Below are 72089 nucleotides of genomic sequence, written 5' to 3' on the forward strand. Positions count from 1 at the left end.
CGATCAAACGCCCATGTTTAGTCACATGGACCACTACACGAGCGAGCATACGCCCATGTAGCATCATCGTTTGCTCATTCTGGCTTTTGCCAATTTCCAAAGATTAGGTAGTGTGTACACACCTTGTTTGCGAAAGTGTGCAAATAGTCCACGAGCACTCCAACCTATATTCAATCACAAGCTTCAGTTAATCGCTTACTAATCGAATTAACAAAAACCCAAACCAAAACACTTATCCAAAAGATTAAGGCTTGCACACTTAATCCGTTTCAAGAGACTAATCACTAGGCCTTAGGGGTTACCTGCATTCCAACTGAACTTTATCAACCGTTAATCAAATGAACAGTTTGAACTAGATGAATCATTACTTACCAACAACGCAAAGTCAAGATTAGAAGAAAGGAACAATCGACCTACTCTCGCACAAGAGTCGAAAGTACACTATATGATAGAGGCAAAATGGAACAATTGCACCCTATCAGAAAACGGCAGCACAGGAAAATGTTAGATGCAATACTAATATGGCATAGAGGGAGAAAGAAAAAGAATCGCACCCATACCGAAAGTCAGACTTACCAAAATGCAAAATCGATGAATAGGAATGACTACAAAAACGACAGGTAATAATGAAGGGAAAGTCGGCACAGTGAGGGTAAGAAAAGTAGTAGTATTCAGCCAAGTACAACCGTTTGAGAGAGCCAGAGAAGGAAAAGCAATCGATCGAGAAGAAACTGATTGAGAGAGAGGGAAGATGAATAAGAAGAGAATTGGCCAGCCAAGAATCGATTGAGGGAGGGGAGAAGCCGAAATAATCTATCAAAGAAAGACCACAAAAAGAACCAGAAAACCGAGAGGACTTGCCAAACCTGCAAGTGTTGAGAGGAAAAGAGAGGGAGAACAAAGTCGTATAAGGCAGAAAAAGAGATACCCGAAAGAACCTTAGACACTATTTGGCCTCTAAGTAGAGAGAAAAGAACAAAAATGTTACCAGTCACCGAAATGGAGAGCAATTGACCAACCCAAAACCGAATTTTGAGTGGGCAGATTACCATTTCGGCACTAACTCTCCCCCAACTCAAAACCCCATAATTTCTCCTAAAATCCCTCATTAAATCACTCAAACTGATCCCTCAACTACTTAATTCAAATCCCCCTCAACCGCTTCAGTATTTCGGTCAAACCATAATACTCCCATGGCTTGACAGCAAAATAAAACACTCCACTGCGCCGACCAGGATTTGAACCTCAGACCTCAAGTAACTACCACACGCCATTTATCCCCTAGACCAGTAAACCCATTCTGTCATGTTTTACCCATTTTTATTTAAAAGCCTACTGACTAAATACAAAGGTTTATCCATTAAAACAAAATTTTTGCCTAAGCTATGGCTTGAACTCTGGACTACTAAGACACTTCTCAGAACACTTAACCACTAAAGCAAGCATGAATTTATGCAACACAAACATACAAAAATAAATACTTAAGATTTGGGGTGTTACAGACACATGGTTATGTTACACAGTCGTGTGTCCCCTGGTGTTGAATTAAGAATTAAGTCAGTATGCTCCACACGGTCTAGCACATGGGCATGTGACTTGGCCGTGTGGCATAAGTCAGTATACCCTACAGTTTTGGCACGGCCTGGTACACGGATGTGTGTGACCATTTCGAAGGGCACATGGGCTGGTCACACGGGCGTGTGATTGGCTGTGTAACCTAAGTCAAAGAGTTACACGGGGTAGGACACAGGCTGGGACACTGCCATGTGATCCCATTTTGAAAGTCCATACGACCTGTGACATGGGCGTGTCTTTGGCCGTGTGAGACACATGGCCAGGCCACACGGGCGTGTGTCCCCTGTAATTTGTAAAATTTTCTAAGCTTTTCAGAAATTTCATAAGTTATCGATTTAGTCCCAAACCACCTCGAATGCATGTTTTGGGCCTTGTAGGCTTGTATTGGGGACATTATGAATGTATGTTAATGATTTTGAATGATGTTTATTTGAAATTCAAAAATATATGTGAAATGTATGATTATTTTTTGAAATAAGTTTGGTAATACTCTGTAACACTATTCTGGCATTGAATACGGGTGAGGGGTGTTACACGTGTGGACAAAAATAGGTTATTTACCAAGCCATTTTGCTCACCCAATTGTCATGCACTTCCACCAAATCAAATGGCACAACATAAGGCATAAATAGGCATTCAAACCAATCCTAACTCATACTAATTCCATACCATCAACCATAAGACACACATGTGTCAAGATAAATCAAATGATTTCGTACCAAATTCACATTCATAATTCACCTAAATTCTTACTTCATACATACATTATCTTGCCTTAAAGTCATAAGCATATCAACTTCTAAGTTCAACCATTTAACATCCATAATGCCAAATCTCAACAAGCATATAAAATGGCAATTATCAACCACACAACAAAAGCCATTTGCACAAATATATACGTTACTAAATATACCAAAATAAGCCAACTCTCATGACAATACACAAGAACAAGTACTTAACATTTACAAGCCAACTCAATTGGCTAAATTCATTATCAAACTATATATAAATTACCAAACTCCTATATATGCCATATAACTATTGTAACACCCCTAACCCGTATTCGTCATCAGAACAGGGTTACGGAGCATTACCTAAACTTTCAGAACATTTTACAAATAAATCATGCAAGTTACTATTCAAATTCCAAAGTCATTTGTAACGTCCCTTAAATAAACCCTCGAGTCCCAATACGAGCATTAGAATCGAGCCAGGACTTAATCAGGAGCTTTAAGAATTTTTATAAAAATATTAAAATTTTTTCCAAGTTATAGGGCTCACACACTTGTGTGGTCCAAGGGACATGCCCATGTGAACCTGGGGCACACCCGTGCTGTAGGCCGTGTTTGACCCCATGTAACCCTTTGACTTGTGCACAAAACCACGTTACACGCTCGTGTGCTAGGCCTTGTGGTTAACTAATTCTATTCAAAATTAGGTGCAGGTTTCACACGGCCAAGACACATGCCCGTGTCTCTGCCTGTATGCATAATTCTGAGCATTCTATTTCTCAAAATTTAGGGTGCAAGGTACACATGGCCTAACTACACGCCTATGTATTCGGCCATGTGTCACACATAATCTAGACACTTGCCCGTTGTAACAGCCTTATTTTTGCTAAATCGGAACAATGGTTTCGGAACCACAAATTCAACGTTGTAAAATTAATTTGATATTATTTTATGTGTTTACAGCATGTGAATTAATATATGTGAAAGTTTCATGAATTAATTTTATTGATTGGTTGTTTAATTTGATAAAAGGACTAAATCGCGTAAAATATAAAAGTAGCATGTTATATGTTAACGTGCTTAATTGCTTTAATTAATTAAAGGTGAAGTCTTTATCTGGTTATTTGGCCTTTTAATAATGGAGTGGACAGTTATGGGCTAATGTTATATGGTTTTCTTATTTAATTATAAAGGTTAAAATGGTAAATTAAATATTAATATGTAATAAATAAAACAAAACATAAAATATCATGCATGTTCATCTTTTATGGCCGAATGTGAGAAGAAAAGAAACCATTGTTGAAGTTTTTAAGTTCGACACCTAAGTAGCTTGATTTAGGTATGCTACTTGCTCGGTTTTTGATAATTTTTACGTTTTTTGAGATCATTGCTTTATATATTAGCTAGCCCATGCTTTAATTTTCATATTTGATGATGAATTTGTGGAATGCCATTGATGAATATTCAAGCTTTTTGTTGTTTGATGATGAAAAATAAATATTTGTTGTTAGATTTTCATAGTTTATTAAGTGATTTTTGATAAAAATGCTTGTTAAGGATTAAATTGTGAAATTTGTAAATTGAGGGGTTAAAATGTGAAATAAATGGAATTATGGCTACTATGAACCTAGGGAAGATTCGGCCATGCTTGGGTTTGATGAAATTTTGTGTATTTTGTGTTGTTTAAAAATAAGGACTAAATTGTAAAAATGTGAAATGTTAGGGGCTGAAGTGAAAAATGCCCATTTATGTGTTTTTGGGTGAAATTGAATGAATATGTGATTAAATAAGTTAAATTTGAATTTACTTAGCTCAAGAAAGAAAGAAATCGGATTTGGATAGGAGGAAGTCAAAAGTTGTTGAATAGTTGTTCTGATCCGTTCGTTTTCGTACGAGGTAAGTTCATACGCAAATAAATGTTTCAAAATTTAAATATATATTTATATATGTTACCGTATTGAATTGAGCATTGGAGGAATTGTTTCGAGCATGAATTGATTGAGTTACAAAGTTGAAAGCCTCGGATGAACCTTATGAATAGTATAGGATACTGATGTCATGACATTAGGACTTCCAAGGTGTGATTTCGTGTAAGACCATCTCTGGGACATTGCCATCGATATGAGATTATGTATAAGACCTTATCTGGGACAGAGGATCGATATGTGATAACATGTAAGACCATATCTGGGATATGACATTGTATGTGAAATATGTGTTTTTGAGTGTCCTTAAGGATTCCGAATGGTTCCATTGGCAATGTCAAAATGAGACCAAATGCAAATTTGAGCTAAATGATTCAGGTACTATGAAGTTTATATGTTCATTGAAAAATAAGGTAAGTGAAGTTACTTAACATGGTAATATGGATTATATGAGAAACGTGTTGTATATGTGTACGACATTAGTTAAATGTGCCCTATTCGAATTGAATTATTAATGTTATTGTGATGATTTATTTGCTTATGGCTTACTAAGCTTTCAAAGCTTACCTTGTGTGTTCTTTCATTGTTTTATAGATTTATAAAGCTAACTCGAGCTCGGGGATCATCAAGGATCATCGTCACACTATCAATCGCTATTTCGGTACTTTGAAAGCTTATACTTATGACATATGGCATGTATAGGCTAGTTTTGATACAATTAGTTTTGGGAAGTTTGTTTGACAGCATAGTTTGCATTTGTGGATGGTTATGAATCGGTTTGTGCGATGTTAATGTAGTGATGGATGTGGTTTCGATTGGGGCAAGTTTATATAAGCTATGTTATGAATATATTATTGCTTGTGTAATTGGTCTTTTTGGTACGATCTGTGATAGCAAAAGATGACTATGTTCTATGGATGATGAGTCGGTCATTTTAGCAAGTATAATGTATCTAGTTAATGATGTTAATTAACTACGAAATGGTATACCTAGTTGAGATTTCGTTGTGATAATGGTATGATCTATTGAGGTTAAATTTGAAGACTGAATATATGGCTAATTGATTGGTTGTGTATATGTATTTTGAGTATGAAAATTTGCATGCGATTTAGGTGTACTTTGATTTGTTATTTGTGTTAAAAAATGTTAATGTTGCTATAGTGCAATGCACATAACTTGGTAATAATGACAATTATATTTGACCTTTTGGTTATGTTTGATAATGACTCTTATTTGGATTATAAATAAGTTGTATAATATGGCTTGTTTGATTTGATATGGAAATGTACATAGGCATATGAGATGGACGTTTGATAATTAGCTAATGAAATAAATGTATGCAAATGGATGTTTTGACATATACTAGGAATATGAAATCTAATGGTATATGCTTGAATTTATATTAAGTATGGGAATGCTATTAATGTGATGGTTATATGGTTTAAAGATTTTATTTATGGAGCGTGTGAACATGGTTTTGATGTATGCAAGTTTGGTTCGAATATTTGTATAGGTTGATGATATTGATGTGATTGAAATTTGAAGCATGGATTGTTTATGAATTATAAGTAATAAAGCATGATTGGTTTTAGTTGATTTAGTGGTCCATATGTGTGAATTTGAATTATATGAACGAATAGATGGCTGTTATTCAATTTAAAATTATTGTAAAGTAGTTGATATATCTTTGATCATGAAATGAATTATATGAACGCGCTGAACTGTATTTTGTCAGGTAATGGCTCAGAACCCTAATTCAGTGTCAGAGGTTAGGGGTGTTACATTTCATTTGGTATCAGAGCTACGATTTAGTCGGTTCTAGGACTAACGTAGCACGTGTGAGTCTAGCTATACGTGCCATATATATAAACTATGATAGTGTGATGATTCCTAATAATTAAAATGTGTTTTTGTATAAAAATGGATCCTAATTGAGTCGAAGCTGATGATGTGGAAAGTAATGCGCCCGCTCCCGCTCAAGGGGTAGTGCCGACTAATTCTAGGCCGATTATGAGTAGCCACAAGGGAGAGGCTAAACAAGCCTTCTTCTAGGTGATGAACAAATGGTTCACACAGTACATCTGGAGAAATCCGACTGTTTAAGAACCTCCAACCTCGCCTAATCCTCCTCAAATACCTGTAATACCTCAAGTTACTGATCCGATGCGATTGAATAAGCCTCCAGTTGATAAAAGCAGAAAATATGGGGTTGAAGAGTTCAGAGCTACGGTAGATGATGATGTTGAATGAGCTGAGTTTTGGCTTAATAATATGATCTGGGTGTTTGATGAATTATCTTATACCCCTGATGAATGTATCAAATGTGTCGTATCTTTGCTTCGAGACACCGCGTATCACTGGTGGAATACACTGGTATCGGTGGTTCCAAAAGAATGGGTTTCCGAAGAGTTCTTTCAGACTAAATTTTGAAAGAAATATATCAGTCAGAGATTCATAGATCAGAAACGCAAAGAATTCCTTAAGTTGAAACAGGGTCGCATGACCATGACAGAATATGAGCGGGAATTTGTAAGACTCAGCAGATACGCCTAGGAATTTGTTTCGACTAAAGCTATTATATGCAAGAGATTTGAGGATGGTTTAAACGAAGACATCAAGTTATTAGTCGGGATTCCGGAAATCATAGAGTTTGTGGTACTTGTTGAGCGAGCATACAAAGCTGAAGAACTCGGGAAAGAAAAAAAAAAGAGCTGACTTTGAAGCTAGAGACTTGCAAAAAAAGATCATCAAGTAAGTCATATTAGTTGGCATAAAAGAGGTTTTGAGATGATTTTAGTCATTCAAAGGCTATTGCGGGTTATTTTAGACGAGACCGAGAGAGGCCACATGTGAGTTCAAAAGCTACTTCAATAGTTAGTGCTGGAAATGTCAGACCAAATCAACATGTGTGCAAACATTGCGGTAAACGACATCCCAGCAATTGTAGATTGAATGATCGAGCTTGTTTCAAATGTGGATCATTAGATCATTTCATCCGTGAATTCTTGAGTTGGCCAAGCAAGATACAGTGCAGAATATAAGGCTGACTAACACTGCAGCTAGAGGTAGACCACCCAGAAACATAAGTAATGTGAGTGGTAGCCAGAGAATGACTAAAGACACTGCTGTGAGATCTGAGGCCTGAGCACCTACCAGAGCTTATGCTATTTGCGCTCGTGAAGAAGCTTCGTCTCCAGATGTTATTACCGGTACTTTCACTCTTTATGATTGCATTAGTTGATCTTGGATCTACTCATTCGTATATATGTATGAACTTAATATCTAGTAAGACTTTTCTTGTAGAGTCTACTGAATTTGTGATTAGAGTATCGGACCCTCTAGGCAAGTGTGTTCTAATTGATAAAGTATGCAAGAGCTGCCCATTGATGATTCGAGATTTTTATTTTTTGGCCAATATACTGTTGTTGCCATTCGATGAATTTGATATAATTCTGGGTATGAATTGGTTAACACTGCATGATGCTATAGTAAATTGCAAAAAAAAAAGACGATTGGTTTGAGATGTCAGAATGAGATTATTCAGAGCGAGTCAAATGATTTGAATGGTTTACCAACAGTGATTTCTTTGATGTTAGCTCAAAAATATGTGAGAAAGGGCTGTGAATCTTACTTTCCTTATATGCTTAACACTAAAGTGACCGAAAAGAAGATTGAATCAATACCAGTTGTGTGTGAATATTCGGATGTGTTTCCTGAAGAGTTACTGGGTTTGCCACCAATCAGAGAAGTTGAATTTGGAATTGACTTAGTGCCGGGACCAACTCCGATATCGATAGCTCCATACAGAATGCCACTGACCAATTAAAAGAGTTGAAAGCTCAGTTGCAAGAGTTGATAGATAGAGGTTTCGCAAGACTGAGTTATTCTCCCTAGGGTGCACTGGTTTTGTTTGTGAAAAAGAAAGACGAAACTATGAGAATGTGCATCGATTATCGGCAACTTAATAAAGCGACATCAAGAATAAATATTCTCTACCATGAATTGACGATTTTTTGGTTCAGTTGAAAGGAGCTACAGTGTTTTCAAAGATAGATTTGAGATCGGGTTATTATCAGTTGCGAGTTAAAGACTCCGATGTGTCGAAAATTGCTTTTCGAATGAGGTACAGGCATTATGAGTTTCTAGTTATGCCTTTCAGATTAGTGAATGCACCTGCTATTTTTATGGACCTAATGAATCAGATCTTCAGGTTGTATTTGGACAGATTTGTTGTTGTGTTTATAGATGACATCTTAATTTATTCCTGTGATGAATTTGAGCATGCTGAACATCTGAGAATAGTGCTACAGACTTTGTAAGATAAATAGCTTTTTACAAAGTTCAATAAATATGAGTTCTGGTTGCAAGAAGTTGGTTTTCTGGGGCATATTGTGTCAGCATGGGGTATTCGAGTTGATCCGAGTAAGATTTTGGCAATAATGGATTGGAAGCCTCCGAGAAATGTATTTGAAGTTTGTAGTTTTCTGGGACTTTCCTATTATTACAGATAATTTGTAAATGGCTTCTCCATGATTGCAACTCCAATGACAAAGTTGTTACAAAAAGATGTTAAGTGCGAGTGGTCAGATAAATGCTAGAAAAGTTTTGATCAGTTGAAAGCTCTATTGACCAAAGCTCCAGTGTTAGTTTAGCCAAAATTGGGTAAGAATTCGTAATCCATAGTAATGCATTGTTGAATGGTCTAGGTTGTGTTTTGATACAGGAAGGCAAAGTCATGCTTATGCCTCGAGACAATTGTAGCCACATAAAAAGAATTACCCGATGTACAATTTGGAATTAATAGCTATCGTGTTCGCATTGAAGATTTGGCGCCACTATCTGTTCGGAGAGAAATGTCATATTTATTCAGATCACAAGAGTTTGAAATATCTGATGACTCAGAAAGATTTGAATTTGCGACAGCAAAGATGGTTTGAATTGTTAAAAGATTATGAGTTAGTGATTGACTACCATCTGGGAAAGGCCAATGTTGTTGCTAATGCATTAAGTCAGAAATCTTTGTTTGCTCTACGTGCAATGATTACTCAGTTAGCCCTATCTGATGACAATGCGATTGTAGCTGAGATGAAAGCGAGACTATTTTTTTTACAGCAGATTTGTGAAGCTTAAAAAGTTGATGAAGAAATGTTACCAAAACGAGCTCAATGTGATTAGAACCCTAATTTAGAATTTCGAGTTGATGCTGATGATTGTTTGAGATTCAGAGGCCGATTATGTTTCTCGAGAAATTTAGAGTTGATTCAGAGGCCGATTTTATATCAGGTTTGCCCCTGTCACCCAGTAAGAAAGATGTTATATGGATGGTTGTTGATAGACTAACCAAATCGGCTCATTTCATTCTGGTACGAATGGATTATTCGCTTGATAAGTTAGTTGAGTTGTACATTTCTGAGGTTGTGAGATTGGATGAAGTACCTATTTCTATTGTTTTAGATAGAGATCCGAGGTTCACATCGTGATTTTGGAAGAAATTGCAAGATGCACTGGGCACAAAGCTACACTTAGTACTACTTTCCATCCACAAATAGATGGTCAATACGAGCGGATTATTCAAATACTCGAGGATATGTTGAGATGTTGCATTCTTGAGTTTGAAGGTATGTGGGAACGATACTTTCCATTGATTGAATTTGCGTATAATAATAGCATTCAATTGAGTATAAAAATGGCACCATATGAAGCTTTGTACGGTTGCAAATGCTAATCACCTTTGTATTGGACAGAGCTTAGCAAGAATAAGATTCACGGAGTCGAGTTGATCAAAGAAATTGAACAGAAAGTGAAAGTGATTCGTGATAGTCTGAAAGCAGTGTTAGATCATCAGAAATCTTATGCAGACTTGGAATGAAAAGATATTGAGTTTCAGATCAGGGATAAAGTGTTTTTAAAAGTTTCTTCGTAGAAGAAAATACTTTGGTTCAGTCATAAAGGCAAGTTAAGTCCAAGATTCATAGGGCCGTATGAGATTGTCAAGCGTATTGGGTCGATTGATTATAGATTGTTGTTGCCACATGAGTTAGAAAACATTCATAATGTATTTCACGAATCGATGCTTCGACGGTACTGATTCGATCCCTTACATGTAATTTCCCCGTCTGAGATTGAGATTCAGTCTGATATGACATACGAAGAAAAACTAATCCGAATTTTAGATCGCAAGGAAAAAGAACTAAGAAATAAGAAAATTTCTTTAGTGCAAGTCTAATGGCATCATTGAAGAAGCTACGTGGGAGCCCGAGAATGCTATGAGAGAGCAATAACCAAACCTATTCACTGATAAGATTTTTGAGGACAAAATCCCTAAGGGAGGAGAGTTGTAACAACCCGATTTTAGCTAAATCAGAACAGTGGTTTTGGAACCACAAATCCAAGGTTGTAAAATAAAGTTTATATTATTTTATGTGTTTACAACATGTGAATTAATATGTGTGAAAGTTTCGTGAAATAATTTTATCGATTAGCTGTTTAATTTGATAAAAGGACTAAATCGCTTAAAATATAAAAGTAGCATGTTATATGTTAATGTGCTTAATTGCTTTAATTAATTAAAGGTGAAGTCCTTATGTGGTTATTTGGCCTTTTAACAATGGGTGGACGATTATGGGCTTATGTTATATGGTTTTCTTATTTAATTATAAAGGTTAAAATGGCAAATTAAATATTAATATGTAATAAATAAAACAAAACATAAAATATCAAGCATGTTCATCTTTTATGGTCAAATGTGAGAAGAAAAGAAACCATTGCTAAAGTTTTTAAGTTCGACACCTAGGAAGCTTGATTTAGGTATGTTATTTGCTCAATTTTTGATAATTTTTTACATTTTTGAGATCGTTGTTTTATATATTAGCTAGCCCATGCTTTAATTTTCAAATTTGATGATGAATTTGTGAAATGCCATTGATCAATATTCAAGCTTTTTGTTGTTTGGTGATGAAAAATAAATATTTGTTGTTAGATTTTCATAGTTTATTAAGTGATTTTTGATAAAAATGCTTATTAAGGATTAAATTGTGAAATTTGTAAATTGAGGGGTTAAAATATGAAATAAATGGAATTAATGGGCTACTAGGGACCTAGGGAAGATTCGGCCATGCTTGGGTTTGCTGAAATTTTGTGTATGTTGTTTTGAAATAGGGAATAAATTGTAAAAATGTGAATTGTTAGGGGCTAAACTGCAAAATGCCCATTTATGTGTTTTTGGGTGAAATTGAATGAATATGTGATTAAATAAGTTAAATTTGAATTTACTTATATCAAGAAAGAAAGAAATCAGATTTGGATAGGGGAAGGCTAATGTTGTTGAATAGTTGTTCTGATCCGATCGTTTCCATATGAGGTAAGTTCATATGCATATAAATGTTTTTAAATTTAAATGTATATTTATATATGTTGCTGAATTGAATTGAGCATTGAAAGACTTGTTTCGAGCATGAATTGATTAAGTTACAAAGTTGAAAGCCTCGTATGAGCCTTAGGAATAGTATAGGATACTGATGTCATGACATTAGGACTTTCGAGGTGTGATTTCATGTAAGACCATGTCTGGGACATTGGCATCGATATGAGATTACGTGTAAGACCCTATCTGGGACAAAGGCATCGATATGTGATAACATGTAAGACTATATCTGGGATATGGCATTGTATGTGATATATGTGTTTCCATGTATCCTTAAGGATTCTGAATGGTTCCACAGGCAATGTCAAAATGAGACCGAATGTGAATTTCAGCTAAATGATTCAGATACCTATGAAATTTATATGTTTATTGAAAAATAAGGTAAGTGAAGTTACTTAACATGGTAATATGGATTATATGAGAAAAGTGATTGTATATGTGTACTGGATTAGTGAAATTTGGCCTATTTGAATTGAATTATTAATGTTATTGTGATGATTTATTTGCTTATGGATTACTAAGCTTTCAAAGCTTACCTTGTGTGTTCTTTCATTGTTTTATAGATTTATAAAGCTAGCTTGAGCTCGGGGATCACCAAGGATCATCGTCACACTATCAGTCGCTATTTCGTTACTTTGAAAGCTTGTACTTATGACATATGGCATGTATAGGCTAGCTTTAATACGGTTAGTTTTGAATTGTGTATAAATAGCCATGTGAAATGGCTTGATAATGATGTTAATATTTTTGAATAATCAGCCTTGTTAATTGGCTCATTTTGGGAAGTTTGTTTGAAAGCATAGTTTGCATTTGTAGATGGTTATGAATCGATTTGTGTCATGTTAATGTAGTGATGGATGTGGTTTCGGTTGTGGCTAGTTTACATAAGCTATGTTATGAATATATTATTGCTTGTGTAATTGATCTTTTTGGTACGGTCTGTGATAGCAAAAGATGACTATGTTCTATGCATTATGAGTTGATAAACTGTAATTTATACATATTTTTACCCCATGCTTAACACATTTAATGGATGATTTTTCCTTAGAATTGGTGAATTTAATGCTCCTAAAGCCTTAATTTCATGTTTTATACTTAGGGGAGCATAGGAGAGCGAAAGGAAAGAGAAACGGGCCAAAAATGGAGAAAATGGGCCAAAGTACAAAATCAACACGGCTGGGACTTCCCCACACGAGCAGACCACACGGCTGTGTCAATTTGGCAGAATCGAAGCATGACTCACACGGGTAGAACACACACCCATGCCATTCTAATAGGTTCAAGCACGGCCTAAAGTAATCGTACATGGGTGTGTCCTGCCAAGCCCAAGTTGAGTCCAATTCGGAAAAGGCTAATTTTGAGGGTTCTTAGGCATTCCAAATCTTATAAATACACCTTAGAGGAGGAAGAAAGAAACACATGGAGAGTAGGAGGCAGGGAACTGCTTAAGGGAAGTCGATTGATCCATTTCAGAAGCCGGATTCACCATTAAGACTGAAGATCTCCCCTCAATTTCCCTCTAGGAGTTTTGGGTTTTCTTTATGTTTTGTATTCATTATTCTTCTGAGATGTTTTCCTTTTTAGTTATGAACTAAATCCCCTAAATACCTAAGGGGAATGAAACCTAAGACGAATCTTGTTATTATTTTCTGAATTGTATGATAAATATTTAACTTGTTCTTAATTATGTGTTCTTAGTTCTTGTTTTGATATCCCAGGATACTGATTCAAGATAAGCTATTATTCAGAGGAGGAATAGACCCTGTCTAAGAGTACATTTGTCATAATTAAGCGGAGTTGATTGTGCGCCTAGAGATAGGGTGACAAGATTTTGCCGGATTAAGGTGAAACCTAATAAGGGGATCCATAAATAGAGTTAATATAACCCTAGGGTGTTAATTAGAGAAAAGTCTCAATTATTCAATCTAGGGATTAGACGTTATTAGTCTTGAATAGGGATAATAACATAACTTAGGGATCTCTACAGAACAAGTTAAATGAATAAATCCTCCAATTCGGAGTCAGAATAACAAATGAAGTCTAGGTGGATTCTTCCTTAGGTATTGTCTTAATTCAATCGTCTGATTCCAGTCTTGCTAAAACTATAGTACTGTTCGATAGGTACACTTCCCTACATTGTGATAATAGGTAGTTTCAAGAACGATTCATTACAAATATTTAAAACCTGTCACACAAAATAGCGATCAAGTTTTTGGCGCCGTTGCCAGGGAACTAAGATATTAGGAACGCTCAATTTTTATTACTTTAGTCATTTATTTTTCTTGCAAGTTAATTCTATTTTATTTTTATTATTATTTATTAATTTACTTTTTCTTTCTCTTGGTAGGTTTTTATAGTTATGATTAGAAGAAACCCGTCAGGACCACTACTTTTTGACGAAAAAATCGATCGCAAGTTCGCAGAAACCAAAGAGACATAAGGCAAAGCTTATGATACACACAGAGAACGAGCAAGAGAACGATACTCAAACCCCAACCAAGGAGATGGCTGAAAACCAAGACAATCAACTACCTCCTGCGATACCCGTTGCACTAGCAAATTAAAATCCTGCTCCTCGTACTATGTATGATTATGCTAAACCTACTTTAACAGGAATCGAGTCAATTATAGTTAGGCCTGCTATTGCTGCAAATAATTTTTAACTAAAACCTAACACTATTCAAATGATACAGCAATTTGTTCAGTTTGATTGTTTGCAGGATGAGGATCCAAACACTCACTTGGCAAATTTCTTGGAATTCTGTGATACATTTAAAATTAATGGCATTTCAGACGATGCCATTCGTCTTCAGTTATTCCCTTTTTCATTGAGGAACAAAGCTAAACAGTGGTTGAACTCGTTACCATGAGGGGCAATTACAATTTGGGAACAAATGACCGAAAAATTTTTATTAAAATATTTCTCGCCGGCTAAAATAGCCAAATTACGTAATGATATCTCTTCGTTTGTGCAGAATGACTTAGAAACTCTTTACGATGCATGAGAGAGATACAGGGACCTACTGCAAAGGTGTCTTCACCATGGATTACCTCTATGGTTTCAAATTCAAACATTCCACAATGGTGTGAACCCATCGACAAGAAAAATGATTGATGCAGCAGCTGAGGGAACCATCAACAACAAAACACCTTAAGAGGCTTACGGATTTATTGAAGAGATGTCACTGAATAACTATCAGTGGCAATTCATGAGGACTAAGCCAACTAAAAGCGCAGATATTTATAACATTGATTCGGTTACTATGCTGTCAAACCAGGTAGAACTTCTAAATAAAAAGATTGATGGCTTTCTTAGTTCTTCACAGGTTCACCCAGTAATGCAGTGCGAAGCAAGTGGAGGTGGATTGAGCAATTCAGAATACCCACCTTATGGCCACAACATAGAGAACGAGTAGTTAAATTAAATCGATAACAATTCTAGACCCCAAAATAACCCATATAACAATACTTATAATGCAAGTTGGAGGAACCATCCCAATTTCTTGTGGGGCGGTCAAGGAAATCAAAGACCACAACATCCTTCGGCTTTTCAACAACCACCTTATCAATAGGAAAAGAAACCAAACCTTGAAGAGATGCTGTCTAAATTTATCTCGCTGTCAGAAAACCATTTCCAGAACACCGAGACAGCACTTAAAAATCAACAAGCATCGATCCAAGGGCTCAAAACTCAGATAGGCCAGCTGTCCAAACTAATTTCAGAAAGATCACTAGGAAGTCTACCTAGTAACACCAAATCAAAAGAGCATGTAAAAGCAGTTACACTAAGGAGTAGGAAAGTGTTAGCAGAATCTGAAAAGAAGCTAATACTAAAGGTCGTGATGAGTGAAAGAGGGGAAGAAAAACTCGAAAATAGTGACAAACCAGTGCCGAAGGAATATAAATCACCAGTTCCATACCGAGAAAAATTGAAAAAAGACCGCATTGATGCACAATTCGGAAAGTTTCTTGAACTTTTTAAGCAATTACATATCAACTTACCTTTTATTGAGGCCATCTTGCAGATGCCTACATACACAAAATTTTTGAAGGAGCTTCTAACAAATAAAAAGAAGTTCGAGGACTTATCTACAGTAGAACTCAACGAGGAGTGATCAGCCATATTCCAAAACAAACTACCAACCAAACTGAAAGATCCAGGAAGTTTTACTATCCCTTGTTTAATTGGTAGTCTGAATGTTGAGAAAGCACTAGCTGATTTAGGCGCTAGCATTAATTTGATGCCATATAAAATGTTCAAACAACTTGGTCTTGGGGAACCTAAACTCACTAGGATGAATATTCAATTAGCCGATAGATCTGTTAAATATCCTAAGGGTATTATAGAAGACGTACTTGTGAAAATAGATAAATTCATATTTCCTATTGACTTTGTTGTGCTTGACATGGACGAAGATGTGGAAGTGCCTTAATTTTAGGGCACTCATTTTTAGCCACTGCTAGGGCTGTAATCGATGTGGGTGATGGTAAATTGGTACTTAGAGTAGGTGACAAGGAGATTATCTTTAAAATTTATGATGCTATGAGGTTTTCTAAGGAACAGGATGATTCATGTTATTTTATTGACTCTATTGATCATACTACTCAAGACTCTTTTCACGAAATTATATAGAAGGACATGACGGAACTGTATCTGGCTCAAGAAGAGGAAACATATGATGAACCTAATGGGCATTCTTCAAGACAAGTAGAATATGAAGGCATTAAGATAAACGATGAACTTAAGCAAAAACCCTCTATTGAAGAGCTCCCAAACTAGAACTTAAACAATTACCAAACCACTTGGAATACGCATTCCTTGGAAATAATTCTACATTACCAGTTATTATTGCTTCTAACTTGCAACCCAAGAAGAAAGAGGAATTATTCCAAGTATTAAAAGAACATAAAAAGGCCATAGCTTGGAAAATTTCTGACATTAAAGGAATCAGCCTTTCTTTTTGCACCCACAAAATTTTGATGGAAGATGAATACAAGCCGTGTGTGCAAGCTCAAAGACGACTGAACCCCAACATGAAGGAAGTTGTTAAAGCCGAGGTAATTAAAATTCTAGATGCTGGAGTCATTTATCCTATTTCTGACAGTTCTTGGGTAAGTCCAGTGTACTGATTTTTAGACGGACTATCTGGCTACTTCCAAATCCCAATAGCTCCTGAAGATAAAAAAAAGACGACATTCACATGCCCATATGGTACGTTCGCTTATCATAGAATGCCTTTTGGATTATGTAATGCTCCTACCAATTTTCAGTGCTGTATGATGGCCATCTTTGACAAACTCGTGGAAGATATCATGGAAGTATTTATGGATGATTTCTCGGTATTCGGTAACTCTTTCCATCTCTACCTTAAAAATTTAAAACGAGTTTTAATAAGATTTGAGGAAACAAACCTTGTGCTTAATTGGGAGAAATGTCACTTCATGGTTCAAGAAGGTATTGTATTAGGGCATAAAATTTCTAGTAAAGGGATTGAAGTGGACAAATCTAAAATAGAAACAATCGAAAAATTACCCCCTCCTAGTTCGGTTAAGGCTATTAGAAGCTTTTTAGGACATGCTGGTTTTTATAGAAGATTTATTAAGGATTTTTCTAAAATAGCTAAGCCTTTGACTAAATTGCTAGAAAATGATATACCTTTTAATTTCAATCAGGAGTGTTTAGAAGCATTTAATACTTTAAAGGATAAATTAATTAATGCTTTAATGATAATTGCACCTGATTGGAACGTACCATTTGAATTAATGTGTGATGCGAGTGATTTTGTAGTAGGTGCAAGAGACAAGCATTTTCAACCTATCTATTATGTTAGTAAAACTTTGACTGCTGCACAAGAGAATTATACTACTACGGAAAAAGAATTACTAGCTGTGGTTTTTGCATTTGATAAATTTTGATCATATCTCATATTGTCTTAAGTTGTTGTTTACACTGACTATTCTGCCCTTCGCTACCTTTTAACTAAAACTGATGCAAAACCTCGACTCATTTGATGGATTCACCTATTGTAGGAATTTGACTTGGAAATTCAGGATAAGAAAGGAGCTGAAAATCTCGTGGCTGATCATCTGTCCAAGCTTGAGAACTCCAATACCAAAGAACTAGATGAAGTTGAAATAAATGATTCGTTTCCTAAAGAACAATTTTTTGCTATATCTGACTGCAAGTTACCTTGGTTTGCAGACATCACAAATGTTTTAGTCACTAACATTATCCCAAAAAGGTTAACACACCAGCAACAGAAGCGATTCTTTAATGATGTGAAAAACTACTTTTAGGACGACCCATTTCTTTTTCACAAATGTGCAGATCAAGTCATTAGAAGATGCGTTACAAGATCAGAAACATCAAAAATATTGGAGCATTGCCACTCAGGGCCAACTGGAGGACACTATAGTGGAACTAAGATTGCACATAAAATAATTGAATCAAGTTTTTATTGGCCTCGTTATTCAAAGACGCTAACAGGTACGTTAATTCATGTGACAAATGCCAACGGACAGGTAACATATCTAAACGTGATGAAATGCCTCAAAACTATATGCTTTCATATGAAATATTTGACGTTTGGGGTATCAATTTCATGGGCCCATTCCTCAGTTCATTTGGGAATAAATACATCTTAGTAGCAGTTAATTATATGTCCAAATGGGTGGAAGCCCAAGCTCTACCTACTAATGATGCTAGAGTGGTAGTACGTTTCCTTAAGAAACTCTTCTTGAGATTCGAAACACCTAGAGCAATTATCAGTGACAAGGGCACTCATTTTTGTAATACCCAATTTGAAAAAACTCTTAAGAAATACGGAGTTTATCATAGAACAGCCACCCCATATCATCCTCAAACTAATGGACAAGTTGAAGTGGCAAACCGAGAAATCAAATGGATCCTTAAAAAAATAGTAGAATCAAACAGAAAAGATTGGGCAATGAAAGTAGATGGTGCCTTCTGGGCTTACAGAACTACTTTTAAGACTCCCATAGGGACATCACCTTACAGACTTGTTTATGGAAAAAGTTGTCAACTACCATTCAAACTAGAGCATAAAGTTTTTTGGGCTATTAAATTTCTAAACCTTGATCTCGAACTTGCAGGAAAAAATAGGTTAATGCAGCTGAACGAACTTAATGAGTGACGAGCCAATGCATACAAAAACTCACACCTATACAAGGAAGCAAAAAAAGCGGCACCATGGCTCTCGTTTAAAGTAATGAAAACAATTTGAAGTTGGAGATCTTGTCCTACTATACAACTTAATACTCAAATTGTTTCCTGGGAAACTTAAATCACGATGGTCAGGACCTTTCGTAATTCAATCTATTCTTCCATATGGCACAATAGAGGTAAGTCACCCATCACATGGTACTTTCAAAGTAAATGGACATCGTCTCAAACTTTATAATAGTGAGAATTTTAAAGACGATGGAGAGGAGCTACGACTCCACAAACCGCCCTAAATAGACCAACAAGGTAACAGTCGGGCTTAGACTATAAACAAGTGCTTCTCAGGACGCAACCCGAACGGTTTCAAATTATTTAAATTTCAATTTTTAAACATCTAGGTCACTAATAGAGTCTTTGAGCACAGGTTCCCAACTCCACACGGTAGATCACACGGCCGTGCTTCATTCCGTGTGACAACCACGGACGGAAGCACGGTCGTACGATACGGTCGTGTGAAACAGGGTAAAAGTTATCTTTCCCAACACGGGATGCGATAATTGGCCATAGGCATACAACCTAGCCGTGGTCAAATCTTCCAAATGAACATGGGCGTGCGACAGGCCCGTGTCTAGAACCCGTGGACAACACTGTCAAAATAACACAGATTTGTGCAGAGCTACATGACCGTGGGAGAAGCGAACCACATCACACACAGTCGTGTAACATGATTATGTAGCCACACGTCCTAGACACACGGGCGTGCCCAAAGGCCGTGTGACGACATCTCACTTCGCGACAAACACGTGTGGGACACGATCCACACGAGCGTGTGAACTAACCGTGCCACTTGAAAATTAGATTATCTATCTTATTTTATTTTTCTTTTATTAATTTTTTAAGATTCTTTTGTTTTTAAACACGGCTTATCTTTATGATTACTATCAAATTAGTCCCCCAATTCTCCTTTTGTCCTTCAGAATCATGTTTGTCCTCTAGCTTTATTTCCAACAACTCGCTCTCGCTAATCCAGGAATTTCATCCATTTTTAACTCAGGAAGTTTCACTTTTCTCCGTATTTTATGAACTTACACTTACATTTGTCAAAATATCTATCTTTGTACATTGAGGACAATGTACATCTTAAGTGTAAGGGGTATTCATTTCATTATCAGAAAAATCCCTGAATGACTACCTTATTCTTTTGAAAAGCTCTCTTATCATATTTAGGATAAATTTTGATTGATTTATGATTTTGATTGATATATCTTGAATTAAAACATAGGCATTTATGCATTGATTGTTTAAACTTTAAGACATTAGAGAATCAAGCATGATAAGTTGATTTTTAAAAATTTAAAATTTTAAACTGTTTCCCCAAAGTTTAGGTATTACTTTGAGTTGGAATTCACAAGTTTTAAACATCAAAAGGCCATAATTCTTGTGATATTTTTTAGCCTTTTGAGCATCTATTAATTCTTTCATGCTCACTTTTATTATTGCTTTGAGTGCGTCAGTATTGAACTGTTATTCTAGAACTTGCTTGATTATGCATGTCAAGACCACACCATTTGATTTGATATGTCAAAATGATTAAGGCACTTAGGATTAACCCACTCATGTCATGAAAGGCCTACCTCCACGATTAACCCCTAGTGAACCCCCTTGAGCCTAACAAGCCATTTCTTGTATTACCCTTAATATTAACCCTTAACCCATTATTGTTGAAATCCCCTGAATTAAATTTGATCCTTATTTTTGTCAAGATTTGAATTGAAATAGTTTCTCGTCTATTTTTTGTTCTTAAGAGTTAGTCTATGTTATTTAACTTGTTCTTAAAAAAAAAACATGTTTACATATTAGTAGCAGTGATCTTGTGAGCTAAAGAAGTTAAATTCCATATTATGAGAAAAAGCTCTGTTGTATACAATTCATGACTAGTCATTTTTTTTCTAGTTAGGAAATTTTTCAATTCGATCTTGATTTTAACCTTTTCTTTCAGCTTGTGATCACACCCCCTAACCAAGCCTCGTTATAACCCTCTAACGACCTTTTGATTGATGTTTCATCTCAATTTATAGTGGTGGAGATTTGATTCTCATGCAAGCCTATGGTAAAAACTTTTCATTATTGAATATTGAGTTCTTTATTTATTGTCCTTAAACACCTCGAGTGATTTGATTGAATCTTTAGTGAGGATGTGAAACTCTGTGATATTCTGAATCAAAGGTAATTACTTAGATGAGAGGAGACACCTATGTTTTCAGAATAAAATGATCAAATTGGAATGTTTGAAACTTTGATGTTCTTTTAGTTGAATTCTCAATGTATGATTACCTGTGGATTATTTTGAGATATTTTCGATAGAGATTATAAGTTGAGAAGAATTCATTTTGATTATGAGTTGAGAATTTTGCTTGAGGACAAGCAATGCTTAAGTGTGGGGGTATTTGATAAACCGTAATTTATACATATTTTTACCCCATGCTTAACACATTCTATGGATGATTTTTCCTTAGAATTGGTGAATTCGATGCTCCTAATGCCTTAATTTCATGTTTTATACTTAGGAGAGCATAGGAGAGTGAACGGAATGAGAAACAATCCAAAAACGGAGAAAATGGGCCAAAGTATGAAATCAACACGGCCGGGACTTCCTCACACGAGCAGACCACACGGCCGTGTCAATTTGGCAAAATCGAAGCACGACTCACACGGGTAGAACACACACTCGTGCCATTCTAATAGGTTCGAGCATAGCCTAAAGTAATCTCACATGGGTGTGTCCCTACCAAGCCCAAGTCGAGTCCAATTCGGAAAAGGCTAATTTCGAGGGTTCTTATGTAACGCCCTAATTTTCGGGAATCCTGTGAATGTTGGCATAGGTTTAATTATGTTAGTGGGCTTCTAGAAGGGCTAAGCTTAAGATAGAACCTGGTAATTTTAGTTAATTTTTGTTCCATAAGAAAAAGGGAGTGAAATTATGAAATAGGGCCTATGTGAAAATGTTTGAAAATGCTATAGGCTAAATTGAAGTGGCCAAATAAATAGGAGTGCAAAATAGGAGGATTTGCATGACAAACCTCCCATTTTACATGAAGTGGCCAGCCATCATGTTGTTGTAGACAAAATGTACACTTGATATCCATAATTTATGGTACAAATTGATACAAATTGATAATAGGTTAGGTAAATGTTCCATGATAATGGGTTAGGTAAATGTTTCATGATAATAGGTTAGGTAAATGTTCCATGATAATGGGTTAGGTAAATGTTTCATGATAATGGGTTAGGTAAATATTTCATGATAAGAATATCATGTCTTTTGTATTAAAGAATTAAATGGATGAAATATGAAGTTTTATTAAAAGAAAAAGGGGTGAAAAGAACAAAGTTTTGTCCATCTTTGTTCATCATAGCTGAAAGTTAGAGAAGAGAAAGAAGAGGAGAAAGCTCTTGAGTGTTCGGTCACTTGGGGAAGAAAATTGAAGGTAAGTTCATGGTAGTTGGCTTCTATATTAATCTTCATGAGTTCTTCTTGATTCTACCTTAACTCTTGAAGCATATTTTGGTTTTTAGTTGTGTTTTGAGCATTTAGTCATGAATTAAAATGAAGGAAATGGTTGTTGTTTCATGTTCTTTTGATGAAAAAAAATGGAAGATAGGTGAAGTTGAGCCAAACAAATGAGCATGCATGTGCCTTAGATGTTAAAGGGAAAAATCAGCTAACATGTTGTGCTTTAAAATGATGAAATGGAGATTATTCTTAAGTAAAATCATAGATATGTGATGATTGATTGGTGATATACATGTTTAAATAACATGCATGCAAGGTATGTGTGAAAGAGTGATTTGGTAATAAATCTGCTTGGGACAGCAGCAGTAACGTGACTTTGGAAACTCACCATAAATTGTGGAAGATGAATTAGAAGCTGCATAAATTATGTAATTAAAGCTTAATGAGTCTAGTTTCTAATGAAATAAACAAGAACATATTTTGAATTCTGTACAATGAGAAATTTGATTTGTAATGAAGAGTGGTCAGATTAGTCAAATAGTGAAACATGGGAAACTTTAAGAAAAATCTGGTATTGATTGGCCATACCAAAAATTCTGAAAATTTTATGTATAAAATATAAATGAGTCTATTTTCAGGGAAAATTAACGGCACTTGATTTGGAGTTTCTTAGCTCCAGTTATAAATAATTTAGTGACTGTTGCTCAGGAAGACAGCTTGCAGTGAAATTATGATTATGTGGTAAACATTGACAAAAATTTGTTAATGAGTTGCTTATTGATTTCTTATAAGCTTACTATGATCTGTAGGTGTGGTTGGCCGAATATTGTAAGGGGTTAATATGTAGTTCATATTTGAATAGTTAGATTAACGTGTTAGTAATCCAATTGTAGGCAGTTCGTGTGTGGATCTCGTCAGCATATCGTCGCAAACAGGTGTGTAACTGACACCCTCTCATAGACTAGATTGGCAAAAGCCAAAAAGCCGAAATGCCGAAAAGTCGATATTTTGGGAATTTATGAAAAGCGAATTCTCGTAAAATAGTTGGGTTTGTATATTTGGTAATCTAAAGTAATAAACCGCAAAGACGCTGCGATTTCGTACATTTTGATAATTTGGGCTTAATGGGCCAAAGATCGGGTTCATGGGCCAACGGGCCCAATTCGGTAAGTATGCGCGGTAAGTGTTCTGATAGTAAGTAAATAGTTAGGATATGCATGAAAACCCTGAAAGTAGCTAAATTACTATAATACCCCTATGTATGGAAAATTACTGTTATACCCCTAGGTGCAAAATTATCGTTATACCCGTAGGGTTAATTTTGACTGAAAAGCATAGCGATCTGATTCTGTATGATGGATGCCATGATTATATATTTGTTGCATGGGGACATGGGTTATATTATGGAGGAAGCGTTCTGGTGGCTATGCCACAAATATCGATCTGGTGGCTCGCCACATATATTCTGCTTCCGGTGGCTCGCCACATATATCGTTTCGGTGGCTCGCCACGATTATTCAGATCTGGTGACTCTGTCACATTATCTATTCCGCAGCCATGCTGCAAATTCGTGGTGTGTAGCGGTTGGGTGGGTCGAGTTGTCTCCCACACGGTGTAAGGTTGGTACGGGGTGTATACGGTTGGATATGGTTGGGTTTCTACATAAACATGTAATATCTGCTCGCTCATTATGGGCCTATGGGCTTTATTCGATTCGCTGCGGGCTAAGGCCAACTTATTCGCATTTCGTGGGTTGAGCTGATTTAGACTATGGTTGGGTTATTTTACACACTGAGTTTCCCCAAACTCATCCCTTTTATTTTCATCCACGCAGGTAATCCCCAACCATAGTGGGCTTGGAGCTGTGAGGGAATTCAGAGTGACCACCCGTTCTAAAAGTTTGATTTTCTTCTGGTGAACTGGACATCCTTTTATTTACGTTTGAAGTTTTGGGTTTTTAAATGTAATAAGGCCGCTTAATTATTTTTGATGGTTTTAATATGTATTACTAAGATAGGTATTACTTATTTTAAATGTTGAAATTGGATAGCTTTAGGGCGTGTTTTCAAAAATAACAATTGATTTCAAAATAACACGACAACAAGCAAAGCTTCCGCAATGAAAGTATTTTCCAAAATTAATCACTTTTCCTAAAAATGACTTAATCAAATCGGTTTCCTAGAAATATCCATGACGTTAAAGTGTGGCAATGGCGGTATGCATGTCAGGATTGGATCCGAAGGAGCTTGGTATAGCGGTCCGATGGACTCACCACCTCTTTCCGGTTTCCTACCTGGTGAACAGCTTCCATTCACTTTAACCTTTAATGAATTAATCTTTTGAACATCAAGTACAATTTTCTAGACTTAGAATGGAAATTTTTTTTTACGTTTTTGATGTGACATGTCAGATCCGGCCATAACTTCTGGGCCGGGTTCGGGGTGCTACATCTTAGGCATTCCAAAGCCTATAAATACACCCTAGAGGAGGAAGAAAGAAACACACGGAGAGAAGGAGGCAGGGAACTGCTCAAGGGAAGCCGATTGATCCATCTCAGAAGCCGGATTCACCATCAAGACTGAAGATCTCCCCTCAATTTCCCTCCAGGAGTTTTAGGTTTTCTTTATGTTTTGTATTCATTATTCTTCTGAGATGTTTTCCTTTTTAGTTATGAACTAAATCCCCTAAATACCTAAGGGGAATGAAACCTAAGACGAATCTTGTTATTATTCTTTGAATTGTATGATAAATATTTAACTTGTTCTTAATTATGTGTTCTTAATTCTTGTTTTGATATCCCAGGATACTGATTCAAGATAAGCTCTTATTCAGAGGAAGAATAGACCCTGTCTAAGAGTACATTTTTCATAATTAAGCGGAGTTGATTGCGCGCCTAGAGATAGGGCGACAAGATTTTGCCGGATTAGGGTGAAACCTAATAAGGGGATCCATAGATCGAGTTAATGCAACCCTAGGGTGTTAATTAGAGAAAAGTCTCAATTATTCAATCTATGGATTAGACGTTATTAGACTTGAATAGGGATAATAACATAACTTAGGGATCTCTACGGAACAAGTTAAATGAATAAATCGTCCGATTCGGAGTCAGAATAGCAAGTGAAGTCTAGGTGGATTCTTCGTTAGGTATTGTCTTAATTCAATCATTTTCCAAAAGTAATTCCCCAATTCTATTTTCTGTGAATTCTTAGTTTAGATAATTAGTTAGTTAAAACAAAACCCCCTTATTCTTAGGCTAGATAATAAAAAGACAGTCATTACTAGTACTTTTAGTTCCTTTGGGTTCGACAATCTGGTCTTGCTAAAACTATACTACTGATCGATAGGTACACTTGCCTACATCATGATAATAGTTAGTTTCAAGAACGATTCATTATAAATATTTAAAACCTGTCACACAAAATCGCGATCATGAGTCGGTCATTTGAGCAAGTATAATGTATCTAGTTAATGATTTTAATTAACTACGAAATGGTATACCTAGTTGAGATTTCGTTGTGATAATGGTATGATCTATTGAGGTTAAATTTGAAGACCGAATATATTGCTAATTGATTGGTTGTGTATACGTATTTTGGGTATGAAAATTTGCATGCAATTTAGGTGTACTTTGATTTGTTATTTGTGTTAAAAAATGTTAATGTTGCTATAGTGCAATGCACATAACTTGGTAATAATGACAATTATATTTGACCATTTGGTGATGTTTGATAATGACTCTTATATGGATAATTAATAAGTTGTATAATATGGCTTGTTTGATTTGATATGCGAATGTACATAGGCATATAATGTTACGTTTGATAATTAGCTAATGAAATAAATGTATGCAAATGGATGTTTTGACATATGCTAGGAATTTGAAATGTAATGATATATGCTTGAATTTATATTAAATATGCGAATGCATTAATGTGATGGTTATATGGTTTAAAAATTTTATTTATGGAAAGTGTGAACATGGTTTTGATGTATGCAAGTTTGGTTCGAATATTTGTATAGGTTGATGATGTTGATGTTATTGAAATTTGAAGGATGGATTGTTTATGAATTATAAGTAATAAAGCATGATTGATTTTAGTTGATTAAGTGGTCCATATGTATGAATTTGACTTATATGAACGAATAGATGGTTGTTATTCGATTTAAAATCATTGTAAATTAGTTGATATATCTTTGATAATGAAATGAATTATATGAACGTGCTGAACTGTGTTTTGTCAGGTAATGCCTCGTAATCCTAATTCGGTTTCGGAAATGGGTTAGGTGTGTTACACCCGTGTGTCTACCTGTGTGGACAAAATAAAGCCATTTCTAGCTTCATTTCTCACCTAAAGTCACATTCATGACCTACACTTGAAACACACATCCAATACAAACCATTCCAAGCATTCAAATTAAACAAATTCTATCATTCAACATGGCATACCATTACATGCATACCTGTTCATAATCTTTGCCTTAGTCTAGTCTATATGTTAGACATAATAGATCAACTACTTAACACATATGTAGCTACCATAGTATGATATTACAAATATATCAAAATAAACTATTACTAGCCATTCCAATGGTTAGATTACAAGCATCATTTACATTTACATACCAATATGGCCAATATATCCTATGTAACACCCCAAACCCAGCCCAGACATTATGGCTGAATCCGGCAATGTCACATTGGGTGTTTTTCATAAAGTGTTATATCGATGAAAACTCTTACTATATATTTAACTTCTTTGTGTATTCCTAAGTCACGTCATTCATTTCAAAACTTGCGTCACTAACCAAAAAGTATTTTCTTTAAAATCGTTATTCATTTCCAAAAAAATAGCATTTTATAACGGAAGTTTTTTAAAGCAGTTGCATACTTGCGTTTACTTTGTAAAAATATTGTTTCTTTTGAAAACCCGCGTCATTTCCTACTGTCAACAGTTATAAATAAAACCAATTAAAAATCCCAAAATAAAATCCAAAGAGGCCTTATTACAGTAAAATTACCCAAATTAAAATTACTTATAAAAATTAAGCAAATATGATAGTAAATCTGATCTGCCTAAGCCTAGGGATTACCTGTACAGATAAATAGATAGGTAAGCTTACAAAAACTCAGTGTGTAATCCCATATAAGCAACAGTCAGAAAACAAGTACACTCTGGGCCTAAGCCCTTTTTAGCAACACTCACAATATCAGTTTGGGCTTTAACCCATGTCAATACAGAAACAGTCATGTGTTTGGGCCTTAGCCCATTATAGTAACAATAAATAGTGTAGTAACAGTTTAAACAGTATACAAATCCTACCCATCTAGCCTATACTGTGACAGCCCAAAATTGACCCTAGTCGGAATGTGGTTTCGGGACCGCAAAACCGAGGCATAAAAATAATTTAATGCTCATTTTGATGCTTATGATATGTGTTAATTCGTGTGTGACATTTTTGATGTTTGATTTAGAGTTATAAATGTGAATTTCACTAGAAAGGACCTAGTAGAAAACTTTGAAAGTATGATGGGGAAATGTGTGATGATTAATTAAAGCATGCATGCAAAACAATGGCCTTGCATGTCAAATATCCCTCTTTTTATAGGAGGTGGCCGGCCATGACAAGGGAGTATGGGCTAAACATGTCATGAAACATGTTTTGTTGGTGCATTAGGGAGAAACAATAAACAAATAAGTATGGGTAATAAAGAAAGAAAAAAAAATGTGTGTGAGTGAACCCCCCCCATTGCCGTGCATTGAAGAAAAGAAAAGAAAAAAAAATTTGCTCATCCATTTCATTCTCTCTTGACCAAAAATACCAAAGAGGAAGGAAGGAATTTTTGCTTCATGTTTGGTTTGGAAGGGGATTAGGAAGAGATTTGGCTATACTTGCATCAAGATTAAGGTATGTTTGAGGTTGTGCCATGAGTTTCATGCATGTTTTTAGTTGCTAGCTTGATGTTCTTATTAGCCCATGGTTCAAATCTTTGTTATATCATGGGGATGGTATTTGGCCAAGGTGGATTTTGTGTTAATGCCATTGCATGTTAAATATGAAGCTTGCTAATGGTATATGTGATGGTGGATTGATGGCTCTTGGACTTTCTTTTTAGTATTTTGAGTAAGACATTAAGTTCTTTGCTTAATCATGACCAAAATTATGGTGTTGTGATGTATTCGGTCATAGTATATCCATAAGTATGATTCATGCATGTTGCATGGTAGGTAAGATTTGAGCTTTGGATATGTGTTTATATTTGGATATAAACAACTTGAGATTGACCCTTGCACCTACATGAATATATGTTTGCACATGATGTATTGGTATGACATATATACTATTTTAAGGTGTATATTTGCTTGTGATGTTGTTTGGTTATGAAGTAAACGAGAGATGTGTATTGAGCTACAATATGTAATGCGTTAGTTAGTAAAATGTATGCTGTTTTTTTGTGTAGTATTAAGTGTAAAATTGGCCTCAACATAGACATGCATATTCGGCCAAATGAAGTAGATTGGTGTGCATGTATTCGGTTAGAGGCAACCATATTGAAGCCTTATCTTGGCTTAGATTATTGACTAAATGGGTAATAAGTGAGGATGGTTGCGAATATACAAACATACATATGCATGTGTAATTGAATTATGAATGTTTAGCAAGATGGTTAAACTAGTTGATTTATTGATTAAGCTCAAGGAGTTAAAGAAGGAGAATCAAGCAAGGGAAAGACGAAGGTCATCGAGTAGCCGACTTGGACTATTTTACCCAACACAAGGTAAGTCACTAAGCATATATTTTGTATTGATTTGAATAGACATAATGTCTATATAATTATGCCGAAAGGAATGATGAATTTATATACATGTATGTATGTGGTGATGGAAGTATTGAATGAAAGGAAAAGAGGTGAGATGTATTGAGTTGTTGATTTGGCACTAAGTGTGCGGGTATAAACATTTGTGATCATGAGAATGGCACTAAGTGTGCGGGTTTAAAACTTGTACAGCACTAAGTGTGCGAGTTTGATCATATAGCACTAAGTGTGCGAGTTGATTATATAGCACTAAGTGTGCGGACTCACTATATGCTTTTGAATCACTATTGACACTGAGTGTCCGACACTATTGAGTTGATCACGGACAGCGGATCGGATAAGTACCTTGAGTTCATGGCTAATAGGCGCTATGTTTATATTTGGGGTTGAGCTTGGTAAGTTTGAACCTATGTGACAATGTAAATTGAAGTCACGTACATAAGAATTATCGTGGAATGAGTGAAAGGTTATGTAGATGTATGATTGTGACGAAAACAAAATGGTGTATAGAAATGCTTCAAATATCCTATTGATTAGTATATGGAATGTGAATGTGTAACTTGGTATGTGGTTGAATCGAATGGTCTAAGGAACTATGGTATAGTTCGGTTTGAATGGAGTAATTAGCCTCGTTCCATTTTGTTTCCTTTTACGATAATGTTATTAATGGTTGGTAGTGCATTGCTTATGACTTCTCGAGTTATATACTCATTCGGTGTTTGCTTGTCACCTATTTTAGGTTTCTTGGACTCGACTTTTTGCGTATTCGGGACCGTCATCGAAGTCATCACACCGATTAGCGACTTTTTGGTATCTTCTTCTTAGATGGTCTAAGAGAACATTTCGGCATGTATAGGCTATTATGTTTTGTTTGAATTTGGTATGTAAAATTTTGAATAGCCATGCAAAAATGGCTTATAAATGTTTTGAGCATAATGTTATAATCATTTGGTATGTATATGCTCATTAAGAGGCACGGAAATGTTTGGCAATGACCAGCCATTAGAATGGGTCATCATGATTATATTTTGGACTATATATGAAAAAGGGGTGGTTGAATCATAGAAACTATGTGTTAGAGAAAGTCTACCCTAGAAATAGATGCTGGCAGCAACAGTGATGTGGATGTGAAAAATCACTAAAAATAGTAGGAATGGAATTAAATAGTGAATAAATTATTTAAATGAACCTTGATGAATCTATATTCATATGGAAGAAACGAAACGGTCATATGAGTTGTATATTAAGAGATATTTGGGTTTTCGTGAAACAGGGCCAGAACAGTTTCTGGATTCCCTATTCCTACTTTGAAAATTCATTATAAATTAACCCGAGACATTTAGAAATCATGCCATATAGTTAAAGATTCCTTTTTGAGTCTAGTTTCTATAGAAACAAACGGCATCAGTATTGAAGCCCTGAACAGGGAGTTATTCGAGTTGCAACGCAATAAGGTCAGTGTAGTCGACCCCTGTAACATGGGAGACTTTAACTAATAAACTGTACTAATTGGCTCGACCAAAAATTCTAGAAAAAAATCTGTAGATGGAAATATGAGTCTAGTTTCAGGGAAAAATTACGAAACTGATTTTTGAGTTGTAGAACTCAAGTTATGATTTTTGAAGCAACTAGTACACAGATTGGCAGCTTGTCTGGGAAATTATCAATAAGTGGTTTGAAGTTTGTTAACACCTCGTGTTCGACTCCGGCGACGGTCTCGGGTTAGGGGTGTTGCATATACACTCTATCTCCGTCCAACCCTACACTCCAGAATTAGCACTAGTTGCGGCACTAAACAATAATATGCAGTTGGGCTGCCAGTAATTTAGGCACAAAGCCTTTCAGTACACTTCCTCCGATCAGTATAAACCCATCCCCATGCAATGCATCATACAATCATGTCATGTCATATCATAGAATCATACATGTATCCATTACAGTTTAAATAACAAGCTAAAATACAGTCATACACGCACATATATATATACATTACATAGGGAAAAATATTCATCTTACCATATAAGGGCAAAACAATCATTTTACCACATAAGGGCAAAATAGTTATTTTACCACATAAGGGCAAAACAATAATTTTACCACATAAGGGCATAGTCATTTTATCAATTATGGGTCCAAGTACGCTTACCGACCCAACAGAAGGTCCACAGTCATCTCGGGCGACCTATACAACCGTAACAATCAGATAGTTAAAATGGGCCCAAGGCCTATATTGCGGGCTTATGTGGGCCTACATGCCCTTGTGGCCCATAGAGCCCAGAAATGGCCTTAGCCGTGTGGATTGCACAGCCTGGCCCAATATTTTCCACACATTCGTGTGGTTTACCTGTGTGGGGCCCACATGCCTGTGGGGCCCACACGGCCCATTTTGGCCCACCATGGCCCTAAAATGGCCTCTGGCTATGAAATCGCTCATGGCCAGTCTTAGCAATCTTACGCCCACATTTAGGCGTTTGTTTTACCACACGAGCGAGCGCATGCTCGTGTTGCATCGACGGTCACTTATTTCGGCTTTTGCTGATTTACGAGTAGGGCATGTTTTGACAGACCTTGATGCCCATTTTCACCTACCTTAGTCCCTTAACAATACACCGTTAGTTCCTTAACAGCAGTATACAAATCATGTTGCTCTAACCCTAGATTCAACACAATACACCATTAGTCCCTTAACAACAGGATTTAACAATCCCTTTCTATAACACTTATCAAAGAGGTTCTAATCACCTACCTTAGTCGATCGACTGGAGATCTCACACTTAATCTATTACAAGCGATTGTCTACAAACCCCTTTAGAGATATCCTGCAATACAACTGAGACTTAATAACCTAATCCATTTATTGATCAACCAAAAGTTTGCACCAACTACATAACACTTACCGAATGCGCCAAACTCAAAATAGGAGAAACAGCAATCAGCCCACACCCTAACGAAACTCGAGAGCACACGATTCAACAGGGCAAGGGCTAGCACAACCACACTTGAGATGGAGTATACGACTAACACAGAAGATGGAGGGAGAAGAGAGTCGAGAGAAAGAAAGGAGAAAGAGAGAGCAGAAAAAAAAATCTAGCACAATGAGGGTAAAAGAAAAAGGGAGGAAATCGATAAATCAAAAGCAACAATCAATACCAACAATCATGAACAGTCAACAAAGGATTGTGGGAAACAGGAATCCAAAACAAAATTGAGAACTACCAGTTAAGGTTCGGCTAGAAAACCGAGCCAAACACCAATTACACTTCGACAGTAAAAGAGAGTTTGAGAAAAACGAAAGCAATAAAGTGGAAAGGAACAATGAAAGAAATAGCAGAGAAGCAAACAGTCACCAAAGTTTCCAAAGAAAAAGAAAAGAAAACTAGCTAAAGACGAATTGCTAAAAGAGATTTCCGTTACAAGAGAACAAAGGGGTTTTGCCGTCAGAATTTTGGAAAACTAAGAAGAGGATGTCGAAATTTTGAGAAGGCAGAATTCAAGTTTAGCTCAAACACATCCCACTCCCTCATACTCTCCACCAAATCGGCACAACTCTCCCACTAAACTCAAATCCCTTCTCTTTCTCCCCAAAACGTGATAACCTCTCATATCCCACTATTTCCTCCTACAAATTCGGCACTACAATTCCCCATTCAGCACCAATTCTTCTTCAACCATAAATCCCCCACAATTTTCTCCTAAAATCCCACCATCAATATCTCCTCAATCACCAATTCAAACTCCACTCAACTCAGCAGAGTTTTGGTCAACCTCAACTACTCACATGGCAAGAGCAACAAAATAAAACACTCCACTGCCTTTACCAAGATTCAAACCTCAGCCCTCTGGCGTAGGTAACACGCCACTTACCATCTAGACCAGCAAGCTCTTTATGTCATGCTTCACCCATTATTATTTAAAAGGCTACTAACTAGAGACAGGGTTTATTCCTTAAAAATAAATTTTCTGCACATGCCCAGGCTAGAATCCAAGACTTCTCAGACACTCTATAGTACTTAACCGCTGAAACAAACATGCACACTTGTATCACTTTCTTCCACAATTAAACATTTCTGTGCAACCTCCTACCTGTTCCCATGCTTAAGACCTAATACTTCTAGGCCCAAATTCAGGGCGTTACATCCTATACATGCCATTACAACCATAATTGATTTACCATATTGTACCGACATGGGTTGATGGATAGTGTGAGTGATCTCTGCCAAGCTTCCAATCCAACGAGCTTTTGATTCACTATTAAACAGGGAAATAAAACTAAGTAAGCATATAATGCTTAGTAAGTTCATATAACATGGTACTTAACTTACCATTTATTCTATTTTAAGGTAACTATGTAAGGAAATTTTTCCCTCAAGCCCTACACATATCCTCATTACCCTTGTTAGTCATATAATCCATAATAACATCACAAACATATATGGGCTCAACAACAATCAAGTTTTCATGCACATATGCTTTCCTCAACATGTATTCATTTAATATGTGTAAATCATTTATTTATATTACAAGCATAATTTCATAATAGTTCATCTCGAGTTCAGATCATTTCATATCAGAACTTTACCCCTATTACTCAGAATATCAAGGTCAAGATTAGTACACTCAAGGTATACAAGTATAGAATCAAGGATGCACATACTCATCAAATAAATTCCTTGTATAATATCATCATTTTATATTCCCGTATATCTATTATCACGTATCGCCACTTTCATGTATTTCAGGCCGATATGTCTAATAACTTATTTCTTATTCACATCTTCTTATGTCAAGAACTTTTACTCGTTGAATTTATCTGAAATATCGATGGATACCAAGTAGTACACTCGAGGTGTACGAATCAGAATTCGTCAATTCATGTCCAATGGTACCCATAGGGTACTATATCAGAGAGGACACTCTTGAGCCACACATGTATACGATAGGATTATCAGTCCAGGCTAAATCCTTTTTATGACATATGCTCTAAAGAGCTTGATTTGGATTACCTGCCAGGGCTAAATCCAATCCATAACATATGCTCGAGAGGACTCATATCAAGATTACCCATCTGGGCTAAATCTCGTCTGCAACAAAAGTAGGACCTCGTTCATTTCGGGAAATCACATATCCATCGAATTTTTCTTTTACTCAACTGGGATTTAAACATTTTTTTCAAGTATTATCGGGCATGTGATTATTTCATACATCTATAATCATCCATATAATTCAAATGATCACATTCCACATTCATTCCAAGCATAAAAGTAACATTTTCATACAGAGTTTAGCAACTTTCAAGCATGTGGTCAATCTCATATATTTATGCATTTATGCAAATCAAATGTTTACATTCAAATCAAGCATAAAATTAACATTTTTATCATTTATCATTTGCCGGGCATTATAATTGAGTGGGCACTTTCATTTATCGGGCTTTAACCAGTATGTGATCATTTCACATATTTATGACATTTATACAATTCCCAAACACAAAATTTAATTCAAGCATAAAAACATATACAATTTAGTTACACGAACTTACCTCAACAAATGTTCGTGTACATAATTCTACTAATCCGACATTTTCCTCCTTTCCTTGTTCTAGCTCCGAATTTGGTCTATTCGGATCTATACAAGTAAATTTAAAATCAATTTATCATATTTTATATTCAAGTGGACACAATTTTTATCCTAGGCAAAATTACCATTTGTCCCTAACTTTTCCATAAATTCTTATTTCATCCCTAGGCTCATAAAATGAAACCTGTACAATTTACTCCCTATTCCAAGCCTAAACAAAATCCCATTACAAAATTTACAGCACATGAATTGATAAAAATTTAGAATTTTTCATCAAATTTCACAACTTTACATTTTAGTCCCTAAATCATGTTTACATCAAAAATCACTTTGTAAAAGTTATTTATCTATCAACAATCTTTCATTTTCTACCATAAATTTCAAATTTTCAGCATATACATCCATGACCCATTTTCCATACTTTGATAACTTCTCAAATTGATCCCCTAAATAGATAAATTAAGCTATCTCAGTTTCAAAAATATCAAAATTAGTAAAAATGGGCCAATGAAACTTACCCAATTTGGCCATGAAAGTTTTTTCTCTCTCTCCTAGAGTTTCCATGTATTTTTCGGGGAAGAAGATGATAAAATAAGATGATATTTCTTTTTATCATCTTTTAATTAATTAGATTATTTTACTTTCCAATTTAGTCCTTGCCATTTTTCTAGATTTCCATGGATGAGCCACCAAAATATCTACATACTTTCTTTAATGGTCTAATTACCATATAAGGACCTTAAGTTTTGAATTCCATAGCTATTTAATCCCTTTAGCTATTATAATTCAACTTTTACATTTTATGCGATTTAGTCCTTCTCGTAATTAAACACTTAATTGATAAAATTTTTGTATCAAAATTTTCACACGACATACCTATCATATTACAGACCATGTAATAAAATAAAAATAAAATTTATTTTTCGCTCAAATTTGTGTTCCTGAGACCACTGTTCCGATTTTACCAAAATTGGGTTGTTACAACTCTCCTCCCCTTAAGGAATTTTCGTCCTCGAAAATTTTACCAGTAAAGAGATTCAGACATTACTTTCTCACAGTTTTCTCCAGTTCCTAGGTAACTCCCTTTATATCATGTCATTGTCAGAAAACTTTTACTAAAGCTACCTTTTTATTTCTCAATTTTCTCTTCAAATGCTAGAATTTCAATCAATCACCCACTATAAGTCGTGTCAGGTTGAGTTTAACATTTATCAAAGCAATAACAAATGATGGGTCTAATCGATACTGTCATAACACATATACACATAAAACATTGTGAATTCTATAGAACTCTGATAATAATACCAATCAATACGCAACAGGTCTAATTCTTTTCAATAATCTTATATGGCCCGATAACCACAGACTTGATTTGCCTTTACGGCCAAATCGGGGAACTTTCTTCCATGGCGAAACTTTCAAAAATATTTTGTCGCCAATCTAAAACTCCATTTCTTTTCATTTTAACTATCTCAGATCACTTCATATTTCTTCGGTTTCAAAGAATCAAACCTACTACATGTATCTTTTCTCACTGAACTCTGTCCAAAACACCGGAGTTTTACATTTGTGACCATATAAAGCCTCGTACAGTATAATTTCCTACTTGACTGTTAACTGTTAACTGTTACAATAAGAAAATTCAACCCAAGGAAAATACTTTTCTCAGTTACCTTCAAATTCAAGTACACAACATCGAAGCATATCTTCCAAGATCTGAATCATATGTTCACCTTGATCATTCGTCTAAAAATGAAACACGATACTAAAATGTAACTGTATACCTAGAGTTTCTCGTAACTTGTTTCAGAATCAAAATATGAACTATAGATCTCTATCAGGAATAACAGAAGCTAGAACATCATATAATCTGACAATCTCAAAAATAGATCATTCAAGCAATCTATCAAGTGGGAAATCCACTCATACCAGGATGGAATATGTAGGCTTTGATAAACAATCGACAATTACTCAAATAGTATCTTTCTTTTTCATAGACAAGGATAATCCCGATATAAATTTCATAGTAACTTTGTCTCATTTTCATTTCAGTATCTTCACTGGCAATAATCATCCTGAAAGTTTCATCCTTATCTTGCTAATACATCCAACTTTTAAACATAGATTTAGAAATACCACATTTCATTCTGAGCTACTAATACATGTTTTTCAAATCATTATACATTTTATCATTCCCCAGATAAATAGACATAGTACCACTATTATCATTCATGTAAAATTTTTTGTATAAACTCCAAATTCTTCCGTACACAGACTCTATCTCTGAATAACAAACATTTATCAGATCCATTCTAAAATTCTGAATCAGAAATTATTTCATACTGTATTTATTTGACTTACAACTCATTATTACTTTTTTGAATTTTCCTGATCTGTCGTAAAATCATCAGTTAGCTCTATACTCAGCTAAAATTGAGTTATTAACAGACAATCATAATCGGTATCCATGGCTTGCAAAGCATACAAATATTTTCTACTCAGAATATCTATAACCACATTCGCTCTTTTCAAGTGATATTCAATTATCAAATCATAATCTTTCAACAATTCAAGTCATATATGCTATCTCAAAGTCAAATCTTTTTGCAGCATCAGATACTTCAACTTTTTATAGTCGATGAATATATGACATTTTTTACCAAACAGTAATGTTATCAAATTTCAACACAAAAACAATAGTTGTCAATTCTAGATTATGTAACGGGTAATTCTTTCCATGTGGTTTTTAACTGTCTAAAAGTACAGGCTATTACTTTGCTTTACTGCATCAAAACACAGTCTAGTCCTGTTCAATAGTGCAGTTCTGTAATAATGAATTCCTTACCTGATTTAGGCTGAACCAAAATTAGTACTTTGATCAACAGAGCTTCCAACTGGTCAAAACTTTACTAACATTTGTCAATCCATTCAAATCTTACATCTTTCTATAATAACTATGTCATCAATGTAGCTATTTCAATTATTAACATTGAAGCTTTGAGTTTTTCGAAGGCCACAACCATTAGATAGATTTAAAACCACAGTGCATTAATATGACTGACATTTCAATCGTCTAGATAAAGTAACACTTCAACATCAATAGTGCACCTCACTTAAAAGAGGGAAACCGAAAGTGGCCCCAATAATAACCAATGCAGTAACACAGTGTCTATAATCTGTGATCTCTATCACCATGCCTCATGATCAAGTCAATATTTATAACGGTAATAAATATAATTACCTCTGATCAAAGAATATCTTTCACAAGTAACCCATGTTTACATAATAAAGAGATTGATGATATCTCTGAGAAAATTCAGAAGAGTAATATCACGCATACTTAGTAGAGACAACTGTGATAAAGACAATATAACTTGGATATTCGCAATTCAGGGTTTCTATTAGTAGAAGTAGAAAATGATATCATATGAACCTTATCAACAAATCTTATATCAATCATGATAAATTAGAGAACCCAAGTATGATAGAGCAATACCACTCATGAATCAACCAAAGTTTCAGTAGTTGCATCTATCATAATTTACTAGCCTTTCAATACGATAAACATTGCATCTGTACATGCACAATTTCATATGCCTCTAAAAATAACAAAACATATAGAATACCTAGAAGGGATTATTGTAATATACTTAATTATAACAGTTGTATTCACATATCTTGCAATTTCATTGCTATTCCACTGACTAATAAAGTCATATGTAACAACTCATTTTTTGGTGAGATCGGAACAGTGGTTTCGGGACCACAAATCTGAGCCAAAATTTCAAATTTTATTTTATTTTATTTTATGGTTAGGATCATGTTAGGAAGGTCACATGAAAATTTTGGTACGAAAATTTTATCGATTGTGTGTTTAATTAGGGAAAGGAATAAATTGCATAAAATGCAAAAGTTGGGTTCTAATAGCTATAGGTATCAAATAGCTATGAAATTCAAAACTTAAGGTCCTTATATAGTAATTAGACCATTGAATAGTAGTTAGTAGATATTTTAACAACTCATCCATGAAAAAATTAGAAAAGGGTAGGGACTAAATTGGAAATCAATAAAATTAATGGATGATAATTAATTAAAAAGAAAAATCATCTATTTTCTTATCATCTTCCCCAATTTTTCTATGGAAACCCTAGAAGGGAGGAAGAAAACTTTTCAAGCTCAATAAGGTATGAAATCAAGTCCCATTTTTAGTAATTTCTATATTTTTGGAATCGAAATAGCCTAATCTCTCTATTTAGGGGATTTATTTGAAAAGTTGTCAAGGTATGAAATTTGGGTCATGGATGAATATGCTAAAAATTAGATATTTATGGTAGAAAATGAAATTTTATTCATCGATAAACAACTTTTACAAAGTAATTTTTGATGAAAACTTGATTTAGGGACTAAAATGAAAAAGTCGTAAAACCCATGAAAATTCTGAAATTTGTGAAATGTGTGTGCTGTAATTCTAATATAAAAACTTTGGTTAGGCTTGAAATAGGGAGTAAATTGCATGAATTTCATTTTCTGAGCCTAGGGACGAAATCAAAATTTTTGAAAAGGATAGTGGCAGAATGGTAATTTTTCCTAGGATGTAATAAAACGCAAATGTAAATGAAATGTGATAGATTAATAATTAAATTTATCCATATAGATCTGGAAACACCAACTACAAAACTAGATCGAGGAAAGCAAAAAGTTTCGAATTAGTTGACATTCAAATACGAATCATTTTCAAGGTAAGTTTGTGTAACTTAAATATGTAAGTTAATATACTTCAATTGAATTGTATGATTGTCTCGATATGTATGAGATGATACACATAATGAAATAGTCATAAGTTGTGAAAAATGGACAAATTGTCATGATCCGGTTGAATGTTGAATTTCTATGGGTTAAGAAAAATAGTGCATATGTTGCAGATAGAATTTAGCCCAAACGGGTAATTCTAATGCAAGGCCTCTTTAGCTTAGGTTATAAATTAGATTTAGCCCAGATGAGTAATCCATATTAAGCTCTCTAGAGCACATGCTACGGATAGGATTTAGCCTGGACTAGTAATCCTACTATAAAATGTACGGCTCAAGAGTGTGCCTCTCTATTATGTACCCTAAAGGGTACTTTTGCACATGTGTATATTACCCGAACAGCCATCGATATTCAAATGTGATTATGTGACTAACTTGTTGAATAAGTGTATGTGTGCTTAGGTAGCTTACCCAAAATCGATGGAATGTAAATTTATGTATGCTTGTATTATTAAATATGACCGGTAATTTTATTTTCTGTTATACGAACATACTAATCGTAAAATGCTTACTCCGTTTAATTTTCTCTGTTTTATAGTGCTCAAAGCTCACAAAGGTTGGAAGTCGGTCGGAGCAGTCATTATACTATCCACTATCACATTTTGGTATAAATAGAAATCTCATTTTGGTATAATGGCATGTATAAGCTTATTTGGCCAATGATGCCTTGTAATTGTTGTTTTGTAATATTTTGGTAATCACAGAAGTGCTTATTATGTGTTAGTTTGTTGGAATTATGTTAGTATATAAGTTTATGTTAAGAGTAAGTTTATATTGTTTGATGCATGAGATAATACCACATGATTGATGGCAAATTTTATGTGAATATGATGTTGGATTGATGGATATATGCTTGCGAGTTTTGGTGCAGGAAAATGGTAAGTCTTGGGTGAAAAATAAGGCTAGGAAATGGCCTTATTTTGTCCACACGGGAAGACACACAGGCATGTGTCTTGCCCGTGTGTGACACACGGCTTGTCCCATGGGCATGTGGTCCAGTCGTGTGTCCCTTGCATCTTAAAAATGAGAAACAGAATGCTCAAAATTGGGCACACTGGCAGAGAGACAGGTATGTGTCTCAGCCGTGTACTTGACATGGCCTTGGAGATGGGCGTGTTACACGGCCGTGTAAAAAACTGCACCTAAATTTCAAAAATAAAATTCACCACACGGCCTAGCACACAGGCGTGTGACTTGGCCGTGTGACTTCAATTTCTTCATGCCTTAAAAGTAAAAGTGTTACACGAGTTAGGGAGACAGGCGTGTGTAGTACACAGCCTGACCACATGGGCGTGTGTAGTACACGGCCTGACCACACGGACGTGTGAGCCTTGTACCTTGGAAAATTTTTGAAATGTTGCAAAAAATTTTATGAGTTTTCGATTAAGTCCCCACTTGTTTCTAATGCTCGAATTGGGCCTCGAGGGTCTAATTAAGGGATGTTTTAAATGATCTTGATAATTAATATAGTAAATTATGTAAATAAATTGTAAAGTGTTCTTAATGTTTTGGTAATATTTTGAAACCCTATTCTAACGATGAATACGGGTTAGGGGTGTTACATTTTGTGGTATTAGAGCTATGGTTTAGCTGATTCTCAGACTAACATAGCAAGTACAAGTCGAGCTATACATACCATTATATAAATTATGATAGTGTGATATCTCCTGACCACTTTTAAATGTATATTCATATAGTAATGTCTTACAACCAAGCTAGAGTCAAGACTGAGGAAGCTGAGAGCATTGCTCATGTAACACTCTTAACCCGTATCCTTTGCCGGAATAAGGTTATGAGGTATTACTTGACTTAACAAAACTTCTATAAGGTCAAAGATACTTACCAGACAAAAATTATCAACAATGCAAACCTGTCTCATTGATTTTCCATAAGAGCTCTTATAAAATTTCTAAAATGACTCACTATCAAAACATAGCCGAATATTTAATAACAAACTAACTACTATCAAGTTATAACTAAAACATTTCAACACATTAGTTCAATTATAAGGTTTCACTAAACCAAATGAGCAAGCCATCTTCGCATGGCTATAATGTATACAAAGTCGAAATATCATTCTACCTATAGTCTATCCTATACATGCCTTAAACCATGATGATATACAATCTTCTCAACTCACATAATGACTCGATAGTGTGATGATATCTCCGGCTCTTCCAACTCGAACTAAAGTATAAACCTATAAGAAATAGAAAAGAGAACACGGAGTAAGCTTCAACGCTTAGTAAGTTTTAAGCAATGCAAATAATTAATTTACTTATAGATCAATTATTTCAAATTATCAAGAAATCATTCCTAGATAATTGCCATCTTAGCCAAGTATCCATGAACATAATGCATATTTAGCAAATTCACCTCACTTGAATCTGAACTCAATTAAAACCAAATATTGAAATCACAAATATGATCACAAGAACTCGAAAAGCATCTCATTAACTAGTTTTAACCATGTTTGCAACAAAATCACAAATTCACTACAAGCTGTCTTCCTGAGCAACAGTCACTAAATTATTTATAACTAGAGCTAAGGAACTCCAATTCAAGTGAAGTTAATTTTCCCTAAAAATAGACTCATATATCTTCCATCCATAAAATTTTCAGAATTTTTGATTTGACCAATCAATACCAGATTTTTATTGAAGTTTCCCCTATTTCACTGTTTGACTATTCTGACCACTCTTCACTACGAATCAATTTTCTCATTATGCAGAATTCGAAATATGTTATCGTTTATTTCATTTGAAACTAGACTCATTAAGGAGTCTAAATATATAAATTTTATCTTATAATCATCATGGTACAATTTACAAGGATTTTCTAAAAATAGAACAGGGGATTTCAAAGTTATTTTGACTGTATTTCACGCCACTTCAAATATATCATTATCTATAATTCTTTTGCTTATACAGTTTCTTTTATAAGAAAGTAGACTCATTAAGCTTTAATTACATAATTTATTTAGCTTCTAATTCAATTTCCACAATTTATGGTGATTTTCCAAAATCACGCTACTGCTGCTGTCCCAAGCAGATTTATTACAAATTTGCTCTTTCACACATTCCTTGCATTCAAATTATCTAAACATGTATATCATGTCATTCAAGATCGAACTCATATAACATAGGCATTAAAATGATTCACTAACAGCTTTAGTTCAATTGAAACGAATAAAATTCAATATCATATTCACATTTAATTTTCCATGATCGTAATCACCTAAAAATAAATCATATACTTCCACAAACCTTTCCACAAGGGCCAAGTGTTTATATTTGAATATAAACATAGAATCATTTCACATAACTTCACACATTTACCGAATATATCACGATCACATTTACAGTCATAACACTTATTCACAGATGCATCACTTTATATATTTATAATTTAATTCAAATCGAATCGCATACGAGTACATGATACATACCTGGCCAACTTAATATGTAATGCACTTTCAATTTGTCAACTTAGTGTAGGATCTTGTAATTGTATACTTTTATCAAATTCTTCGGCACTTGGACGGCTAGGTATAAAACCCGAAATTTTATTACTAGCACAAAGCCTGCGGGACTTTAGCCCGGATACATTTCCAGCACAAAGCCTGCGGGTCTTTAGCCCGGATACATTTCTAGCACGAAGCCTGCGGGTCTTTGGCCCGGATATATTTCCAGCACAAAGCCTGCAGGACTTTAGCCCAGATACATTTCCAGCACAAAGCCTGCCGGTCTTTAGCCCGGATATATTTCCAGCACGAAGGCTGCGGGTCTTTGGCCCGGATATATTTCCAGCACAAAGCCTGCAGGTCTTTAGCCCGGATATATTTCCATACACATTTCGTCTTCTTAAATTACTTATGATAGAAACTAGAAATCTATTTCAGTCCCTGCTTCGATCATATTCTTTAAATCATTTCGTACACACAGTGCCTTACACCCGATCTCGCACACATAGTGCTCGGTTAATAATGTCGCACACATAGTGCATATATTCATTCACACAAACCATGCTACCCTTTTCATTCGTGCATATACATACCCATAGTATATTTATTCAATACCATCAGCTAAATAATTCATTATCAATTCAACATTATTTCACATATAAAAATTCACAATTCAGAAGTTATGTGTAATCTAGACATACATAGTAATCTAGGCGTTAATTACCTAGAACTTACCTTATTGTCGAACAAACAGCTCCGACTGGCTACTCAACGACCTTCACTTTCTTCTTATCCGAACTTGATTCTCTTTGATTTTGAGCTTAATTTAAACAATTAAACAATTTCAATTATCTTATAAATTCATCATAACTCAATTTTTATTTATTTTAAACACATATAACATACGGCACTTTCATCATTGATGAATTATACGCGTAACATGGCTGACTGCTCCTAGTTCTTACATTCGACTAGCTTGTTACAACATTTTCATATTAACAATTGAACATTCATCTAATTTTAGTCAAGCAAAATTTACTTTCTCTTACTACTATCACATACATGGCAACTCAATTCCTTTCATGTCAATTTACATTTAACTAAACAACGTTTTAATATTTAGTACATCCGGAAATGGCACACACCGACTTATCTCCCCATTCCACTTCCCATACCTTAACCGAATACTCCCTAAAATATTTCAATTTTTCCCAACTACATCCAAGAGCTTAAAATTTACTTAATTGAGTTTATCCAAGTCTATCTTATTATCTAGCTAAAACAATAATTAAGTTCATTTCAAGTCTTCCATGACCGAATGTACATATATATATATATCTAACTAAATAACAACAAATTATTAACCTCCCATTTCAAGTCTACATTCGGCATCCATAAAGCACTCTCTAGCAATTAAGTTAAAAGAAAAATTTAACATAACTTAACCTTACTCCATAATAGCCAAATTAGGATTTTTGTCCATTTTAACCATTTATAGAATTTTTCTTAGTTCATATTCATCTATAACCATTTCAAATCACATACTACAAAACATCATCAATTTGACATATAAGAACGTAACCAAATGTTTCTTGCAACACAAACTCAAAAATTAACACATGGGTCATGTTATGAGCATCAAAACAAACTCAACTTCACAAAAAAATTCCAAAAGAATCACATGATATCATACCTTAATCTATAAATTCACATAGCCGAATGTCCTAGCTTCCATTTTTCTTTTCTTTTCCTTATGGTTTCGGCAAGATGAAAAAAAAGATGATGGAACTTTGTTTTTATCAGCACTTACTAATATAAATTTATTATTTCAATATATAAAAATCATTTTATAATAAAATGTTTATTTATATCTTTATTATACATAATTCCCACCAATTAAAAATGAAGACAAGAGAACACATTATTACATGCGTGTGTTGGCCGGCCATTTACATTCAAAAATGGTCTATTTGACATGCAAGTCCCCCAAACTCCTAAACATAAAATATTTGGCCACTACACATTTGCCTATCCCATTTCCAAGGTTTCTTAAATAAGTCCTTTTTAACTAATTCCACATCCAAATACCATAAATCAAAACACGATATTTTCACATATAATATTTCACATATAACAAACATAGAATATAACATTCAATTACTTTTTTTTTTTGGTTCGGAAACTACTGTTCTGACTAGGGTCCAAACTAGGTTGTTACAGCTCAAGCTTCCATGCAATGAGCTGCATCTAGTTGTAGTAGAAGGCCCGTATCTGAGGGCCGAAGTGAGGTGGCAAAAGTAGCCTTCTTTGAATTGATGGATGAATGGTTTAGTGAATATATGAGAACAAACCCTGCTGTTCAACAACCTCTTCCACCTGCTTTATAACATGACGAAACGCCACAGGATGCTAGACGTATTAGAATTGGTAAGGTTCTGGTAGGTAAAATCAGAAAACATGGGGCTGAAGAATTTAGGGCTACAGCCAATAACGGTCCAGAGAGGGTCAAGTTCTGGCTGGAAAATACTATTCGGGTTTTAGATGGGTTATCATGTACACTAGCCAAATGTCTGAAATGTGCGGTATATTTGCTGAAAGACAGAACCTACCATTGGTGGAAAAACCATATCTTGTAACACCCCTAACCTGTATCCATGGCCGGACTAGGGTTAAGAGGCATTACCAGACATATCGCAACATTTTGCAATCATTTCAAAATTAAAAGTTATGCATCGTCATATCATAGTCAAACATCAACATTAAGTCCCTTTCTTAGGTCAATGAGACCATAAACATGCATTAGGAAGAGGTAAGGACTAAACCGAACACATACGAAATTTTTTCGAAACTTAACAATTTTTCTAAGGTACAAAGGTCACACGCCCGTGTAAATAGGCCGTGTGCCTTACACGGAATTTGACACGTCCGTGTGTCTAGGCCGTGGCAAAATAGGGCATACATACTGACTTGTCCACATGGCGACAAGACATGCCCATGTGTCTAGCCCGTGGTTGAAACTGACTTGGCCACACGGCCTGGCACATGCCCATGTGTGTGCGATCGTGTGGTCTGCCAAGGCTCATTTCAAAATGGCCCTCGAGCAACACGGTAGAGACATACAGCCATGTCTTTACCCGTGTGGACAAAAATAGGCCATTTACAAGGCCAATATGCCATCCATTTGGGTCCTCCCTACAATTCCAAAATCAAGCGTCATATATGCAACATTTTCAACCAAATTCAACTCCAAACAGGTATCAATTATTCCATAATATCATCAACCAATTTCATGCTCATTCTCTATATGAAAGCATATTAAAATCACATGCTAAACATTACCAAATTCCCAACTATGAACATACCAAAATGACTATTTCACTTGGCCATATACATATATATATCTCTAAGCATATCACATTATTTGCCTTTTCAAACCATATTCAAATAACTAATGCATCATCAATGTTATACTCGTTATTTTCCCTATAGGAATATGAACCATAAGTTGAAAATACATCCAATATTTCACCTTAATGCTCAAGCCAAATCATATAACTAATAACACCATACATATAAACCATGAATCATACTTCCCAAAATGAGACATAACCAAATATAAACAATATTAGCATCATAATTAAGCCATTTTAAGCATGGCTATATATATACTCAAATCAAAATGAGCCATCTCAAAACTAGCCTATACATGCCACATAACCAAAACTTAGAGATTTTATTTATCGAAGTGATGACTAGATAGTGTGATGACGTCTCCAACAACTTCCAACCCGAGTAAGTCTCTGAAACTCTATAGACATAGGAAAAACACACAGAGCAAGACTTGAAAGCTTTGTAAGCCATAAGCAAATAAACCCTTTCAATAATATCTATAAACAAATATCACTAAACTAAATTTATCCAATCTTAATCACATATACATTTATTGTACTCGTAAATTCATATAACCACATTAAATAACTCCATTTATTTTATTTATCAATGAACGTATAACCATACTTTCAAATTTGAATAACAACCGTTAACTCAATCATATAAGTCAAGCTTGTACATATTCATTACATCGCCAATCGAACTATGTTCATTTATTACAAATCATACATAAGATTATATCAACTTCTTTATAGACAATTCCAAACTCGAACAACCATAATTCCCTTATTCACATAAACCAAATTTGCATATATGAAACCATATAGCCAACTCAACCTGTAACGCCCCCACGCCCGAGACCATCTCCGGAGTCGAGCTTGAGGGGTTACCGAACATAATTTATCAAATTAAGAACTTCAAATCATTTGTTTCTACATTCATAGCTTTCTAGCTACCCGCGTCACAGTTACCAGAAAAATCATATCTCGAGTTATGAAACTCGAAATCAAGATCCGTAAATTTTACCTGAATCTAGACTCATATATCTATTTACTAATTTTTTACTAGAATTTTTGGTTAGGCCAACTAGTACAGTTTATTAATTAAAGTCTTCCCTGTTTCAGGGTTTGACTGCTCTGACCTCTGTGTATTACAAATCAGATATCTCTCTATAAAAAATTTCAATGACTATGAGGTTTGTTTCTATTAAAACTAGACTCAACAAGGAATCTGTAAATATAAATAAAAACTTCTAATTATTTTCGTAAAATTTATTATGAATTTTTAAAGTCAGAACAGGGGATCCAGAAATCACTCTGGCCCTGTTTCACAAAAGTTTAAATATCTCATAAAATATAATTTATATGCCTGTTTTGTTCAATCCACATGAAAATAGACTCATTAAGCTTAAATTTCATAACTTACTCATCATTTAGTTCCACTTATACTATTTTTAGTGATTTTTCAAATTCATGTCATTGCTGCAACAATATTTTGTTTTAAGGCAAGTTTCATCTGTCCATGAATTTTTTTATGAACTAGATAACCTATTAAACTTCCATGATATCAAACATGATCTAAATTAGCCATCACCATGACTTATCAATATCAAACATTTTCTCAACCAAACATGGCCATATCATAAAATTATTTGCACAAAATAGGTATATTGCTATACATGCCATACTTAAGTAGTTGTACAAGCCATTTACCAAGATAAAAGTCCTTTGGATAGTGTGATCGAACTTTCGACCTGTCCCGATTCCTGAGTCAGCTTGTTCAAAACTACAGTGAATGAAAAGGAAGGAGTAAGCATAAATGCTTTGTAAGTTCATATGCAAATAACAAGTAACATAACAATACAATCATACCAAACAACCTTAACATGGTATCACCAAAACATTTATCACATTTCTAAATATCATTCATCATCTTACGATCTTATCGTTGTTGTATCTATTTCCAACCCGAGGGTTAAGAACATACCTGTCCAAAGTGTCCATTTCACAACATTTACCCAAAACGTCACTTATATCTTAAGTGCTCTTCCATTAAACTAGAAATTTCACCCGTTGAACATATCGGAATATAACTCGGATACATGAATAATTTGCACATAAGTGCCACATATGTAATCAAGAAATCATGTAACCCGCCCCTAAGTGAACTCGGACTCAGCTCAATGAGCTCAGGCATTCGTATCCATAAATGAACTCTGACTCAACTCAACGAGTTCGGATGCCTAGTTACATCTCACGAACTCGGACTCAACTCAACGAGTTCGGACATTTGCATTCATAAGTGAACTCGGACTCAACTCAACGAGTTCGGATGCTCAACCATCCTAGTGACATGTCACTTGTATCCTAATCTATTCCTAAGGTTCAAGCGGGCTTTTTCCCTCGATCTCACATTTGCCGTCCTCCATGGAATATCAGAACCGATACTCGGTAGCAATTCATATTTATCAAGTAGTAAACATAATTTGCATATTACTCAACATTAACCACAAAGCATAATATTTCACGATTAAAAATCAGCATATCATATAATTAACATCAATAACTTAAAAATAACAATTATGCTACATTATTTACACATGAACTTACCTTGGTACCAAAATATAAAGATTTTGCAATTTAGTCCACAATCTTTTCTTTTTCTCGATCGCGACTTGAATCTCGTTTCTCTTGATCTATAATACCAAATTAATCTTATTTAATACATACATTCATCAAAACAGCATTTAATACAAACTTTGGAAAATTACACTTTTGCCCCTAAACTTTTGCATAATTACACTTTTCCCTTAGGCTCGGGAATTAAACTTTATTCCTTATTCTTATGTTTTATAACATGCTGATCACTTTTCCCTTCTATGGCAACATCAAATTCTCACTCTAACATATACTTGTGACTATTAGGTATTTTTGCCAATTAAGCCCTTTTACTCGTTTTCACTCAAAACCGAGTAGCACAAGTTGTCTAACATAATTTAAAACCCCATATTCTACCATAAAACATCAAAATACACAAATTTCACCTATGGGTATTTTTCCAAATATAAACCTAGGTTGAATTATTGCTAGCATAAGCTTAATCGAGCTTCCGGGATTCCAAAAACGTAAAGAACATTAAAAACGGGGCTTGGAATCACTTACTATAGAGCTTGAAAGTTGAAGAAACCCTAGCTATGGAGAGAGGGAGAATTCGGCAGCAACTAAGGAGGATGATCCAATTTTGTGTTATTTTTACCATTTTATTTCATTTAATATCCAAATGACCAAAATGCCCCTCCTTACTAAACTTTCAAAAATTCCTTCCATGTCCTAATTTTGTCCATGAACTTAAAATTGGTCAAATTGCTATTTAAAACCTCCTAATTAATATTTCAATGCAATTTCATACTAAAAACTTCTAGAATGCAAATTTTGCAACTTATTCGATTTAGTCCCTACTTTCAATTTAAACACTTTAGGCATAGAATTTCATCACGAAATTTTCACACAATCATGCAATATATCATAATCATCAAAATAATTATAAAATAATTATTTCTATCTTGGATTTGTGGTCACGAAACCACTATTCCGATTAAGCCCTAATTCAGGATATTACACAACCATTTTAATTTCATTATCTATTCAAGTTTTCGAACCAAGAAATCATACATCAAAGCCATGTTTCATATTTTATAGATCTCATATCTGAAACATAGAACCACAATTTCATATAACGAGCATATATAACACATTATTCATTTATATACATTCATATCATTTGTTGTCATATATTTCACATATGACAATATGATACATACTCACCATTTGTAACGCCACGATATGTGGCCTAGATGTATTAAGCCTTGAGCATGGGAACAGTTAGGAGGCTGCACATAAAATTTTAGTTGTGCAAGAAAGTGACATAAATGCATGCTTGCTTCAGTGGTTAAGTGTCCTGAGAAGTATTGGAGAAGTCCTGAGTTCAAGCCTTGGCTTGTGCTAAATTTTGTCTTTACTTGATGAAACCCTTGGCTCTAGACAGTAGGTTTTTAAATAAAAAATGGGTGAAACATGACATAGAATTGGCCTGTTGGTTTAAGGGATAAGTGGCATGCTATGGTTACTTGAGGTCTGAGGTTCGAATCCTACTTTGAGCAGTGGAGTGTTTTATTTTGCTGCACTTGCCGTGTAGGTAGTAGAGGTTGACTGAAATACTGCTGAGTGGAGTAGAGTATGAATTGGTCATGGAGGGATTGTAGAAGGGAATGTTGGGATGTGGATAATGATCAGTTGGAGGGATTTGAGGAGGGAATTAAGGGATTATGGGAAGAGTGGGAGTGTTGTGCCGAATGTGGGAGTCCCATCTTGGCAAAATCGGTCATAGGACCTTTTTGCTCTTTGGTTCCGAATGTGTTCCAAGTTTTGCTGTGCATTCTGTGGTTTTGTTGTTTGTTTTCTCTGCTTGAGGCTAAATGCTACGATAGACCATTCGAGCCCCTTTCGGGTTTGCCTATTTTGATTTTGATCTCCAGAATAGTGCCTTTACCGATCGACTATCTCCTCCTCCTCTCTTTCATTTCTTGTGGGTTTTTGTTCATTAATTCTTTGACCGATTGCTTCCCTCTTCTTCCCTTCTCAATAAGTTTTGCTTTGGCTGATTTTTTGCACCCCACTCCCTCACTAAAGGATTAGCTGTATATCTTCTCTTCCCCTCTTTCAAATCTTTCTGGTGTTAACAGCTATCATTTCTTTTGATTGTGCTATTGTGACTGAATACCTCTTTTATCTCTCTCTCAATTCTATCCCCCTTTTCACCTTGCACCTTGGCTGAATATTTAGTCTCCCTCAATCAATTCTCTCTTGGCCGAATTCTCTATTAGTCTCGAATAGAGGTGTGATTGTTAAATCTTGAGCCTCAGTTCAAGTAGGTGCTTCTAGGGGGTAGGCCGAATTCTACTATCTTTTATTCTTAGTCTACGCTCTCGATAAGCTGCTACTCATGTGGTTTAGTTATTTGCGTGTATGATCTTAGTTAATAAACGGTGAATGGGATGCCGGTAGCACTTCAGAATTCCAAGCGATCACTTGCAACAGTTTTAGTATGTGATCGATCAGGACAAGTGATAGGTAATATTTTGAATAAGTGTTTGCTTCGACTCAATTGTTAGTCTATTAATCAAAGTTTCTGTTTGAAAAAGGTTGGTGTGCTCGTGGGCTAGTTGCACATTATCGTAAACAAGTGTGTAAACATTGCCCAAACTATAGATCGACAAAAAGTCAAAAAATGTAATCTTTGTGCCACATGGGCGTGCGCTCACTCGTGTGGTAATCTGAACGCATAAGCATGGGCATTTGATCGTAGAGGCCACCATGAGCGATTTCATGGGCTTAGGCCGTTTTGGGCCATGGTAGGCCAAAATAGGCCTTGTGGGCCCCACAGGCTCGTAGGCCCCACACAGGTAAACCACAACGATGTGTGGAGAATATTGGGCCAGGCTATTTAGTTGACACGACCAAGGCCATTTTTGGGCTATGTGGACCACACGGGGCAAGTGGGCCTACATGGGTCTGCATTATGGGCCTTGAGCCCATTTTTACTGTTGGACTGTTAAGGTTGCACGAGTCGCCTAGACGACTGTGGACCTACTATTGGGTTGGTAAGTATACCTAGACCCCAATTTGATGAAATGATTATTTTTCCCCTATGTGGTAAAATGACTAAAATGCCCCTACATGGTAAATTACTGTTCTGCCCCTATGTGAGGTATTTATATATATGTACAAGTATGACTGTATTTTAGCTTGCCATTTAAACTGTAATGGATACATGTATGATTTTATGATATGTCCTGACATGACTGTATGATGCATTGATGGGGATGGGTTTATTATGATTGGAGGAAGTGTACTGTACTGGCAGCTCTACTACAAATACTGTTTAGTGCCGAAATTGGTGCTATTTTGGAGTGTAGGGATGGGTGGGTTGATTTTATCCCCACATGGAGTGTAGGGTTGGATGGAGTGGAGTGGAGTGTAGGACTTGCATACTGTTTAAACTGTTACTGCTCTGTTTACTGTTACTGCAATGGGCCAAGGCCTAAACACATGATTGTTTCTATACTGAGATGGGTTAAAGCCCAAACTGATATTGTCACTGTTACTGATATGGGCTTAGGCCCAGACTGTATTTGCTCACTGTATGTTTGACTATTTGTTTTAAGGGATGACACATTAAGTTTACGTAAACTCACCCTTTTGCTTATCTGCACAGGTAATCCTTAGGCGGATCGGTCTGCGAGGGACTCGAAGGTGGCCACAAAACTGCACATGCTTTCATATTTGCCTTTTATTTATAAGTAGTTTAAATTAGGTATTTTTATGTAATAAGGCCTCTTTGGGTTTTATTTTTAATTTGGGGATTTATACTTCTTTTGCTTTAATAATGCTAGCAGTAGGCAAAAGACGCGAGTTTTCAAAGGGATAAATGTTTTTTTTCAAAAATACCACGGACACGTAACTAATTTAAGAGCTTCCGTAAGACACAACATTTTAAACTAGTGACTTACTTTTTGAAAATAAATGACAAGTCTTGAAATCATCTTCAAATTCATTCAAAAAGGTTTAATAGAGAATGGGTTTTTAACAAATTGGCACTTTAAGAAAAACACTTCAATGTGACATCGCCAGATTCAGCCATAATGTTTAGGTCAGGTTTGGGGTGTTACACCTTTCGTTTCTGAATTTTATATCAAATCACACCTACCTGAATCGGATACAATTTCACATGGTTATTCATTTCTCGGAATGCTCGTTAAACCGTTTAGAATCAATAAGGATACTCAGATAACTCATAAGCTTGTACAATGCCAACGTCTCAGACCTGGTCTTACATGTAATCAAATATCGATGCCACTGTCCCAAATAAGGTCTTACACGAAATCATATATGATGCCAATGTCTCAGACATGGTCTTACACGTAAATCATAAATCGATGCCAATGTCCCAGACGTGGTCGTACATGATGACACATATCAAAATCCTATGTCATGACATATGTATCCTAACTATTCCTATTATTCGTATGGGGCTTTTCAGACGTTGTCACAGTATCGAAACTTTTTCAATTTCACCTATTCGAATAATTCACTATCGAAATAGTTTCTCCAAAGCTCGATTCAATTTGGTATCACAAATATATATTTCTTTACAACTCAATTCAACACATATAATGCACATACATTTCAATTTAACAACATTTATTTACTTATGAACTTACCCCGTACTAACACGAACGGACAGGAACGACTATTTGATAATTTTTGACTTTCCCCAATCTAAATCCGATTTCCTCATTTCTTGATCTAATTCAACACAAATTAGACTTATTTAATCATATACTCAATCAAATTCATCCAAAAACACATAAATGGACTAATTACACTTTTACCCTTAACATTTCATATTTTTTTGCAATTTAGTCCCTATTTCACAAAACACAAAATATTCAAAATTTGACCACAACCATGCTTAGCCAAATTTTACTAAGGTCCCTAGAAGTCCATTTTTGTCATTTATTTCACATTTTCACCCCTCAATTTACAAAATTCACAATTTAGCCCAAATTACTCAAAGTCATCAAAAATTCAAATACAAAACATATTTATCTACCATCAAGCTTCCATATTTCATAAATTAACATTTCAAAACATAAAAAATCAATAATGGCATAACTCAAAATCATCATCAAAATCTGAAATTAAGGCATAGGCTTGATAGAATACAAAGCAACGATTACAAAAACGTAGAAATTATCAAAAACGGATCAAAAATCACATACCTAATTGATCTCCAAAGAGCCGAATGCTTAAAACCTAAAATGGTTTTTCTTTCTTCTTCAATATTCGGCTGCACAAGGTGTTTTTGCATGCTTTTATTTAGTTTTCTTTATTATAATACATATTAGCATATTAATTACTATTTTAACCTTATTTCATAACATTAAAAATTCCACTATACTAGGAAATTGTGTCCATCCATTAATCCAATGGTCCATTTACATCTTAAAGACCTCATATTTGAAAAGACACATCAGTTCGACACTTTATCAAATAGAATGCCACTTTTTCATTTTACGTGATTAAGTCCTTTTTCACAAATCGGTACTCAAACGATGAAATTTTCATATGAAAATTTCACGCATATCAATTCACATATTTTAAGCACGGGATATAATATTAAAATATTTTTCTAACTCAGATTCGTAGTCTCGAAACCACTGTTCTGACTAGGGTCTAAACCGGGTTGTTACATATCTTTTGTGGTACCAAGGGAAAATATTACATGGGAATTTTTCCAAACAAAGTTTAAAAAGAAGTATATTAGTTAGAGATTCCTGGACCAGAAAAGTAAGGAATTTCTAGAGCTCAAACAGGGGAATATGATAGTGTTTGAGTATGAACAAGAATTTGTTAGATTGAGCAAGTATGCTAGTGAATGGGTTCAGACTGAGGCCGAAATGTGCAAACGATTTGAAGAAGGGCTAAACGAAGATATCAAGCTATTAATTGGAATTATAGAATTTAGAGAACTCGTGGTGTTGGCTGAACAAACACACAAGGCCAAGGAATTAAGCAAAGAAAAGAGGCAAGAAGAAAGGGAAACTCGGGTTACGAGCAAAAGATTTATGAACAAGACACAATAATCTGCTTCAAAGAAATCAAATAACTTTCATGAGTGTTTTGCTACATTAAGGGAGTATTTGAGAAAGGAATGAAGTTCTAAATGCACCAACCTGAGGTCTTCATCTCCCTTAGCAAAAAGTGTTAGGAGTCTTGGAAACCCCAAACCACGATGCAATGTTTGTAATAAATTGCATTTCAGAGAGTGCCGGAGGAGAAGTGGGGCTTGCTTTAAGTGTGGTTCTCTCAACTATTTTCTTAAAGACTGCCCAGAAAGGATTGATAAAGGTATTGAATAGACCCTGAAGCAGATTAATCTTATGTCAAGAGGTAGACCACCACGATATTCTAGAAATGTCAGTGGTAGTTGCAGTCTTACAAAGGATTTAACAGCTAAATTCGAGGCTCGGGCTCCAGCAAGAACATATGCAATACGTGAATGGGAAGATGCTTCGGTACCTGGTGTTATCATTGGTACATTCTCTCTACTTGATACTAATATTATTACTTTGATTGATCCTAGTTCTATGCATTCATACATATGCACAAAATTTGTGTCTGTTAAAAATATGATTGTTGAATTCACCAAATTTGTGGTTAAAGTTTCAAACCCCTTTGGTCAGCATGTTATGGTGGATAAAATTTGTAAAAATTTCCCATTGATGATAGAGGGATATTATTTTTTGGCTAATTTGATGCTGTTACCCTTTGATGAATTTGATGTGTAACACCCCAAACCCGGTCTAGATGTTATGGCTGAATCTGGCGATGTCACATTGGAGTGCTTTTCAAAAATTTGCTCTTGCTCATGTAAACCTGTTTGGGAATTTAATGCGTCTTTGTTAGAACTCAAATAAAAATAGCTACTATTATTCATTTTAAATTGTTATTACTTTCAAAACATTGTTTGTTGTGGAAGCATTTCAAAAGTGTTGCGAAAACATAGTGTTTTGAAAACAGTTATCGTTTAGGAAAACCACACTCTACTTCTAACAAATATAAATTATAATAAAAAATCCCAAATTAAAAGCTAGAAAATTAGAGTGGCCTTATTACATAATTTAAAACCCAAATTGTAATTTAAAAGCAAATAAACGTAAAATGAAAGAAAACAGGAGCAATAGTGTGGCCATATCTGAGTCCCTCGCAGCACCGATCCTCCTAAGGATTACCTGCATAGTTACATAGATGGGTGAGTTTATGAAAACTCAGTGTGTCATCCCAATAATAAACAAACAGTGAACAATACAATCTAGGCCTGAGCCCATATCAGTAACAGACTGGGCCTGAGCCCATTATAGTAACAGTAATAGTATGGGCCTTAGCCCAATGCAGTAACAATACTGTACAATAGTGCAACCCAACCCAATCCAGCCAACACACCACTCCGTACCACCAACACACCATGTGGGGACCAAGTCGACCCACCCATCCAACACACCAATATCGTAGCAAAGTTGCCAGTAATAGTAACGCAGCAAGCTACCAGTATCAGTATATGGCACAAAGCCATGAGTAGCGGCTCGAATCCATCAGTAGCGGCACAAAGCCATCAATAGTGGCACAAAGCCATAAATATTGCAGCAATGCTGCCAGTAGTAGTAATGCAACAAAGCTTCCAGTAATAGAATTTAAGCCATCAGCAGGTCCACAGTAGTCTTGTACGACGCATGCATCCTTAGGTTCACAGTCGTCTTGTGAACCCTGTGCGAAAATAACAGTAAGGTACACTTCCTCCAAAGCTTATAAACCCATCCCCATACAAAATCTCATGTCATAAATCATACATATATGTAAAATGTCATACTCAGAAAGAACAGCCAAATCATAGCACAAATCAGTCATTTACCCTCGAGGGGTAAAATAGTCTAACACTCACATTTCGTGGGCTCAGTTCACCACATGCGCATTTGCACACCCATGTGGCAAAAAGGCCATCCTTTCGGCTTTTTGACATTTTAGCTTTTTCTGATCTACAGTCTATTCAATGTGTGAATACACACCTGTTTGCGAAAAGAGTGCAATTCCCTCGAACACCAACCTTGATCAAACACTGAAGGTTCTTCACCCCTTAGACGCCGCCGAAGATCGATTATAGATTACTACAGATCGACAAAAAGAATTATGAAACCAATTCTTGAGGGTGGAAACAATCGATTCAAAATCCCCAACAAGATAGTCTCTAAGACGAGGCACAACTAATATCACCACTCCCCACCCAAATCGACAGAAAAGAATAACAGAAAGAATCGGCTCCTAAAAGGTCAATGCAAAGAGGGTACAATTGGCTAGGGGAAAACTGATTAAAAGAAAGAAAGAAGAGAGGAGGGATGGTTCAACTATGGTAATGAAAATTAGAAGAAGGAGAAGTGATGGAGAGACGAAATATATTAAACAAGGTATCGTTCGGTAGAGCAAAGTCAAAGTAATTAAGACGAAACGTCCCCAAACGATCACAAATAAGTTTAGGCTACTAAACCAGCATAAACAAAAGAGAACGAAAGAAGCAAAAGGAGCCAGCTACCGAGAAAAAGGGCAAGCAATAGCCAAATTTGGCACTAAGTGCCTATGACTCATTTTGGCAGAGGAAGAGTCCTATTTTTGGCAACCAACTCCCTCTCCCTTACTCCTTGATCTGTTCCACAGATTTCTCCTAAAGTTCCTCTTGTCCACCAATTCAAACATTCGAAAAATCCCCCTTTTTCCTCCCTAAATTTGGCCAACAACAGTACTATTCAAACTAGTTCAAATTTTTGGTGTTTTGATCAAACACAACTTCCTCCCATGGCCAATAGCAAAAATAACCTCCATTTACACAAGCAGGGATTCGAACCTTAGACCACTAGCACACTCCACATGCAACTTACCATTAGGTTAGCAGGCTTTTTTTTTTATACTTTTCCAAATTAAACTTATAACCCTACTGGCCAAAGATAGGGGTTTTATCCTTAAAAACCAATTTTTTTTTTGGAAGCCAAGGCTTGAATCCAGGACTTCCCAAATATTCCAGAGCATACAACCACTAAGCCAAACACTCAATTGTGTCACTTCCTTGCACAATTAAATATTTATGTGCAGTCTCCTAATTGCACCCACTCGAGACCAAAAACATCTAGGCCCAAAATTCGGGGTGTTACATGATGAAATATTGGGAATGGATTGTTAACCCAATATGATGCAGTGGTAAATTGTAAGCATAAATACATTGTATTGAAGTGTCAGAATGGTGAGTTACTCCGGGTTGAATCTGAGAAACTAGATGGGTTGTCTAATGTGATTTCAGTAATATTAGTACAGAGATATATTAAAAAGGGGTATGAGGCGTATCTTGCTATTGTACTGGATACCAAAGCATCAAGGTTGAAAATCCAGTCGATGCTAGTTGTTTGTGAGTTTCCTGAAGTATTTCCAGAAGAACTACCTGGTTTACCTCTAGCTAAAGAGGTGGAATTTTCTATAGACATTGTGCCAGGGACGATGCCAATATCTATAGCACCATATAGAATGGCTCCTACGAAATTGAAAGAGCTGAAGGTATAGTTCCAAGAGTTGATTGATAAAGGGTTTGCTCGACCTAGCTTTTCACCATGGGGTGCATCGATATTGTTTGTAAAGAAGAAAGATGGATCATTGAGATTATGCATCGATTACAGACAACCTACTAAAGTCACAATAAATAATAAGTACTCGTTGCCTCGTATAGATGACTTGTTTGATCAATTAAAAGGTGCCATTGTATTTTCAAAAATTAATCTACGATCTGGTTACTATCAGCTATGACTAAAAGATTCAGATGTGTCAAAGATAGCTTTCAGAACTAGATATGGGCATTATGAGTTTTTGGTGATGCCATTCGGATTAACAAATGCCCTGGCGGTATTTATGGATTTAATGAATAGAAATTTTAGAACATGTAACACCCCGTACCCGAGACCGTTGCCGGAGTCGGACACGAGGGGTTAACAGACTTAATTCGCTTATTTGCACAGTCCATTTTAAAATTTCCGCACAAGTCGGCTAACTGCGTCCTTTGTCACCTTAAAATCATATCTCCAGTTCAAAAACTCGAAAACCAGTTCTGTAATTTTCTCCTGAAACTAGACTCATATATCCATCTACAAATTGTTTTCTAGAATTTTTGGTCGAGCCAATTAGTACAGTTTATTAGTTAAAGTCTCCCCATTACGAGGTTCGACTAGTCGACCTTCATGCATTACAACTTGGATATCTCCTGCATGTGGCTTCAATATCGATGCCATTTGTTTCTATAGAAACTAGACTTGAAAAAGGAATCTATAAATATATGGCATGGCTTCTAATTATCTCTGGTTAATTTATAATAAATGTCCAAAGTCGGAACGGACTCTAGAAACCGTTCTGGCCGGGCCATGAAAACTTAAATATCTCTTAAAATACGACTCATATGACCGTTTCGTTTCCTCCATATGAAAGTATATTCATCAAGGTTCGATTACATAATTTATTCACTATTTAATTCCATTCCTACTATTTTTAGTGATTTTTCAAATTCACACCATTCTGTTGTCAAGATCGCCTTTAAGGTAGACTTTACCTATTACATAGTTTCCATGATTCAACCAACCCTTTAGCATATATAGCATAAAGTATGATCGTGATTAACCATTCCAATGGCCAATCATTGCCAAGCATATCCACACCTCTCAATAACCTTATACATACAAAATGATTATAACATTATGCTCAAAATATATATAAGCCATTTTCGCATGGCTATCCAAATTCGTACAATACCGAAAGGTACATGACCAACATCAAAAAGGGTAGTCCTATACATGCCATTTTCAGAGTTCAACCAAAAGTGTACCAAAAGGACTTTGATAGTGTAGACGACTTCGACTTCGACAATCCCGAGTCCGATAGCTGACGAGCCAAAATCTATAAAACAGAGATTCAAAGAACGGAGTAAGCATTTAATGCTTAGTAAGTTTTGAGCAATGAAATTAGGCACAACTGAAGTATAGCATTCATATAACTAAACGGATAATTTCATATACACATATTCTCAACAATCAGTCCTACTTCACATTTCCAACCCTTATATTTATACATAAGGGATCAACTTAACCAAAAGCTGGAAGCTCATTAATCGACTGAGCGAATAATATTTAAACGGAATCACTACTCAAATGCGTATACGAAACGTACCTCATCGTTGGGATTTTACGAGTGTATTAATTGAAATTATTACAGCAAGATAGCTCATTCCCAACCAAGTACCTTTGGGGTTTAGCCGGATATAGTTACTCGCTCAAATGCCTTCGGGACTTAGCCCGGTTATAGTAACTAGCACAATTGCCTTCGGGACTTAGCCCGGAAATAGTAACTCGTACAAATGCCTCCGGGACTTAGCCCGAAAATAGTAACTAGCACAAATGCCTTCGGGACTTAGCCCGGAAATAGTAACTCGAACAAATGCCTTCAGGACTTAGCCCGGTTATCATCCGAGTATTCATGCACATATCAATAAATCATGACACATCTCTATTTCATTTTCATAACTAGAATTCAAACACAAGTCACCTATTAAGCATTCCCATTTTCGGCTCAATAGCCACTTACAAACAGCATGGTTTGGTTTGCTTTATGACATGATCTCTATGCACATACGGCTACCCGTCATACGTATAGACTAATTAACTCAACACATAGTTCAAGTAGAATCATTATATCACCGTATATTTGTTATGCTCATACGTCATGACTTAATCTAATCATAAACTAAGTCTCATTACTCGAAAACTTACCTCGGATGTTGTCGAACGATTTCGATGGCTATTCGATCACTTTTTCCTTCCCTTAATCGGATTTAGTCCCCCTTTGCTCTTGAGCTTAATATTAACAAATAAATTGATTTAATCATTTTGAACATCAAAGAGGAATTCAAGGTACTTAGCCCTTATATAATAGGCATTAGAGTCATATATGTATGAAATCACGAATCAAATTCAACATATTAGCCAATATTCTCCTTAGTCAATTTTCTAAGTCAAGATAAAGCCATCAATATGCTTACCTATGGCGAACATACACATCAACCTCTGTACTCATTCATGTGGCGAATATGCATGTCTATGTTGAGGCCGATTGTATACTTAATACATTCTACAAATATGGTCACTTGTATTGACTAAATACCATTTTGTTTCAAGTTCAAAACTCGGCTAATACACATATATACAATAGAAATCAAATACTAACATTTGCATTTCACCTTAATAGCTAGCTTAGCAATCCTTGATTTAACATATAATTGTTCATAACACAATTTAAGCATACTCTCCATTCCATCAATTCCAAAACACATACATTACTCAATAATGTTCAAAATTATATTCGGCCTTAGCACACAACTTGCTAGCCGATTCTTCTCCATCTAGCAACTAATGCACATATGTGCTCACTTGTTAGACTCTACTTCATCTAACAACAACCATATTTTTCTTCTACTTCCTACCATGGCCGAATGCTCAAGATACCTCAATACCTAAACTTTTAACTTGGGTTGCTTAAAGAACTTGGTAATGAGTTCAAATTTATCTAACACCTCAAGCATCATAACACATCCATATAGCTAACATGCTAATAGTATCAAGGCTTCAACCGAAACTTTTGAAGCCTCTTAGTTGAATACTAACTCTCTAATAACCCCAAACCCATCCATGAGATAGTTAGAATTTAGACTAATCATCCAAGGGATGTATGAACTTTCAAAGCAACATTAAACATACCTTAGTCTAGCAACCCACCATAGCCGATTTTTTTCAAAGCTCCATTTCCTTCTTTTCTTTCTTCTATTCGGCCAAGAACAACATGAGAGCTTTTTTTTTTCTTTTTTTTTCTTCTAGGTACGGCACAATGGAGACAACCACACACATTTTTTTTTTGTTTCTCCTCCTACTAATACTAATATTTTATTGCCCATGTTCTTTATTTTATTATTCCTAACATAAAGCATAAACCCAACTTGTTTATGACATGTTTTAGCCATAACAATTTGTCCACCCTCATGCTCATGGCCGGCCACTACTAATTGGGGGGGAAAATTGACATGCAAGTCCACCCTTTGATTTCATGCACTAATTGATCCTTATAGATTAACCTATCACATTTCAAAAGTGTCACACCTAAGTCCTATTGGCTAAATTCACATGCAATTTACTAAATCGAAGCTTAAAACTTTCACACATTCATAATCACATACTTTAGACAATAAATATCATATTCAAATAATTTGGTGACTCGGTTTAGCGGTCCCGAAACCGCTTTCCAACTAGGGTCACTTTAGGGCTGTCACAACTCTCCCACACTTAAGAAATTTTCGTCCCCGAAAATCTTACCGGTAAATAGGTTTGGGTATCGCTCTTTCATAGAGTTCTCGGGTTCCCAAGTAGCTTCTTCCATCTCGTGTTTGAGCCATAACACTTTTACTAACGAAACCCTTTTGTTTCGCAACTCTTTCACTTCACGAGCTAGGATACGAATCGGTTCTTCTTCATAACTCATATCGGATTGAATTTCAACCTCTGATGGATTAATTACGTGTGATGGATCAGATCTATAACGTCAAGCATCGAAACATGAAAGACGTCGTGAATCTTTTCAAGTTCAGGGGCAAAATCAATCTATCATAATGGACCAATTAGTTCGGATACTTCATATGGCCCTATGAACCTCGGACTCGGTTTGCCCTTACGGCCAAATCGAGTATCTTTTTCAAGGTGAGACCTTAAGAAACACTTTGTCTCCCACGATACTCAATATCTCTTCGTTTTAAATCCGCATACGACTTCTCGACGATCCGATGTCGTCAGACTTTCACGAATTATTTTTACTTTCTGTTCAGCATCTTTAATCAAATCCACTCCGAAAATTTTACTTTCACCGAGCTCGGTCCAAAACAATGGCGTACGGCATTTACGCTCGTACAAAGCCTCGTAAGGTGCCATCGTAATACTTGATTGAAAACTATTGTTGTAAGCGAATTCAATCAAAGGTAAATACCGCTCCCATGAACCACTAAACTCGAGGATGCAACATCTCAACATATCCTCAAGTATCTGAATTATCCACTCGGATTGACCATCGGTTTGTGGATGAAAAGCGGTGCTAAAATGCAGCTTGGTACCCAAAGCTTCTTGCAATTTCTTCCAAAATCGCGAGGTGAATCTTGGATCTCTATCCGACACAATAGAAATCGGTACCCCGTGTAATCTCACAATCTGAGAAACATACAATTTAGCTAGTTTATCCAATGAAAAATCCATACGTACGGGGATAAAATGAGCCGACTTAGTCAGTCTATCAACAACAACCCAAATCGCATCTTTCTTACTTGTCGACAATGGCAACCCAGATACAAAATCCATCGTGACTCGATCCCATTTCCATTCAGGTATCATGATCGGCTGAAGTAAACCCGTAGGCACTTGATGTTCCGCCTTCACTTGCTGACATATTAAACACTTCGAAACAAAATCGGAAATGTCTCGTTTCATACCATGCCACCAAAATTGACGTCTCAGATCGTTGTACATTTTCGTACTCCCCGGGTGAATTGACATTCGGCTACAATGAGCTTCGTTCGAATCATCGAAATGAGTTCGAATTTCTTGGAACACACAACCGACTTCGAACCTCAAACAATCGTCATCATCAATTTGAAACTCGATTCCATATTCGAACACATTCGCCCGTTTTGCAACCAATTCATCATTGACTTTTCGAGCTTCACGAATTTGATGAATCAACAATGGTTTGGCCTTTAATTCGCCACTAACACATTGTCGGATAGAATGGACAAGTGTACATTCATCGCTCGTAAAGCAAACAGTGATTTACGACTTAAGGCATCCGTAACCACATTAGCCTTTCCCGGGTGATAATCAATGACAAGCTCATAATCTTTCAACAACTCAAGCCGACGCCTTTGTCGCAGATTCAAGTCTCGTTGAGTCATCAAATATTTGAGACTTTTGTGATCCGAATATACATGGCACTTCTCACCAAATAAATAATGTCGCCATATTTTCAAGGCGAACATGATGGCAGCTAGTTCGAGATCATGGGTCGGATAATTTTTCTCGTGTGGCTTCAATTGTCTCGACGCATAGGCCACAACTCGACCTTCTTGCATCAATACGCAACCCAACCCAAGTAGGGAGGCATCACTATAAATGACAAACTCTTTGCCTGATTCGGGCTGCACTAGGATTGGAGCTTCAGTCAAATAAGTTTTCAGTTGATCGAAACTTTTCTGACATTTTTTCGTCCATTCGAACTTAACATCTTTTTGAAGTAGCTTCGTCATTGGTGTGGCTATCATCGAGAAACCCTTTACAAACCGTCTGTAGTAACCGGCAAGTCCCAAAAAGCTCCGAACCTCAGTAATATTTCTCGGAGGCTTCCAGTTAAGTATGGCTGAAATTTTGCTCGGATCAACTCGAATACCCGATGCGGATACCACATGACCCAAGAAGCTAACCTCTCTTAACCAGAACTCACACTTACTAAACTTAGCATATAATTGCTTATCCCGTAAAATTCGCAACACTAATCTCAGGTGCTCAGCATGTTCGGTCTCATCTCTTGAATAGACCAAGATGTCATCAATGAACACAACTACGAACCGGTCCAAATACTGTCTGAAGATCCGATTCATCAAATCCATAAATACCGCAGGGGCATTAGTGAGCCCAAACGGCATCACTAAGAACTCGTAGTGGCCGTATCTCGATTCGAAAGCGTTTTGGGTATATCCGAATCTCGAATTATGAATCGATAATAACCCGATCTCAAATCTATCTTTGAAAACGCCGAGGCTCCCTTCAGTTGATCAAACAAATCATCAATACGCGGTAACGGATATTTATTCTTTATCGTCACTTTATTCAGCTGACGATAGTCAATGCACAACCTCATGGTTCTGTCCTTCTTTTTCACAAACAATACTGGTGCGCCCCAAGGTGAGAAACTTGGTCGAGCGAAACCTCTATCCATCAACTCTTGCAACTGAGCTTTCAATTCCTTTAATTCCATTGGTACCATATGATACAGAGTTATCAAAATCGCTGTAGTCCTAGGTACAAGCTCGATGCCAAACTCTACCTCCCGAACAGGTGGTAAACCCGGTAATTCTTCGGGAAAAACATCCGGGTATTCACAAACCACCGGCACAGATTCAAGTTTCTTTTCTGGCTCTTTATTATCAAGTACGTATGCAAGATACGCTTTACACCCCTTTCTCACATATTTTTGAGCTAACATCGAGGATATTATTGTTGGCAATCCATTCAAGATAGTAGACTCAACTCGGATTATCTCATTATTTGCGCACCTCAATCAATAGTCTTGCTTTTGCAATTCACAACCGCATCATGCACGGTCAACCAATCCAAACTGAGAATAACATCAAATTCATCAAACGGCAAAAGCATCAGGTCTGCCAGAAAACAGGAACCTCGAATTACTAGGGGACATTTGTTACACACTTTGTCGACAAGCATGTAACGACCCAAGGGATTTGACACCCGAATTACGAACTCAGTAGACTCAATAGGTAAAGTCTTACTGGATGCTAAGGTTTCACATATATAAGAATGAGTAGAACTAGGGTCAATCAAAGCAATCACATTAGTATCAAAGAGAGTAAAAGTACCGGTAATAACATCTGGTGAGGAAGCATCCTCGCGTGCGCGTATAGCGTAAGCTCTAGCAGGAGCGCGAGCCTCAGATCTGGTTGTAGCATCTCTAGATCCCCTCTGACCACCACTAGGATTTCCCGTGTTTCTAGATGGTCTACCTCGAGCAGTGGTAGCATCCGGTTTCTCACTCTAATTTACATTCTATTCAGACAACCTCGGGCAATCTTTAATAAAGTGGTCAACTGATCCGCACTTGTAACAAGAGTGGTCATGGAATCTACAACTCCCCGAATGCCATTTACCACAATACTGGCACTCCGTTCTATCTCGACGATCATTTCCAACACTGGCGACCGAAGTGACTCATGCACTCACAGGGGGTCGATCGCGATCTCGTCTAGAAAAGCCCGAAGTGTCTCTAGATCGGCCTAGATCATCTCTAAATTTCTTCGATGACTGTTGGAAGGGCTTTCCTGAAGATCTCTTACGAAACTCCCTTACTCCCATATCAGCTTTCCTTTTCTCCTTACTGAGCTCCTCAGCTTTGCAAGCTCGCTCGACAAGTACCACAAATTCTTGGATTTCTAAAATGCCAACATACAGCTTTATATCATCATTCAGTCCATCTTCAAAACGTTTACACATCATAGCTTCTGAAGAAATGCATTCTTGTGAGTAACGGCTAAGCCTCACAAATTTTCGTTCATAGTCGGTAACCGACATGGAACCTTGTTTAAGTTCAAGAAATTCCTTCCATTTTTGGTCAATGAATCTCTGACTGATATACTTCTTTCAAAACTCAGTTTGGAAAAACTCCAAAGTTACTTGCTCTCTGGGCACAACAGAAGTCAACGTATTCCACCAATAGTAGGCAGAATCACGTAGCAAGGAGATAGTACACTTTAGGCACTCATCGGGTGTGCAAGATAGCTCATCGAGTACCCGAATAGTGTTGTCCAACCAAAATTCCGCTTGCTCGGCATCATCGCTGTCCGTAGCTTTAAATTGAGAGCCCGTGTTTTCGATTCATCAACTGGGGCTTATTTGACCTTATTTGGTCGATTCACGGAGGTATTGTAGGTCTTGAGGTTGTATTTGTCGGGAATGGAGGCGTGGAATAGCCGTATTAGTTCGAATGTATTGGTTGAACCAATCATTCATCACGCTATAAAAAGCTTGTCTAGCCTCACCATTCGGATTACTAGCAATAGGTTGAGAGTCCGTCGACGCTGTCCCTTGTGCGGGAGCAGGCGGTACACTCTCAAGATCATCAGCTACCGCTCGGTCGGGATCGGGATCCATTACTATAAATAAACACATTTGCAAATGTCAGAAATCACCACACTAGACCCGAACGTATTAAGGTAGTCCTAGAATTGACTAAACCGTAGCTCTGATACCAATAAAATTGTAACACCCCATACCCGAGACCGTTGTCGGAGTCGGACACGAGGGGTTAACAGACTTAATTCGCTTATTTGCACAGTCCATTTTAAAATTTCCAGACGAGCTGGCTAACTGCGTCACTGTCACCTTAAAAATCATATCTCCAGTTCAAAAACTCGAAAACCAGTTCTGTAATTTTCTCCTGAAACTAGACTCATATATCCATCTACAAATTGTTTTCTAGAATTTTATGGTCGAGCCAATTAGTACAGTTTATTAGTTAAAATCTCCCCTGTTACAGGGTTTGACTAGTCTGACCTTCATGCATTACAACTTGGATATCTCCCTGTACAGGGCTTCAATACTGATGTCATTTGTTTCTATAGAAACTAGACTTGAAAAGGAATCTATAAATATATGGCATGGCTTCTAATTATCTCTGGTTAATTTATAATAAATGTCCAAAGTCGGAACCGGGACTCTAGAAACCGTTCTGGCCCAGTTTCGCGAAAACTTAAATATCTCTTAAAATACGACTCATATGACCATTTCGTTTCCTCCATATGAAAGTATATTCATCAAGGTTCGATTACATAATTTATTCACTATTTAATTCCATTCCTACTATTTTTAGTGATTTTTCAAATTCACACCACTGCTGCTGTCAGCATCTGCCTTTAAGGTAGACTTTACCTATTACATAGTTTCCATGATTCAACCAACCCTTTAGCATATATAGCACAAAGTATGATCATGATTAACCATTCCAATGGCCAATCATTGCCAAGCATATCCACACCTCTCAATAACCTTATACATACAAAATTATTATAACATTATGCTCAAAATATATATAAGCCATTTTCGCATGGCTATCCAAATTCGTACAATACCGAAAGGTACATGACCAACATCAAAAAGGGTAGTCCTATACATGCCATTTTCAGAGTTCAACCAAAAGTGTACCAAAAGGACTTTGATAGTGTAGGCGACTTCGACTTCGACAATCCTGAGTCCGATAGCTGACGAACCAAAATCTATAAAACAGAGATTCAAAGAACGGAGTAAGCATTTAATGCTTAGTAAGTTTTGAGCAATGAAATTAGGCACAACTGAAGTATAGCATTCATATAACTAAACGGATAATTTCATATACACATATTTCAACAATCAGTCCTACTTCACATTTCCAACCCTTATATTTATACATAAGGGATCAACTTAACCAAAAGCTGGAAGCTCATTAATCGACTGAGCGAATAATATTTAAACGGAATCACTACTCAAATGCGTATACGAAACGTACCTCATCATTGGGATTTTACGAGTGTATTAATTGAAATTATTATAGCAAGATAGCTCATTCCCAACCAAGTACCTTTGGGGTTTAGCCGGATATAGTTACTCGCTCAAATGCCTTCGGGACTTAGCCCGGTTATAGTAACTAGCACAATTGCCTTCGGGACTTAGCCCGGAAATAGTAACTCGTACAAATGCCTCCGGGACTTAGCCCGAAAATAGTAACTAGCACAAATGCCTTCGGGACTTAGCCCGGAAATAGTAACTCGAACAAATGCCTTCGGGACTTAGCCCGGTTATCATCCGAGTATTCATGCACATATCAATAAATCATGACACATCTCTATTTCATTTTCATAACTAGAATTCAAACACAAGTCACCTATTAAGCATTCCCATTTTCGACTTAATAGCCACTTACAAACAACATGGTTTGGTTTGCTTTATGACATGATCTCTATGCACATACGGCTACCGTCATACGTATAGACTAATTAACTCAACACATAGTTCAAGTAGAATCATTATATCACCGTATATTTGTTATGCTCATACGTCATGACTTAATCTAATCATAAACTAAGTCTCATTACTCGAAAACTTACCTCGGATGTTGTCGAACGATTTCGATGGCTATTCGATCACTTTTTCCTTCCTTTTATCGGATTTAGTCCCCCTTTGCTCTTGAGCTTAATATTAACAAATAAATTGATTTAATCATTTTGAACATCAAAGAGGAATTCAAGGTACTTAGCCCTTATATAATAGGCATTAGAGTCATATATGTATGAAATCACGAATCAAATTCAACATATTAGCCAATATTCTCCTTAGCCGAATTTTCTAAGTCAAGATAAAGCCATCAATATGCTTACCTATGGCCGAACATACACATCAACCTCTGTACTCATTCATGTGGCCGAATATGCATGTCTATGTTGAGGCCGATTGTATACTTAATACATTCTACAAATATGGTCACTTGTATTGACTAAATACCATTTTGTTTCAAGTTCAAAACTCGGCTAATACACATATATACAATAGAAATCAAATACTAACATTTGCATTTCACCTTAATACCTAGCTTAGCAAACCTTGATTTAACATATAATTGTTCATAACACAATTTAAGCATACTCTCCATTCCATCAATTCCAAAACACATACATTACTCAATAATGTTCAAAATTATATTTGGCCTTAGCACACAACTTGCTAGCCGATTCTTCTCCATCTAGCAACTAATGCACATATGTGCTCACTTGTTAGACTCTACTTCATCTAACAACAACCATATTTTTCTTCTACTTCCTACCATGGCCGAATGCTCAAGATACCTCAATACCTAAACTTTTAACTTGGGTTGCTTAAAGAACTTGGTAATGAGTTCAAATTTATCTAACACCTCAAGCATCATAACACATCCATATAGCTAACATGCTAATAGTATCAAGGCTTCAACCGAAACTTTTGAAGCCTCTTAGTTGAATACTAACTCTCTAATAACCCCAAACCCATCCATGAGATAGTTAGAATTTAGACTAATCATCCAAGGGATGTATGAACTTTCAAAGCAACATTAAACATACCTTAGTCTAGCAATCCACCATAGCCGATTTTTTTCAAAGCTCCACTTCCTTCTTTTCTTTCTTCTATTTGGCCAAGAACAACATGAGAGCTTTTTTTTTTCTTCTAGGTACGGCACAATGGAGACAACCACACACATTTTTTTTTGTTTCTCCTCCTACTAATACTAATATTTTATTGCCCATGTTCTTTATTTTATTATTCCTAACATAAAGCATAAACCCAACTTGTTTATGACATGTTTTAGCCATAACAATTTTCCCACCCTCATGCTCATGGCCGGCCACTACTAATTGGGGGGGAAAATTGACATGCAAGTCCACCCTTTGATTTCATGCACTAATTGATCCTTATAGATTAACCTATCACATTTCAAAAGTGTCACACCTAAGTCCTATTGGCTAAATTCACATGCAATTTACTAAATCGAAGCTTAAAACTTTCACACATTCATAATCACATACTTTAGACAATAAATATCATATTCAAATAATTTGGTGACTCGGTTTAGCGGTCCCGAAACCGCTTTCCAACTAGGGTCACTTTAGGGCTGTCACAGACCATACCTAGACAGGTTCGTGGACATTTTTATTGACAATATTTTGGTTTACTATCGCGAGGTGAATGAGTATGCTGAGCATCTGAGAATTGTATCGCAAACTCTGCGCGAAAAATAGCTGTATGCTAAATTTAGTAAATGTGAATTCTGGCTATGAAAAGTTAGTTTCCTCGGACATGTTGCATTTGCAGAGGTATTCGGGTGGATCCGAACAAAATTTCAGCTACTGTAAGTTGGAAGCCACCGAAGAATGTTTCAGAAGTCAGAAGTTTTCTGGGACTAGCAAGATATTATCAGAGATTTGTTAAAGGGTTTTCAATGATACCTTCTATGATGACTCGATTGTTGCAAAATGAAGTGAAATTCGAGTGGACTGATAAGTGCCAGTAGAGTGTTGATAGATTGAAAGCTTTATTGACAGAAATGCCTGTATTAGCCCAACCTGAATCGAGTAAGGAATTTATAGTTTACAGAAATGCCTCATTGAATGGTCTGAGATGTGTATTGATGCAAGATGGTAAAGTAGTGGCTTATGCATCTAGACAGCTAAAACCTCATGAAAGAAGTTACCTGGTAGATAATCTTGAATTAGCGACTATTGTTTTTGCATTGAAAATATGGTGGCATTATCTTTTTGGTGAAAAATGTCACATCTTTACGGATCACAAGAGTCTGAAGTATTTAATGACATAGAAAGAACTGAATTTGAGACAACGTAGATGGTTGGAATTATAGAAAGATTATGATCTCATTATTGATTACCATCCGGGGAAGCTAATGTAGTGGCAGATGCCTTAAGTTGAAAATCCTTATTTTCCTTACAGGCAAAAGATCTCCGAAGTTTAGAAAAACTATAGTAAGTTGTAAGCAAAACGGATACAAAGTGAATCGACTCTTGACTCAAATTTTCAGACTAGGACTGATGGGTTTTGGTTATTTAGAGGTAGAGTATATGTACCGAGAAGTTTAGAACTAGTACAAAAAATTTTGAATGAAGCTCATAATAGTAATATGTCTATACATCGTGGTAGTAGTAAGATGTATAGTGACTTGACAAAGATGTACTGGTGGCCGAGAATGAAATGGGATATTTTTGAATTTGTATCAAAGTGTTTGATATGTCAACATGTAACGCCCCGTACCCGAGACCGTTGCCGGAGTCAAACACGAGGTGTTAACGGACTTAATTCATTTACTTACACAGTTCATTTCGAAATTTCCAGGCAAGCTGGCTAACTGCATCACAGCCACTTTAAAAATCATATCTCGAGTTCCAAAACTCAGAAACTGATTCCGTAAATGTTTCCTGAAACTAGACTCATATATCCATCTACAAATTTTTTTTCTAGAATTTTTGGTCGGGACAATTAGTACAGTTTATTAGTTAAATTCTCCCCTGTTTCAGGGTTTGACTACTCTGACCTTCATGCATTACGACTCAGATATTTCCCTGTACAGAGCTTCAATACTTATGCCGTTTCTTTCT

General features: G+C 35.9%; 1 long non-coding RNA gene and 1 other non-coding gene across 2 annotated transcripts; one reads left to right on the top strand and one right to left on the bottom strand.

The window, feature by feature from the left end:
* Window positions 1–14597: 14597 nt before the first annotated feature.
* Window positions 14598–14703, bottom strand: LOC128282832 (small nucleolar RNA R71). The gene has a single exon (XR_008273186.1). It is a non-coding gene; the product is annotated as a small nucleolar RNA R71 (small nucleolar RNA).
* A 7464-nt stretch (window positions 14704–22167) lies between these two features.
* On the top strand, window positions 22168–25073 carry LOC128281524 (uncharacterized). The gene is made up of 4 exons (XR_008271743.1): window positions 22168–22325; window positions 23245–23286; window positions 24186–24265; window positions 24762–25073. It is a non-coding gene; the product is annotated as an uncharacterized LOC128281524 (long non-coding RNA).
* The last annotated feature ends 47016 nt before the right edge of the window (window positions 25074–72089 follow it).

The sequence above is a fragment of the Gossypium arboreum genome, chromosome 10 (genome assembly GCF_025698485.1).
Source record: "Gossypium arboreum isolate Shixiya-1 chromosome 10, ASM2569848v2, whole genome shotgun sequence".
In the NCBI taxonomy this organism is placed as follows: Eukaryota; Viridiplantae; Streptophyta; class Magnoliopsida; order Malvales; family Malvaceae; genus Gossypium; species Gossypium arboreum.